Source organism: Megascapheus bottae, chromosome 14 (genome assembly GCF_031878675.1).
Source record: "Megascapheus bottae isolate mThoBot1 chromosome 14, mThoBot2.hap1, whole genome shotgun sequence".
Lineage (NCBI taxonomy): Eukaryota > Metazoa > Chordata > Mammalia > Rodentia > Geomyidae > Megascapheus > Megascapheus bottae.
In genome coordinates, this window is record NC_143522.1 from 44393771 (window position 1) to 44465859 (window position 72089).

The 72089-nt window shown below is 40.0% G+C and overlaps 1 long non-coding RNA gene and 1 pseudogene across 1 annotated transcript; one reads left to right on the forward strand and one right to left on the reverse strand.

The window, feature by feature from the left end:
• The first annotated feature begins 6644 nt into the window (after window positions 1–6644).
• Window positions 6645–39218, forward strand: LOC150055159 (uncharacterized). Its single transcript, XR_016537684.1, has 3 exons — window positions 6645–6708; window positions 12062–12170; window positions 39133–39218. It is a non-coding gene; the product is annotated as an uncharacterized LOC150055159 (long non-coding RNA).
• Window positions 39219–51617: 12399 nt separating this feature from the next.
• LOC150055160 (U6 spliceosomal RNA) lies at window positions 51618–51715 on the reverse strand (annotated as a pseudogene).
• Window positions 51716–72089: the final 20374 nt, after the last annotated feature.

The following is a 72089-nucleotide window of genomic DNA, read 5'->3' on the forward strand; positions in this document are numbered from 1 at the left end:
GAAATGATCCTGAGCATCAGGACACACCAGGAAATGTCAGTTAAAGGCACAGTGGATTACCACCATTTTTCTACAAGAATTGTTGTCATGAAAGAAAGCCAGGTACCAGTGGCTCCTGCCTGAAATCCTAGTGAGAGAGGAGGCCGAGATCTGAAGACCGCAGTCCGAAGCCGGCCTTGGCAGGAAATTTGGAGACTTATCTCTAAATAACCAGCAAAAAGCCAGAAGTGGAACTATGGCTTAAGCTGTATAGCACCAGCCTCAAGTGCAAGAGCTAAAGACAGGGCTCAGGCCTTGAGTCCAAGAATCAGTACTGACACAAAAAGAAAAACATGAGAAATGGGAAACGTGACCATTCTTATGAGCCTCTGGTAAGAATACAAAGTGATTCTGCCATGCTGGCAGTTTCTTCAAAAGTTAAACTGATTTTGCATGTCACCCAGAAGTCACTTTTCTATTTAGAGCCCTTACCCTAAATGAAAATGTATTTGGAAACAGGAACCTGTACTTACATGCTAAATTTAATGTTCAAAAATCACCAGCAAACTAGAACCAATCTCAGATTAGTTTAATGGGTGAGTGAACCATTCAATAGAATACTACTCAATAACTATAAATAACAAATGATTAATACATAAGTGGATTTAAGTCTTTAATTCAGTATTCTAACTAAAGAAAACCAGCTTCAAAATGGTGAACACTATGTAATTCTACTTAATTATCAAGGAAAATTTTCTTGTGACTTTAAGAACTTTTGATTCACCAAAATCCATATAACTGTGAGCCAAAACTTCATAAATTTTACTGTACATAATCTTTAAAAAAAAGATTTATTTGTATTTGGTTATTTGAAATTTGATAGGGAAGGGGGGAAAACCAAGACTTGGGTGGGGGGTGTGGGGGGGGAGGGTAATGGGTACCAAGACACGTGAAAGGGTATCAATGCATGTGAATTAATGCACCTTCTATCTGGCAAATATCATGTAACCCTTTTACTAATTACAATAAAAATTTTAAAAAAGATAGAAGATAATCACTTTTTTGCTTATGACTGTGTAAATAGAGTATTTGGAAGCCACATTGTTTTTGTTTATGTTTCTAATACAGGACTTGAACTCAGGAAGCCTAGGCACATCCTCTGAGCCTCTTTTTGCTCAAGGCTAATGCTCTGCCACTTAAGCCACAGCTGCACTTCTGGCTTTTTTGGGGGGAGGGTAATTTATGGGAAATAAGAGTCTCATGGATATCCTTGCCAGTCTGGCTTTAAGCCACCATCCTTAGATCTCAGCCTCTTGAGTAGCTAGGATTTCAGGCATGAACTACTGACCTAGGGTGTTTCTTTTGCTACATATGGTGATAAACCAACTAGAGCTGGAGCCTCCAAGATGGCTTCACTAGAATATTTAATTCTAGCTACTGGCTACTATACCTTGTTTCTTCACACACCTTCTATTACCCCCAGGATAACCTTAAGCTATCTCTGTACGCTATCTCTTCCGCGGAATAGATTGGTCATTTTTACAGTGCAATTCAGTTCTAAACCCATGAAGCCACTTAAGTTCTGATTTCAGAAGTTCCAGAGTGTTATTCCCTGAAGGCAATTTTCCATTCTTGCACAAAATACCTGCGCTAATTATGTTATAAAGAGAAGGTTTCTGGTTTTGAGATGTTCTAGTCCATAGTTATCTGGTCCCGTTGCTTGGGGCCAGGCGGATATGCTGTCTTGGAAGACTTGGAGCAAGGCTTCTCACCTCAGGGCTATGAAGTGAAAGACAGAGGAGGAGGAAGAGAGCTGACTTTCCCAATACCCCTACCAAGGTCATTCCCGATGACTCACTAGGTGAAAAGAAGACAGTAGTTACTTGCTTTATATGTTGCTGCTTTCTGATCACATATATTACTGCGGCTATGTTCATCTGTATGTCTTCCATTCCATAGAAATACTCCTAGCATGGACTTGACAACTTCCAGTGCTTGGGGAGTAAGATTTGAACCAAAGCCACTGAGGAAACAGATTTCTATCTAATTCAGGCCTGCCAGTGTTGATGAAAATATTTTCACCAGGAAGTCAATGTTGTCTTGATCTCCACAGTGGAAGGATAGATTAAAACTCTTAGAGCTTTGCTTCCTATTTTTTTTATTGATTGAACCAGGATGGTTGTGACAATCCTTGCAAATTAAAATTATCATTCCATTTTTTCAAATAGATCATCTGAAGTCTTTATTTTTGTTAGAGCAAAACTTGTTTGTGTGGTCATTCAAAAACAACCTGCCAGCAAATGCTATTATCACATATTTTAGGGGAGAATTAAATTGAAAGGAAAGCTTGCTCATTTAAAATATGATTATTTGATAAATATGAATCAAACTCTATTTGAAATTGAATAAAGGGAAAAAAAGGACAATCACCATCTCCCATTCTCTTCATTCACTGTGAAAAACATAGACTTTCTTCTAGCCTTTTGCCCTGTAGCCAATTTAATAGACCTTGTCATGAAATATATTTCAAATCTACTTTATGGTTGCTTTCAGTGAGTAGAAGACTTCCTCAGTGGCTGTTGTATTTCCATACCCGTTTCTACTGTAGCTATGCTAGTCTTGGTGCAGGGTTTGGATTTGTACTTGTCTTCCACATCTATATAAATAAAGGCATATAGGTGGAAACCAACTACTCTAAATAGTAAATTAGTCTTCCACATCTATATAAATAAAGGTATACAGGTGGAAACCAACTACTCTAAATAGTAAATTATATTAACTATGATCCTGGGCCAACATGAGGAAATGATGAAGCATGAGGAATATGACTGGTACGGATGGTCTTTGCCCTTATGACATATACTACAGAGCCAGACAAAGAACAAGTAATAAGTATGAGTGTAACAAAAGGCAAAACAGCTAAGGTATGGTCCACAGGAGAAGCTGACCTAGAACTGATCATTCTGAAAGGACACTGAGAACACTGGTCATATCAGAGCAAGGGCCTGATATATAGTAGAGAATTCAGCTAGACTAGTGACATGTAAATCCTTGAGCTATCCTGAATTACAAGAATATCTTCTACTTATGGAATTCTCTCAAACCTGTGCCTATGTTTATGCTAATGAGATGCCTTAGCACGAGAGCTAGCCCATTCGGAACCATGTAGGGGGACCATCCGTGTGCTTAGCACATTGGGGTTTGTACATATAATGACAGTCTGGCCTGCAAGACTGGAAGGACCTAGAGATTTAGTTCAGCCATGTTGCCAGTGATTCAAATAACCATATATGTGATGAAACCCCATAAAAACTATGGACACCTCTGCCTCAGGTGTTTGCTGGTTGGTCATACACACCAGTGAACCAGGAGCAGGAAAAGTCCTGAGGACGACAGGCTGTAAGCGTTGCATTCAGAATCTCTAAGAACTAATCCTGGATTTTCTTCATTGCCAATCTACATTGGTATCTTTCATATAAACTGGAACTGTAAGTGTATTGTTTTCCTGAGCTTCATGGGTTGTTTATTTATTGAACCTGGAGGGTATTTGGCACCTCATAGCTTTTGCCAGCTACTCAGAAGTTCAGGAAGCCTGGTAGCCTCTAGAGCTTGTGGCTGCTGTCCAAGGGAGAGCAAACTGCGGACCTCGAGGCCTTTGCTTATGGGATTTGTCCTAGTGCTGAGTCCGTAAGGGCTGGAATAGCATTACAAAGCCAATAATGGGAAATCCAGTTGGATTGATAGAACTGAATCAGACTGTGGAAGACTTGGAAGTGAGGCATTAGGCTTGGAAAGGTCACGTGATTCGATTTACTACATCCTAATAACCCGTGTGTATTGAATAACTGTGGTTGTCAGAAAGCACATTGTAGGATATATCCCCTGCCCAGATAAGCACACCATAAGATGTAGGAAGCATTACTATTTTATAGATAGGTACTTAATATCGACCCCCTCCCAATCACAAGAAATCTTACTTGTTCCAGCATCACCATCTTTATGCCTCTGAACTTCAGAAAAGTCATCTTTTTTCATGACTTTGTTTTCCTCGTCAGTGCAGGGAGGCTAGCCCTTCTTCTGGCTCTTGGAGTAGTTATAGTTTCTGAAATTTGGAGTAGCTTCCCTTTTATTTAAAAATGAGTTTGAATTGAAATAAGCAAACAGAAAAGTAGCAGATTGTCTGCCTGGGTGTGGGGGAGATTGGGAAGGTGCTTTACCTTGTTGCCATGGGAATGGAAGGTCCAAACGGAGATAGAGCATCATAGGAAAGCTGAGCTCACAGGAAAGCCCAGCTATGTCAGCACTGCTTGGGGATCTTGTAGAAAAAGCCCCATCATATCTGTTTCCTGCAGTTTGTACACAAATAACAAGGGCAGTTATGGGCACTGTCCTCTCCTGTACCAGGAACTCCATACCCATTTCACAATGTAGACTAAAGAGACTTGGAACTTGATACATTTCTAGAACTATGAAGAGGTATTTTGTGAATATCAGGTTTTACCTTGGAGTTTATTTTTTTTTCTTTTGGTACTCATATTGAAGGGATAAATTTAGGGCCACAAGTTATTGTTTAGTTTTTTGACCCTAGGTTGGTGCCTTACCACTTGAGCCACACTTCCATGTCTGACTTTTTGCTAGGTAATTAGGGATAAGACTCACTTAGTATTTTTTTCTAGTTCTGGGGCTTGAACTCAGGGCCTGAGCTCTGTCCTTGGGCTTTCTCAAGGGTAGAGCTCTACCACTTGAGCCACAGCACCATTTCCAGCTTTTCCTATGTATGTGGTACTGAGGAATCGAACCCGGGTCTTCATGCATGCTAGGCAAGCACTTTACCACAAGGCCAAACTCCCAGCCCCTCTCCTAGTATTTTCTGCCCAGATGGCTGGCTGGCTTCAAAGCAGAATCACCAGATATCAGTCTTCCCGATTAGCTAAATTTATAGACACGAGCCACCAGCACCCAGAGTTAGCCTGGACTTTGACAACCAGAAGTTCTAAAGAAAATGACTCAGGAATATGGCCTCTAAGAAGATCTGGCTACCCTGCTAAGTTTGAAAACATATGGTTTACCCAATTGTCATATGAGTATGTCTTCGAAAGACTCAAAGAGAACTGTTATCAACAATTATCATTATGGATTGCTGATATGACATCATTCTTCAAACAAGTTACTTGTTTGTGAAGCTATGGATTTCTAGGGCTTTGCCCTTTTGCTTCTGCCATCTGTGAATTTTTATTCTCAGCTCCTTTTGTTGGCATCTGAAATCCTTGGAGGTAAAGATGTGTTTTGTTTTGCTTTTTATGGAAGTGGGAAGGCTAGCTCTATCTTGTATAGTAGAAGTCAGAATAGGGGGGGCAGTTCTGGTGAAGTCTCAAGGACAGATTGGAAGGTAGATTTTTAGCCATGAAAATCATTTGAGCTCACCAAATCGACAATAAATCACAAAGTCCAGATTTTTGTTTCAAGGGGAGGAGACCAAGGCAGTGGTTGTGCAAATTAGCCAGGCCACGACTTTCTGGCTCTCAGTTCATTTTGTAAACAAAAGCAGGCCTGAATTCAATCAAACATTACTTGTTAAAGTAAACTAGCAAAAAGCTGGTGAAAATTAAAGTAGAACCAAAGATGGTTTCAATAATTTCATTCTCCAGCTTTTAGCTTAGGAAAAAAAAAAAAAGCAAGCAAGCAAGCAAGCAAAACTCCCCCACCATTCCATTCTATGGGGCATGTCCTTCCTTTCCAAACACTTCCCTGACAATTAAACAGCATTTTACTGAGGGTTATGCACATCTTGAAAAATGCTACCTGTAACATTGGATAAATTGCCTTGCAAACAAAATTCTGCACACCATGTCTGCATCTCTGAATGTATTTTTGTAGGCTTTTAGAGACTTTTTCAAGAAGAGAACCAGGACTCCATAGGTTGGCTAGCTGAGGGCCTAATTGATTGATAAATACCATGTGTCTGGTATGCTGTCCTTGTTTGAAGTGACACTGAGAGATTAGTTGTTTCTAGACATGTTTAGGTCTTTAATCTATGCAGAGCTCTTGAGCTTCCTCTGAAAACCGAACAAAGCCTGAGGCGTTTTGCTCTTCGGGACTAGAAGCAAGTGGAGCTGGGCCTTTCTCTAAGGTCAACTGTTCCACTGAGGTGACTGATCTGAGCTTTCAATTCTCCAAGGGGAACAGTAGGAGCACCGCTGGAATCTGTGGGTGCGGGGAATTGTAATTGTCAAGTTTTAAGCTTGAACATTTTGGAGGAATGCGAGTGGAGCTGTCCTGTGGAGTGGGTGGAGGGGGGCAGGGATCTGGGCAGGGATCCAGAAGGTTATTTCTAAGAGGCTTGGGAGTAGGTGTAGCTATTCAACTGTCCACCTGGGCCAAGATTAATCCCAAGTCATTGCCTGAAACTCCTTCCACCTGTGAACTTGTATTATGTTCCAGCAACTAAAAGAGGTGTTGATTCTTTTCAGGCCTAGTTTGTCTATGATGAAGTTCAACCCACCACAGAAGCACTCGAGGGAGCTAGCCTGTGGGCTCCAGGCTGGTGATTTATGTTTTCCTTGAGCTTTGCTCTTTTTTTCCCCTTCACTGTTGACAATGAGGTAGACATCAAATACACCGAGAGGAGAAGAAATGCAGTGTCTCCCATAGGTAGAAGAAAAGTAGGCAAGCTCTTGGAGGCACAAACCAACTGCTGGTCAAACAAACAACAACAAAAACAATACTAAGGTGAGATGAACGTTGCAGCCATAGGGCTCTAGAATTGGCTCTGGAAGACAAAACTTTGCAGTGCACATTGCCTTCCTAAAAACCATGCATGATTACCAACCTACAGCTAGGAAGTTAGGCCTGGGCTTGGACTCCAGTATGTCTGCTGATTGTAGAAAAGTCAGCTTGTGGGGAGGGTATGGAATTGTGCCCTGTCTACCCTGTCTACTCAGAACTCCTTGATTTGATAGAAGATTCAGTTAATGCTTAGTGGTAATAAAATAATGACCAGTTAATGTGTGGGGTGTTGGGAACTGAACCCAGAGCCTAGGGCATGCTGAGTGCTCTACCATTTAATCTATGCCCCACTAGCCCCTTTGCTTTATATTGTGCATTTGAAATAAGGTCTTGCTAAGAGTGCTCAGGCGAGGCTTTGATTTCACGATCCTCTTACCTCCAGAGTGGCTGGGATTACAGGTGTGAACTACCATACCCAGCTACCAATTTACTTTTAAATACATTCATTATGGAGCTCCTTAGAAACAGTGAACTGCATGAAATGACTTCTTGTAATTTCTTATTCTATGATCCTGCTATGACTTGTTCCTCAGAAGTACTACCAATTCCGCTGTGATGCTTGAAATATCAGTATGCAAGGACTTGTTTTCTATTTTAAGATTGTGTCTTTGCTCCTGAAATTGATAGTTATGATTCATCAAATCCTAAATTATCATCTTCTATCCTGGTACCCAAGTATGATTTTAGGCCACCAACTTGTTACTAGAGGAATGATGTTCATAAAAGGTCCCTGGGAACCAGGCACTGTTTCAGATCTGTAATCCTAGCTACTCGGGAAATGAAGATCTGAGGATTATAGTTCAAAGCCAGCCTGGACAGAAAAGTCCATGAGACTCTGAACTCCAAAAAGCCCAAAATAGAGCAGTGATTCAAGTGATAGAGTTCTAATCCTGAGGCAAAAAGCTAAGGGATAGTACCTAGGCCCTGAGTTCAAGCCCCATTACTGGAACAAATGAAGGGGCATAGTTTGTCAGCACCCCACATCAGTCTGCCCAACTGACAGTAATGGGATCCCATGGGTTTACCACTTTATACCTTAATGTTTAGTCTTTTGTGTTTATCCCATTGCTGAAAAACTCAAGACATCACTTCGCCCCTGCTCCTCGCATACATTGTTTGTCTGAAAATACACCTGGAGAGCTGCCCAATTTGGAAATGACTTAAATTACAAAAAAAGCACAGCTGTCTCTAACAGCTCTCAGAGTTCTTGCAACGAGCCTACAATTTATTGAGTAGGATTAGATGCTTATTGCCTATGACACTTTAAATACCATTACATTGAAGTTTATACAAGAAAGTCCAAGTTTAAAACTGGAATCTTAGCAATAACAGCTGGGCCATTTGTTTATGTGATAGGCAGGAAAGAATGACTTCTGTAATCTTTGTATTTGGCTTCGGGATCCTGCTTTGGTTGTGGGGCCGGCTGGGAAGGGGGGTGGGAGGGAGGTGTAGATGGGTGCAAGGGAGAATGAAGCTAATTTCAAATTGTCAAGCTGAGCTGAGCTCCACTGGTTAATTTGTCCCTCATGGGAAGACCTCTGCCAAGGCTCTTCTCCTAGACCCTTGCTCTCTCACACCTGACAACGGAGGACTTGAAATAATGTAGCCCACCTCAATGACAAACAGGGGTATGTCACTAGCTAACTCCCAGCCCTCTCCCCCCAGGCGGCTCACATTCCGCATTTTGTTTGTAGCATGAAAGACTTTGTTTTAAATCATAATAGCAACCAGGCTGTAATCACATTAGTGCACACATGGAGAACTTGCAGAAAGTCATGTGTTTTGGATTTGACATTCTGATTTATGGTTGTGTGCTCCAGTTACACAGCTGCAATCTCATTTTCCGACAAAGATGTTTTCTATTTTTCTATTACTTTGCTTCACCCTGTCTTTATGTTGGGGAAAATGAAAGCCACCAGGTGAAATCATAACGTAAGGACAAATGTTTTCGTGTTGGGTTTTGGAGAGCGTACTAAATGGTGGATATTGGCATTTCAAAGCTAGCTTGTGATTTTGGAATAACTAAGTTGAAGTGGAACTGCTTACTTCACCTAATGGCAAGTGAAAGAGGTACATGGAAATTTCGTTTGTAAAATCCAGATTCAAATTTCTACAGGCTTCCTATACCTATCCCCTGACATGGGATTTCCCAGGAGGGAAATGAAAAACTACATTCCATTTTGGATACATTGTTGTAAACATTGCTCTGCCTCAGCACACTTTCAGAAGTTCAGGGCCAGGATGCTGTAAGACAAATCCTTGCCAAACAGGAGAAGGTGAAACAGGTGGAGAGTGAACTGTCCAAGGTCACATAGCAAGTTCTCTACACAGTTTAGCTCAGAGCACAAAATTGTCCTCTTTTTCAGACAATTTTCCAAACTTGAATAGTTCTTCTCGTGGTAATTACCACCACAAAGAATGTTCAAAACCAGCTTTTTTTTTTTTTTTTGCTAACAAGAACATTCCTTTGCTTTTTGTGTGTAGGGAAGGTGGGGTAGGTAATGGTGTTTGGACTCAGGGCCTGGGCACCATCTCTTAGCATTTTGCTCAGTGTTGGCATTCTGCCACTTGAGCCACAGATTCATTTCTGTTTTTTTGGTTAATTGGAGATACGAGCTCCATGCTCTCTTTGAACAGTGATCTTTGGATCTCAGCCTCCTGAATAATAGGTAAGAAGTGTAGCCATTGGTACCTGGCTCCTTTTGCTATTTTGTCTCTCCTTTATATGTAACTAATTTTTTGTCATTAAATGTGGTGAAAATTCAAGCTCAAGCTGGGTGCCAGTGGCTCATGCCTGTAATCCTAGCTATTCAGAAGGCTGAGATCTAAGAATTGAGGTTCAAAGCCACCCCAGGGAACTAAAGTCCACGAGACTTATCTCCAATTAACCACCAGAAAACTGGAAGTGGCGCTGTGGCTCAAGTGATAGAGCACTAACCTTGAGCTGATCTGCTCAGAGATAGCACTCAGGCCCAGAGTTCACGCCCCAAGACTGAAAAAAAATTCAAACCCATACTTGGCTCACCAATGCATGTGATCCCACAGTCTCATTTTGGTATCACATGTGAAGAACATTATTGATGATAAATGCAATGATCTTGGATTCATGTATACTAAGCTTTTCTTGTTGAACCTTGTATGCTTTTAAATATGGATATCTCTTCTGACAATTCAATTAATGTTTGATGAAGAGATTAACAAGTACTATAAACACCAGAAAATTTTAAGCAAGTTATGGTAGGTCATGCCTATAACACTGGCACTGGGGAGGTTAAGTTAAGAGGATCTTGAGTTAGAGGCCAACCTGTTCTAACATAGTGAGATTCTATCTCAAAAAGCCAAGAGCTAAGTTATATATCTCAGTGGTAGAGCATTTCTTAAGTACACACATAGATCTGATTCCCAGCAACATAAGCAAACAAATAGAAGCTAAAGATATGTACTATAAATGTATGCAAGGGTATGAACAGTCTAAAAGGTTTCCTATCTATAAAGGAAGAGCACTGGTAGTGAACAGGTGTATCTACAATCCTGGCTGTTCAGGAGGCTGAGATCTGAAGGATCACAGTGTGACATCAGTGTAGGCAGCAAAGACTAAGAGTTTCCCTCTCCAATTAACCAGCAAAAAAATTTGGACTGGATGTATGGTTCTGAGTAATGAAGCCAAGTGAGTATAAGGACCTGAGTTAAAGTTTTAGCACAAGAGAGAAAGAAAGAAAGAAAGAAAGAAAGAAAGAAAGAAAGAAAGAAAGAAAGAAAGAAAAAGAAAGAAAGAAAGAAAGAAAGAAAGAAAGAAAGAAAGAAAGAAAGAAAAACAGTGACAATAGGGGATAAACCAAAGGGAAAAAAATGAAGGAAAAAAGAAACTTCACATGGTACCATTAAAAAAAATAAATACAAAATTTAAAAAATGTTTCCATATTTTGTAGTTCATTTTGATTAGGATCATTTTATATGGTCATCTATACATAGCTGTTGAGCTCTTGTGATCCTCTGATACGACTATCTTAGACATACACTAATTATTACAAATGAGGGAAACCGTGGAGCCTATGGCTCTTTGGGTCTGGCTTGTTTCACACCAATTAGAATGTCCACTATCAAGAAAACAAATAACAACAGATGCTGGCAGGCATATGGCCACTGTTGGTAGGAGTGTAAACTGCTTCAGCCACTCTGGAGAGTAGTATCCAGGTTCCTCAAAAGAGTAAACAAAGAGTCACAAATGACCCAGGAATCCTACTCCTGGGCATCTACCTAGACGATCACAAACAAGGCCACACTAAAGCTGCCATCACAACCACGTTCATTGCAGTGTTATTTACTATAGTTAAAATATTGAACCAATCCAGATGCCCCTCAGTCAATGAATCAATCAAGAAAATGTGGTGTCTATATACATAATGGAATTCTATGCTTCCATCAGAAGGAATGAAATTGCCTCACTTGTAAGAAAACGGAAAGACTTGGAAAAAAGATCATTATTGTTTTTATGCCCATTTTCCTTGTAATAGAGATTCAGTCTGTAAGGAAGGATTTTGGATTTGGTAGTCAGGTTGCTATACTTTTCTTACACAGAAGAAAATCCTAGCTGTTTATATGAGACCTCAGCTGTCTTATGGTGAGAATTACATGGGTCTGTGGCATGGCCAGAAGCATGACCACCAATGTAGGAACTCCTACAGAGCATGGATGCTGGTAGTGCTGATTGTGATGATCAGAGACTGGAATGGAAATGTTATTTCACAAATACAGTGTGCTACTGGGAAACACATCCTTGACTGACACGATAAAGCAAAGTATGAATAGTGTTAATTAAAAATTATTTATTACAGTTTTTCTTTATCAGAATATGAGTGTAAAGAATTTTAAGCTAGTCAAAATCTCCTCATTCAGTTTTAAAAAGATTTGTTATTTAGTTCTTCTTAGACTCTCCCCACCCCCCACACCCCGTCCCACATAGCTTCTTTCATGGGCTAGACTGCTTCTAGTCTCTGTTACTTTATGGTAGGAAAGAGACTCAAGATTCCCATTGTTATAGGAAAATATTCTTACATATAATTAAAATCCACAGTACTGGTTTTGTTGCCACTGAATTTTTAAGGGGCTTAAGTGTGTGCTCTCTGAAGGTGTGGGGTACTGGGAATGCCACCAGCCTTGTTATCTCTCGCTGTAGAGACATTTCATATTTTATGGGTCATCTAATTTTGTCATCTAAAGACATGTATAAGTTTTATATCAATAAGTAATAGTCTCCTCTTGTGGACTCACTTCTGTTTTTGTCTCAAAATGTTAGAACCCCAGAAACTTGTGGGTCCTTGAATGCCTTAAAAAAACAAAGAAGAAAATAAAAACAAAATAAAAGAAGCATGTTCTGGAAGCTAGAAGAAAATGCCAACAATTTGGTGAGTTGCAAACAATTGGATTTTATTTTTTACAGGTGTGTGAAGGCTAGATGTTCAAACTCAAAGTATTGGTAGATCAGATGTGTGGTCAGGCCTCTGTCCCTTTTGTGTGGTATGTCCCCCTGGGGTTGGTTGGGGGATGTTTCTGAGGCTTCTTTGGTGATACTAGTCCCACTCATATTGGCTCTACCTTTGTGTCTGAGTCACCTAGATGGCACAACCATAATTCACCTTGTGAATTATGGTTTCAGCATGAGGTCAGGTGCTAGCTACTCCCGAGGCTGAGATCTGAGGATTGTGGTTAGAAGCCAGTCTAGGCAGGAAAGTCCATGAGACTCTTACCTACAATTAATTACCAGAAAACTAGTAGTAGCACTGTGGCTCAAAGTGGTACAAACACTAGCCTTGAGCAAAAAAGCTCAGCACCTAAGCTGTGAATTCAAGCCCCATGACTGACACTAGAAAAGATTTCAGCATGAGCATTTTGAAGGGATCATGGTCATTTTTAAAAGGATTTGACTTGAGTTGTCCCGTATGCACAGGATGAATGAGAATTGCTCTTGATCAAGCACTTTACCACTTCAAACCGCAGCTCCACTTCAGTTTTCTGGTGGTTAATGGGAGATAAGGGTCTCACAGATTTTCCTGCCTGGTCTGGCTATGATCTTCAGATCTCAGCTTCCTGACTCGCTAGGATTGTAGGTGTGAACCTTAGGATAATGTAGGGTAGAATTCATATTCTTATAACCCAAGTGAATCCCATGCTTTGTATTACCATCATGGGTATTTAATGTCTAAACCTACCCACTGCTTGCCTAAGTCATCTGACAACAGATAGGAAATGCTAATATCATCTCTTCATACATTTTAGTGATAGTACACATTGATCAGAGGGGATTTATCGAGAAGCTGATGGAGTTGAAGTTCATTCAGGGCTCTATGTTAGCTTGTCGCTTCTACCATCTTGGAGGAGTCCTACCAAGTTTTTTTAGTTGTAATTTCAACTTTACTTCCAAAAGAGGGTTTCAAAATTGCATAAGCCTTAGGCCTCATGAAAAATAGGGAACAACTTAGCTTCTGTGTTTCTTTTGAGAGGGAGAAGTGAAGGAAAATTGAAATCCCTTTTAGCTTGTATCCCCAATCATGGTGAAATTTCCAGCTTTGGGGAGTTTAGCTCTTTGTTCTCCTCCTTACCATGTGCACAGCTTTCAGAAGCAGAGCTGCTTCTGAGAGATAGTCATAGTGCTGCACATTTATCCCAGTTAACAAGCAAAGCATTGAGCATGGCTGGTGCAGAGTTGGGACTTTTGTAGTTGATCATAAACCCTGGGATGGAAAAGATTCTCAGAGTAAGTGTAGCATTGGGGTCTATATCCATTTCAGTCTTTCGTGAAAAGCTTTGGGAATAAACATCCGGAACTCTTCATTGCCTTTGGAAACTGAAGCTTTAAGCTAGTGACACCAAGCTGTTCACTCCTGTGGTGGGAAATTGATATTAGGTGATGGAGATGCAAAGTTTGTGCTTTGATTCTTCACTTTACAACCAAATTTCCATGTACTTCCTTAATTTACTAATCCTTATATCTGATCTATAGGGTACCTTTGGAGATAAGGAACATATTTCATATCATGTGATTGATCTAGATAATATAAGTGATGCATGTATACAAATTTACTTAAAATTCTCTAGACGTAGAAATGATGGAGAAGCCCATTCTTGGCCAGGCCTCTTCTGCTTGCGTGCACTAAGCCAATTTCAGCAACCTCATTAGGAGAGTGACTTATATCCTTAGTTTCTTATTCTTTCACACCCATTTGTACATGGAATTAAATTTGTACTGCAATTAAATGTAGTTACGAATGGTTTACAGGACCAGCTTTTAGCAATTCATGTAATGTAAAAGAAAAATTTAAAAAAAGGTAAATGGCATAGACAGTGAGTGTTCTAGAAAGTTCAAGGAGGGAATTCTAAACAGGATCTCCAGGCAGACTTCAGAGGAGGTATCCAGGGAAAATCTTGATATCCTGCTGATTTCATGGGGACAGGGGCAGGAATGGAGAAGGAAACTGCAGGCTGAGAGAAAGGCTGGTGTACAAGCACATGTCGCGGATTGAAGTGGATCTGGAGGGTGATCCTGGCGAGCTAGTTGAGTCTAGGATGAATATTATTCTGTTGGGTAATATTTTTCAAAGTGCAGCTCATCTGCAGCTGAACTTTGCATATCCCTACTCTCACCTCAACCAATTGCACTAAAATGCATTAAAATGTCTGGAGTGCAGGGTAGGGAGATCTCCGTTTTTAACCATAGCACCTAAGTTGTGAATGTTTTCTAACTTTACTATGGATTAAATGTTAAAGTTACTCTCTTGGTCAGTAGTGAACCTTTAAGAAACTTGGGAGTCTTCTGGGAGAGAATAGAGGAATAGCACTTTGGACAGCCTGCAGGTGACCCTGGAAATCCTCTCCAGGCTGGGTGCCCTGAAGACATACTGTCCTTGGGATTGCTCTCTCATCCGGATGTAATGTTAGAACATTACCTGGTCAGAACAGCCCAGGTCAAAAGCAGAGATGCATTTAGGAACATTTAAACCCAATGTTAGCATGCTTAATGCTCTTTGAAAGAGGCATCATTAGGAATGTAAAAGCCAGGTTACCTCTGATTAGTGAAAAGCAAATCCATTAGAAGCTACTTGTAAGACACTGGCACTTTAAGACCTTCGCTTTGATGATTTTGAAACCGGCAGAATGAGGAAGGAAGGTAGCAAAACCAGTTTGTACTTCAAAGAACTATCAAGGTGTTGATCTTTTTAGGGTAATACTCTCAAGTGTTTTGAGTAGCACTAAAAGAAATAGGACTGTTTGGGCCATTTTCAGGTACTTGGGCTAACAAGATTTACTCCACATTTTGATTCAATTAATAATTCTGAAATTATTTCAATTTGCCTGTAGATGGTTACATTTTATTTACATAATATTTGCATATACTTTCAAAAATATTAAAGACTCTGATCCTTGTTACTACGAAGGGTCTTTACTTCTTAGTCTGATTAATTCCGTGGGTAGGAAATAGGTTTAGATGAAGGATAGGTCATAGCAACATCTTTTATTTATTATTTACTTATCATTTATTTATATTATTTTTTAGTCTCTGTGTTACTGGATCAGAGATGAAGACCAGGATTTTGTTTTAATGATAAATTTCTTATAAAGCATTCAGAAAATATTCAAGGATAAACCACATGCTGTGTCTCACTTCTGTAATTCCAGCTACTTGGAAAGTGAAGATAAGAGGATCATGGTTTGAGGCTAGATCAGGCAAAACAAGAAACAAGACCATATCTCATCAAACAAGGCTGTCATCCCAGCAGTATGATAGGTAGAAGTGAGGAGTTTAGAAGTCCAAGCCTGTCCCAGGAGACTCTATCTGAAAAATTAAAATTAAAAAGATTGGAGGTGAGCTGGGAGCAGTGGATCACACCTGTAATCCTAGCTACTCAGGAGGCTGAGATCTGAGGACTGCAGTTCAAAGCCAGCCTGGCACTAAAGACCATGAGACTCATATCTCCATTTAACCACGGGAAGTGGCACTGTGGCTCAAGGAGTAGGGCAGTAGACTTGAGCTGAAGAGCTCAAGGGTAGCACCCAGGTCCTACAACTGAAAAAAAAAGACTGGAGGTGTGACAGAATGAAGAATGCCTGCCTAGCTAGTCCAAGAGCCCGAGTTCAGATCCTAGTACCACAAGCACAATGTAGACCTATTTTACCTTTTATTGGTATGTGTTGCATTTCCTTCCTGTCTTCTCTATCTTTGGATACATATATATATATATATACATATATATATATGTGTGTGTGTGTGTGTGTGTGTGTGTGTGTGTGTGTGTATCTGGATATATATGCACACACTCCCGGTCCCCTAATTTTTACATCTCTAGAATGTTATTTTCTATTGAAATCAAATTATTCCTGAAAAATCATTGTTTTCTAAGATTCTGTGAAATCCCTGTTCATTTGCTATTATCATTTAGGCTACAGGTTTTCACTCTTGTATAAAAGCTATAGGCTGGGAGTTTGGCCTAGTGGTAGAGCGCTAGTCTATCATGCACAAAGACCCAGTTTCGATTCCTGGGTATCACATATACAGAAGAAGCTGCAAGTGGTGCTGTAGCTCAAGTAGCAGAACTCTAGCCTTGAGAAAGCCCAAGGATATTGCTCAGGCCCTGAGTTCAAGCCCCAGGACTGCCCTCCACCCCTGCAAAAAATAAAATAAAAAGTTTAAAAAACTACAATAACGTTCTTTTCTACACAAATAGTACCTGAAATGAATGTCCTAGGTTGAATAAAGCTTCACTAGATTTTCTGAAGCTCTAAATATTCACAGTCACAATGATTTCAGAATAGTTAACTTTATACATTTACTATTAATTATAGAGTTTCTATCTTATTGTATGTGTTTTCAGTAAAACCAGTGAAGTTATCCTTCAGTGTCTGAGAAGATTGATTCCAGGGATCCCTCTTAGAACTCAAAAGCTATGGACACAAGTCTCTTAAATAAAACACTATAGTATTTTTCTATAATCTGTGCATTTGTTCCTGTATATGTTAAATCACCTCTAGCTTAGGTATACTACCTAATATAACACAAATACCTTGTAAATAGTTTCCATATTGCATTGTTTAGGGACTAATGATAAATGTGTAGTATAGACATAATTTTTCTCTGAACATTTTTGGTATGCAATTGGATGTATCTGTAAATGCAGAGCCTTGGGTGCAAAGTTCTAATTACACCATCATTTTCAAATCTTTGTCAATTTAATAACTGAAGCATAATATTTTACTTTAATTTGTGATTATTTGTGTGGAAGTAATGTTATTAGCATTATCTGGGTATAATCAAATTTAAAAATATATTTAAGATATAAAATGTTACGTGACATGCCAACATTTTGATATAATTACTCTAGCTACCTTGCATCTCCTTTATTCACCCTTTTTTTCCTTTTGGTGTAGTAAGACTATGTAAAATCTCTCAGCAAATTTCATATCCTATATATGACAAAGGGTTGCTAATTGTGTTCCCATTGTACATCATGACATTTTTATTTCTTTCAGATATTTTTATCATTTTTGATGAACATATGATTTCGATTTTTACGTTGTTGGTTTTTAATTTTTTTTCCTACTTGTGATTTTGTTCCCATTGCTTTTGAAGAACAACATTTTTTTTTCAAATCTTGCTCTTGGTTCAAGCCAGTAGCTGGCAGAATGGGAGGTAATAGAGCCATGCTAGGTAGAGCACATTTTCTTTTGAGGAACCTGGAATAGTATCTATTCATCTTCACCTGCCTGGACGTAAATCATGAGATATTGTCTGGCAAAGATAAAAACTTTGCAAGCGTACCTTTCAAATACCATCAGGTGCATGTCACTGGGTTTGTGTGGAACTGGGCTCCTTTTGGTCAAATTGTTGTGACTCCTCCGTGAAGACATCTAAAATGGACATCCTCCCAGCATTGGTTTTATTCCGAACACTAATTGCATCTTCTCCAGGCTTCTCAGCAGGTCTCCCTTAAATGAGGATAAATGGGGAGGGGTATGCTTACACAATCATATCTCACAGGAAGTTGGATGTAAATAAGATTGTCTTAGCATTGTTTCCGAATTATTTTAAATGTCACTTTAAGAGGCTTTTAAGATTTTTTTTTTTTAATTTTGAACGGAAGTATTAACTAGAACTGCCAGGGGCAGTTAGTTTGAGAAAAGCAATACTGTGCATCTTAAATTGGGTAGCAATTTTTATGACTCCAATTCTTCATTTATTATACCCAGATGGTGAGAGCAGGCTGCTGTCTCTGATAGAAGTGTACCACTGTGGGAGCCTTTTCTAATATGAATGCTCTGCCAGAAGTCTAGATCCCAGCCTGGTGTCACCTTGCCTTTTTTTTTCTTTCTTTTTAACATGACTTTTTCTTCAGACTGGTACTTCACAGTGGTGCATCTTTGATCTTTGAGGTCTGAAGTTCTACTGGAAATCAATTGCTTTATAGTACTTGGTACTTGTTAATGTCTATTGGAAATTAACTTGAGATGTTGCTTAATTAAAATAAATACCCCAATAGATGGGAACTGGTTTCTTACCCTGTAATTCTAGCTACACAGAAGCTGAGATCTGAGGACCATGGTTCAAAGCCACCTTAAGTAGAAAAGTCTATGAGACTCATCTCCAATTAACCATCAAAAAGCTGAAAGTGGTAGAGTACTAACACTGAGTGAAAAAGCTGAGGAATAGCACCCTCTGATATCAAGGTCCAGTATGGCACACACATACGCACACACACACACACACACACACACACACACACACACACACGAAGAAAATAATTGAATAAACTAATAAAAATGCTCAGATGAAAAGATAAAGCTCATCCAATAATTCATTTGTTCACTATCCATTAAATTCAAGATGTTCCATCAGAGATTGGTAAAGAAGTTTTTTTTAAGTATGAAGGGAAATATTTAAAAATATTAGGTATTGGTCACATTTTAATCTTAATCGCAATTTAATTTTGAAGTTATCATATAAAAGTTAAATGCATGATGTGACATCAACATTAGTTTAATGTATATAGCATTCCAATTTATTGTGTTCACAAATGACATCTTATTTGATATTACAGCTTTTTTATCATAGGTACAGAAGTCATTACTATTTTCATTTAATAAGTCAATGAGTTGATAGCCAAAATTGCATGCAGAATTCAAATAAAAAAGTGTTTGAGTTCTATATTGACTTCATTTCCTCAGTGCCTATGTGAGTTCCCTTTTATCTGTGGGGAATATGTTTTAAGACCCCTCCAATGGATATATGAACTTGTAGGCAGATATTTTTTTCCTATACATAAATAGCTATGGTAAAGTTTAACTTATAAGTTAGGTAAACTATCAACAGTAATTAATGATAAAAAATAGAATAGTTAAGCCAGGCCCTGGTAGCTCACGCCTGCCATCCTAGCTACTCAGGAGGCTGAGATCTGAGGATCATGGTTCAGAGCCAGCCCGGGCAGGCAAGTGTGTAAAACTTTATCTCCAGTTAACCACCAAAAAATCAAAAGTGGCGCTATGGCTCAAAGTGGCAGAGTGCTAGCCTCACGCAAAAGAGGTTCAAGGACAGCACCTAGGCCCTGAGTTCAAGTCCTAGACCAATCAAAAAAATAATATTGTGATAAAATGTAAATGTGATCTATACATAAGAGCCATTTATCCTTATGATCATGGGAGACAGGGTCCGTGTAAAGAATGAAGTGAGGACAGTGGCAGTGGCTTTGTGTTGTGGTGTTAGGCTATGATGTAGGAATGACTTAAACACATGTACTGAGATGCCACAGTAGTAAAGCTGATGACAGATGACACGATAAGTAGCATATACAGCGCTCATACTTGGGTAAAAGGATGATCCATGCTCTGGGAGAATGGAGGAGGATGTCTCAAGCGTTTTATTAAGCAACTCAAAATGGCCTACAATTTAAAATTCATGAATTGCTATTTCTAGAAATTTCCATTTAATATTTTTAGACCATGGTGTTTCTCAGAGGTAACTGAAACCACAGACAGTAAAACCACAGATATGGGAATACTCTTAAAACGCTGAAAGAAAAGGCAATAATCAACAGCTACAATTACAGATATGACATCTTAAAGGGGAGGGAACATTTTGGATGATCACTGTAATCAATTTTTAACCATAAATGTCAATGAGGGAATTGCTAGAATTTTCTCTTAGTAAACATGGAAAGAGAAGCCAATGGTTTAGACATAAACATGACCACAAAGAAGTGTCATATTTTCTGTTTAAACTTGGAGCTCATATCAATGAAATACTTTAGGGAGGAGAAACCCCAGGTTATACTTCAATTGTATTTGAATTTCCTTTGTTCTTATATTTTTTGTTTCATTCTCAATGACACTAACATTCATACTGTAATAACTGTAGACAGTCAAGGAATTGTGCCGCTGCTCTTCTGGAGGTGACGGTCTCTGAAGACAGTGTGGATTGACAATGACAGACTGAATTGTGCGCTGTGGAAACCACAGATGTGTATGGAAAGAACATGCAGCAGATCCTGCATTTTGATTCAGAATGGGTTTTTGTTAAACCCTAAAGCTTGAGAAAATTTTCAGTCATGACACCTTTTCTTGGTGGAGAACAGATGGGATGAGAACGGTCACCATTTTTACTTGGGATTCAGTGAAGCATTAGGATTGGATGCATGTCTGGGGATTGTGGTTTGACACCAGTCCAGGCAGGGAAGTCCATGAGACTATCTCCAATTAACAAACAAAAAGAAAGAAGTGGAGGGGTGGACACGTGAGAAAGTGTCAGCCTTGAAAAAAGCCAAGCAACAGGAGGAAACCTAAGTTCAAGCACTAGCGCTGGCATACACACACCAAAATAAGTTTGCCAAACACATGAAGTTATTTAACATTAAGCAAGTAATTAATTAAAAATTTAAAATAGTTACTGATAGAGTGATTAGCCATTGCCACTCAGTTAATGAAAGAAGAATGGAAAACATAGTATGGTAAAGATAGATCTTGTTGAAAAACTGAATCCTTACAATGAGAAAGCAGCTGTTGAGAACTGTGAGTTATCATATAGTCTGTAAGCACCAGGAAATAGGATTTTATAATATTATTGGTGGAGTGATTTGGCTGAAACAAGAGAGATGGGAAGTGTGTCATTCTTCCCCCTAGAGCTTACAATCTGATCCAGAATGGCAAGGACTTCAAGACCAAGACAAATTTCAGCTGTGCAACCTGGAACCTCACACTCAGGGGATATAGGGCAAAAATGTAGAGCATTCAGTGGGATTATTCATTCAAACACTTTTATTAAGCACACACCAGCTGGGAAGCATTCTTCCCAGCCTTGGGGATACAGTGGTGAAATACAGTGATGAGTAAGAGATACAGACTCCTGGAGATTAGGCTATAAGACAACCCAGAGTCATGAGACAAATAGTTTCCACCGCGGTTATTAATAATGTTTGTAAGTGTCACAAAGGAGAAGTTTGGGTATGATGCAGGTATATGAGGAGGATTAGGTAATGCTTCTTGAAGGATGGGAGGTTCCAGGTTTGAAAAAAAGATTTGCCACTCACTGGTGGCTCACATCTGTAATCCTAGCTATTCAGGAAACTGACATCAAAGATCACAGTTCAAAGCCAGCCCACGAGGGAAAGTCTGAGATTCCAATCTGCAACTCATGAACAAAAAGCCAAAAGTGGACCTGTGGCTTAAATGGTAGAGCACTAGACTAAAGCAAACAAGCTCAGGGAGGGGAAATATAAACGTGTCTGGATCATCTGAGCCACAGCAAGAACAGAACAAGAACTCAGTGGGCCTTGTAGAATCCTAGAAACACAGCCGTTGGTCTGGAGTGTTAGCGGTTGATCATGGAGTGAAGAGACTTAGAAATAGTTACTATTGAGATGGATTCTGTAGAGTGATTACATGTGAAAAATGATGATAAGCAAGATAGCCCAAGAATTTTGGCTCCCATGTTTGGGAAAGTAGAGACATTTATTAACCTACGAAGAAAGAGAGTTTGGTTTTACATACCAGGGTAAGGGGTTAAACCAAAGATATTACTTGAAGGAATGAAATAGTATTCAATAATCAGAAATTATATGGAAAGGTACGAAGACAGAAGACCACCAGTAACTATATCCTACTTACAAAAAATTGAGTAGAAAGAGGGACTTTGTTACCTACCGACAGGAAGGAAAATTCAAAGGAGATGCAAATATATTTGAATTCTGTCTATTGCATATGAGAAGAGATGGCACTGACTAGTTCTCAATGATTAGATTAATAAATTTTGCTCATGATGGAATATAGAAGCAAAGGCAGGGGGTGAGACCTTGGATTTGCCACCTCAGAAATTCAATAGTGACACAAATAAAACAAACACCACTACTCTAATACTACAATCTTTCTGCAATATTAGGGTAGAGGATGGAGATATAACAGTGAGAGGAACCCAAGGTATCAGAAATAAGAACCACAATGAGAAAAACAAACACTACCATGACTTGTCTCCATAACATGGACACAACAAAAGTGATCTTATTTTATCAGTGCAATTACTTTAAATTTTTTTATTTTTTATTGTTGGGGTAATATATAGAGGGCTTACAGTTACATTTGCCAGATAGTAGGTGCATTACTTCTCACACATTGTGTTTTTGTCCCCATTTCCTTCCTCCTACTCCCTCCCAATCATCTTATTTCCACCCCTCTCCCTTTCCTATTTCAAATAAACAAATAAACGTTTATATAATATACCAGGTAACAAAGTCAGATACAGTGATAATATGGGATTACTTTACAAACTAGTAATTGTAAAATCTTCATTTCCAGTTGGAAAACAGACTCCTAAACATCATTCACTTCCCAAGCCATGGAAGAGGCCATCAAGATTCAAGTGTAGATTGTACTAAATCTAAAATCCTGGCTTTTAACCACTAGTCATTTCAAATCATGTCCCTTCTAGGTAGGATCTGGAAGTGGCTCTGGTGCCTTTCCCATACCAATTTTCTAGATCCATGTACCACTCACTGCCAGAATCCCTGCACTAAAATGCCTTGCCCTGATCCCTGCTCTGTTTTCTATTTCTAAATCTCTAACTGGGCGGGGGGTGGGGGGGGGGGGGGGGAGTTGTCCACACAACAGTCCCACAGCATGCTGCTTGCCTGCTGAGAAGTGGGCTCACTAGGTTTGGATCTTGGGTCTGTAGAATACAGGCATTTGTTGTTCAAATACCACACAGCCCTGCATGAGCCTGGGGAAGTCTACAGAGGGACTGTTGCTTCCCATTAAGGAGACACGGCTTCCATAGAGGTTGGGACGCAGAATTAGGAAGCTTAGAACTTCAACTGAGTATCACTGGTGCAGATACTACATGATCCTAGCCCTACCCTCCCTAAGGAACTCTAGGTCACAGACAAAGGCACATGAATTTCAAGAATTTACCATTCCCTACTGTCAAGTTATTTTATTGTGAACAGCCATATGCCAAACTATAGGGCAAAATTATGGGAAAGGATCGGTTTTATCATGTTTAACTCAATTTAACCTTGTGTCTTATAAACTCGAGTTTCAAACTCGTTCCACTCATTGAAGATCCAAGTTCACATGTCCTTGCAACACACAGCTTCCTGACACCATGGAAAAAGGGCTTTAGAAGACTTACAAGACTTCATAGACTTCAAATAAGTCTTATGAAACAATATATTCACGTGTTAAGTGTAAATGAGTCAGAAACATAAGGATTAAATTTCCCTTCAAATACACAGGGGTTTGAAAATGAAGGGAAAAATGCTGAGGGCAAAACGTGTTTTGGATTTTGGCAAACCCAAAACATTAAAAAAATGGTTTGATGTTTGCTGAACCCTAAACATAGCACTTTGCTCGTCCCTCATGGTGATAAAGACCAATAGACCATCTTGTGTGAAAATGCAGAATTTGTTGAAACTGCCAGTGGACTTGTCACTATTGAGAACTGGGCTGATTTTCATTTCACTAATTCATAAACTTCTTTAAGCACCCAGTGGTTGGTGGTCTCTGGGAGAAGAGTTCAGCAACGACATAATACAAAAATGCTGAAGAAGATGTCTGGAATTGCTAAGACTTCATTAGTCTTATAAAATACACCTCAGGCCATAACCACTGTATAACAAAACATTAGCATAAATCATTAAAATGGGACCATGCCTTGTCAAGATAAAAAAAAAACCAGGAGCGTGTTTTATGTGGCATTGTCCTTATTTCTTTACATTGGTTTGTTCACTTGCTAATTTGCAAAATGGAACCATCCGACATTCTGTGGTATAAGTTAAAGCAGTGAGATTCTTCCATTCATGGATTTCCCATCAGTATCCCAGACTCCAGTGACATTTCTAAAGTCCTAAGGATGGGGACACAGTCTGACACATGCTTTAGGGGTCAAGACAGTATTAAGAGATTTTTAAAAATTTAAATAAAATTTAAGAACAAATGAAGAGGCTTCAGATTAAAACTATCCCCTCTGAAATTTGTGTTAGCCTTGGATTTCAAGAGAAGAAAAAAAAATCATCGTACCCTGGAATACTAATGGACTTGTATGACAACTGATCTACTTGAAAAACAAACACATGAGAGGGGATATAAATGTGTGAGAAGTAACGCACCTACTACCTGACAAAAGTAACTGTAACCCCTGTATACATTATCCCAACAATTAAAAAGAAAAACAAGCAAACAAAAGACCCCCAACTTTTCATAATGTAGAAGAACTGGAGTTTGAATCCATAACTTTGAACTTACTAGGCAAGCCCTCTACTGCTTATGCCACACACTCAGTTTTTTTTTTTAACGTCAGTTATTTTTCAGATAGGTTTGAATTTTTTGCTAGGGGCCAGCCTCAAACAGTGATCCTGCTACCAACACCTTCCACATTGCTGAGATGGAAGCAAGCCTGCACTGAGCTCTGGAGAAACTGACAGCTCATTTTCCAAAGTTACTGTACCATTTAATTAATTAATTAATTTATTTATTTTTGCCAGTCTTGGGCTTGAGCTCAGGGCCTGAGCACTGTCCTTGGACTTTCTCAAGGATAGAGCTCTACCACTTGAGCCTCAGCACCACTTCCAGCTTTTTTCTATGTATGTGGTACTGAGGAATCGAACCCGGGTCTTCATGCATGCTAGGCAAGCACTTTAACCAGTAGGCCAAACTCCCAGCCCCTTACTGTACCATTTTTAAAAAATTCCTACTAGCATTACATGGAAGTCTGTCCTATACTACTAAAATACTAAAAGCAAAGGAAAACAAAGTAATTTCCCAAAATAAAACCAAACCACCCCTAAACCAAACAATTAGGAAAAAAATCCTAAGCTTCATTTTCTTTAGTAAATAATGTTAAAATACAGAATAATTAATAACTTCAGAAATTTCTATGAGATCCTGGAATTTTTAATTCTGTTTTCAATTCCCAAAGATCAGGAGCTGTTGGGGATTTGGCAACACTGCTTATTATAGCTGCAAGGACAGGTTAATTTCCAAATGCAAAGGTCCAAGCCATACAGGGAAATCAATTTCAATTTATATTCATTAGCACATAAATAATAGGAACACCAAACTGACTATTGACTACAAACAATTAAACTTAGGGTTACATTTTCATCTGTTCATACATAAGAGGAGAATGAGAAAATTTTCCAATTGAACAACAATTCTCAATTTAGGTCGAAACTTTCTTAATAAGGACCAAGAATCACAACAAATCAGAGAAAGGCTGGATAAGTGGGACTGCATTAAACTGCAGAGCTTTTGTATGGTAAAGGACATAGCTAGTAAATTAATTACGAAGCCTACAGAGTGGGAGAAGATCTTCACCAACCATACAACAGACAAAGGCCTCATATCTAAAATATATCAACAGCTCAAAAAATTGAACCACTCCAAAACTAATCTCAAAAGTAACAACCATCCCATTAAAAAATGGGCCAAAGACTTAAAGAGAGTCTTCTCTGAAGAAGAAACAAAAATGGCCTATAGACACATGAAGAAATGCTCAACATCTCTGGTCATAAAAGAAATACAAATCAAAACAACTCTAAGATTCCACCTCACTCCAGTTAGAATGGCCAGGATCAGGAAAACGAATAATAACAGATGCTGGAGGGGATGTGGCCAGGAGGGATCACTACTACACTGTTGGTGGGAGTGCAAACTCATTCAACCACTATGGAAAGCAGTATGGCAAATATCATGTAACCCTTTTATTAATTACAATAAAAATATTAAAAAAGTTATTTAGTTTCATGGCTTATATTATTTAAGAATATAATGGAAACAATTGCCAAGTTGGTTAATAAGGTACTTGCTGAGGCTCAAAGAAAGATGAGAGTTAATGATAAGCTTCCCCTAAACCCATCTTCCCTTCCCTCCCCTCCTATCCCCTCCCCTCCTCTCCCCTCCTCTCCTGTCTTTTTCTCTGCTGGCACTGGAGCTTGAACTCAGCCTCTCACTTTCTTGCTTGGCTTTTTTAGTCAAGTGTGGCATTCTACCACTTGAACCACACCTTTACTCCTGGCTTTTTAAAAATCATTTTCATTTCTTTTTTTAATTTCTTTTTTGTTATTATCATTAAGTAGTTGCACAAAGGAGTTGCCATTTAAACAAAGCAGCTTATAAATACAGTATATCTTGACCAATGTGATCCCTTTCAACATTCTTCCCCACCCCTCCGAACCTACTCTTTCCCTCACTTTTCTTAATTTGTTGGAAGTAAGTTGGATACTTGCCTGAATTTTTTTCCTCTTCTCTTCATTCATCTACTCCTTTCCCCTTGACTCCATCCCACCCCTTTTGAGTATTGGCTTCTTGATGTTTTATTTTGGTAAATATTGTTTTTGCATTTCTAAGGAGACCTACCTTGAATCTACATTATTTCAGTTAATACATTTGTCTACATGTGCTTACTACCCAATATATTTACTTATAAGTTTATAAACTAAATCTAGCTTCCACATACCAGGGAAAGTATGTATCATTTGTCTCTCTGGGCCTGACTTACTTCACTTAATACAATTTTTTCCAGATCTTTCCATTTCTTTATAGATGGTATACAACATCATTGTACGAATAAAATTCCATTGTGTATAGACATATCATATTTTCTGGTTAATTGAAGTAAAGAATATCATGGATTTCACTTCCCAGGCTGGCTTCTAATTGTGAACCTCAGAGCTCAGCCTCCTGTTAGGATTGCAGGCATGAGCCACTAGAATCTGGCACATGTCTTTCTTTCTCTCTCTCCCTTTCTTTCTTTCTTTTTTTCTTTCTTTCTTTCTTTCTTTCTTTCTTTCTTTCTTTCTTTCTTCCTTCCTTCCTTCCTTCCTTCCTTCCTTGATTGTGGGGCTTGAACTCTGGGCCTGGGCACTGTCCCTGAGCTCACCAGCTCAAGGCTAACACTCTACCACTTGAGCCACAGCCCACTTCCACATGTTTTCTTAAATTATGAATTCTAATTGAGCTTGCATAGTTGGATCTACTTTGACCTGCTTGTTACTAACCAAAAAATTACTTATCAGCATGAAAAAAAACAAACCATTTCTAGAAATTAATCATGGAACTATTAGCTAAGGTTTCTCCAGTTATGAAGAGGAAGAATTTGCATTGTAGCTATGTTTAAAGAAATAGAACAAAAGAATGAACTCGGCTGGGACTTGGATTTAGTGTCTTAATTGTTTTCCTGTTCACAGGGACAGCTTCACATCAGCTCATGGAACCATGCCATCCTGTCAGATGTTACAACCCCAATAGAGGAAAGGGGGGTTTTGGAGAAGCCGGTTCTCCTAGCTACTCAGGAGGCTGAGATCTGAGGATCACATTTTCAAGCCAAGCCAAACAGAAGTCACCATAAGACTCTTATCTCCAATTAACCACTCAAAAACGAAGTGGTTCTATGGCTCAAGTGGAAGAGGTCAGAGACAGCACCCAGGCCCAGAGTTCAAGCCCCACAACTGACAGGAAAAAAAAGGTGTTCCAGAGAGACAGTTCTTGTTCGTGGCAGTTTCTACTTAGCCTGTGTAATCTGTATTGCTCAGTTGTATGTTTGCACTTGGAATAGCCATGATTGGAATTATGAGTGTTTCTTTGCTTAGTCAGTGCTATTTTCTTCCCTTTCAATTTTTGCCTATTAGAAAGTCTTCCTGCACACACCAAAGTAAGTTTTGTTTCTTTCTTTATTTCATATTTTTCTGGTACTGGACTTGACCTCAGGACCTGGGTGCTGCCCCTTAACATTTGGCTGATGTTCTACCACTTGAGCCATCTCTCCACTTCCAGCTCAAGGCACTTAATAAGAGTCTTATGAATTTTTCCTGATCTTCAGATCTCAGCCTCCCCAATAGCTAGGATTAGAAGCATGAGTCACCAACACTCAGCTTTATTATTTTCTTTCTAATTCACATCATTTTGTGCACAAGTGGCATTTAAGAGCACAGAGATGCATAGCAGTGAGCATTGATTATATATGATAATTTAACAGACAGGGTCCCCTCACTTCCTGTTGGGACAAGAGCCTCATTCAGTATGAAACTTGCATTGTGGGTTCGTCTTCATTTGCAAATACAGTAACTTGCCTCTGTATTCTAAATATTTGCTCTTAGATCCTCAGCCTCTCATTATTCATTATACTTCTTGTTTCAAGGAAAAGCTTGGTGAGGACATGTATTGATAGAAGACATTCCAGCACATATCAGCCTTTGTTTACTGTCATGTTTCATTGACTAGGTAATGGAACACAGAATTTTGAAACATTTCCTCAAGCAATGAAGTCTACTTTGTTATTTTTTTTTTGCTGGGATTTTGGAATATTTTGGCTCCCGATGAAGCTGAATTCGTAATTGGGAGGGGTTTTCTTCTTTGAGATTTTAGGTTCCAGTAGTTCATTTTTCTTTCCTCCTACTATTCTCTCCTCAACATGGGACACTCAGTGAGCATTTAGCAGGTGTTGGCAAACCCTCCATATGTATTTTCTCCTCCCAGCCCTTTACACGAACACAAAGTATTTCCATTCATATTAATTCAATCTTGAACTTATTTTAGAAGCAGCTGGAAAAAGCCACATTTATCTTTGTCGTTATGCAAGCAGCTAAGAATTAAGGAAATCATGTGGTTAGATGATTGCTGAAAAGCCCTCGCTCATTAGAGATGGGCAAGCTTTGAAAGGCTTGGTTTGGTTTTGAGAGGGCCTCTGAGTTTGGCTCTTTCTCTGAAGGATAATCAAATTAATACCATTGTACATGGTGGCACAGAATCTCAGGAGGTTATTGTCTGGTGAGGTTATCTTCCTTCTGCATATAATCCTCTTTCCCAGTGAGGGATCCGTCATGGGAGAGTTCAGACTAATAGCATTATGCTGTGACCCTGACAGTCTCTTTCCCCATCCCATTTCCTCTTGCTTTTCTCAGAAATGATGGGCCCTTTATGGGAGAAACAGGAGGCAGTCAGAGAAGGAAAATGCCCACAGGGTCAAATATTTTTTACTATATTATGGATGATTCTAGTATAAATAAAAATAATAATGTGACAACAACGATGATGATGACGATGATGATGATGATGAATTCTCTGGAGAAAAATGTCAGGGTGACGTTTAAAACAGGGAATTAGGCATGGTCCTTCTTGAGGGGATATTCTAAGCCTATTGGTGCCCGCAATTCCCCAGTGACTTTGTGTAGAGGGGGGTTTTGAAACCACTGCAGACAAAGTGTTAAATAACAGCAAATGTTTCTGTGGCTGGTGCTAGTGGCTCATGCTTATAATCCTAGCTACTCAAGAAGCTGAGATATAAGGATTGTAGTTCAAAGCCAGCCCAGGCAGACAAAGCCAAGAGACTGTTATCTCCAATTAACCACCAAAAAGCTGTAAGGAGAGCTGTGGCTCAAGTGATAGAGTACCAACATTGAACAAACAAGAAAACAAAAAAACAAGCAAGAGTTGCAGCACTTTAGTTCCAATCCCAGTTCAAACACAGAGAAATTCTTAGTTCAAGCACAGAGAAATTCTCTGGTTTGTTTTTCCTCTCTTGAGCATGAGGAGGAGTTTCTAGATAGCCAGGCTCATCAGAGATGTTCCAGAACCAGTGAATGTCCCTATTGCTAAAGGACTCTCTTCTAAGGTCATTGCAGCCTAAGTGTAAGTATTAGAATTCAAGGAGGTTTTCTTTTAGATATAAAGATCATTTGCTTTGCTGTTAGGCTTTATTTCCAATTCATTAGCTGGATTATTAGATGTGTACCTGTTGAGAGCCATGTTGATTATTTTTATTGATTTTCAAAAATCTAATACCAGGGCAACTCAGGGCCTTATGTTTGGTTGGCTTGCTTGGCTGCTGCTCCATCCCTTGAGTCACACCTCCAGCTGGTCAACTGGAGTCTTTCAGACTACTGCCTACCCTTGAGCTAAGACCCAGAGTCTTAGGTGCTTTTGTGCCTAGGCTGGCTTTGAACCTTGATCCTCAGATCTCAGCTTCCTGAGTATCTAGGATTATAGACATGAGCCACAGTGTGGCTAAATCTTCAGATCTTTTCTAACAGTCCTTATAATGATTTCACACTCAATTTTGTTCAGGAATCTGACGATTTGGTCCTATGTGTAAAGCTTCCTAATCAGATTTTTTTTTCTAGTGGATTTTTATCTCAACTCATCCTTTAGCTTTCATTCAGATGTCTCAATGAGTGTAGCAGGTGTGTAGCAGATTTCTAGGCCATTCTATGATTTCCCTGTCCCTACACAAATTCATTCCTCCTTGGAAGAATAATCAAGAAGGCTATGCTAATCTGCAAAAGTTATTGGTGATTCTGGAAAATAGGAATATAACTCAAGTCCTTGCTATATTTTCAGTATTCTATGGACTTTTGAGTCTTCTCTATAGATAAGCGTGTATTGTACATGTCTGTCATCATGGAAGTCAGGTGCTCTCTGTTGTGAGAGTGTTACTGGTGTTGAGTACTTGCACAGGAGAATGAAGAGAAATGCTCATATTGCCTGAACTGCTTGTTCTAGATATGGAAGAGTGCTAACATGATAAGCAGTATTGTCTTAGTAAATACAAGACTATCACCTTCTTTATTTTTGTTGGTGGTACCGGGGCTTAAATTCAGGTTCTTGCACTTTCCAGGCAAGTATTCTAACCTGAGCCACCCCTCCAGTACTTAAAAAAAAGTACTTTCTGTTATTAAATATCTAATTGAACAATAATCATCTTTGCATGGTATCTGTGATGGCTCTTCATAAAGGGCTTCATAAAGAATTAGTATCCATTAACTATTTGATCAATTACCTGTGTGGATTGCCTAGGATGGCTCTACATCATTGGATCAGAACCCATCCCTTCCTCCCTAGAGAAGGTAGCTGAATTTTCTTTACCTACCTCACTGTATTCTCTGAGAAAGAAGTGAATATATACCAAAGTGCTCTGAAACATCATATGGACTACATTAATTCAAGAAGCCAGAGAGCAGAGTAGGAGCAGGAAAATCACCATAGTGTGGTTATATCAATGATTGCCTAGGGAGAAGACATTAAAAATTGTCAATACCGGTACAGTTCAATTAGCAGTTACAACTAGTACAGTAGAATTGCAAAGTAAAAACTCTATTGAATGCACATTGTGAGCCAAGCACTGGACAAAATCCTTTCAGGAATTGTCCCTGTGTGGCAGAGCACCTGCTAGTCTGAGGACTGGAATGAATTCTCATGCTAATCTCTGTCTAATCAAGGGGCTGAATCATATTTGCCTAATGTTTCCAGCCGGTACATACAACCTGCTTGAGACACAACCTGCCTGTTAGTTGCTTCACGTCTGCCTCAGCTATCAGCTGGACTGTCCCAATACTACAGATCCGTTACTGTCAGATCAGGTTACTGTCATTTTACATACCAATGTCCTTTCCTCAGATGTAAGAGTAGTGATGGTGGCAATTTGATTACAGTGTTTATAATTGTTTCATTATTGTTGTTAATCTCTTGCTATGCTTATGTTCTAAATGAATTTATCATAGGTATGGATGCCTTGGTCTTATCCAAGGTTGCAGACACCTACTGGGGATAATGGGAAGTATTCTTGGAGGATAAAACGGGAGCTTCTGTAATAATTTTGCAGTCTGTGAATACAAGCTGGGACAACTCCAGGCAGCACTGGATGGCTCAGTATCTATCTTAAAACTTCCAAGAGGAAAAACAATAAGTAAACTTTACTTAAGTTGGTGTGACAGTAGTCTGCATTGAGGATGAAGTTGGGGTCAGAATATTCCACGCAATTAAGGGTGGTTACACACACACTTCAAAAGTGGGCCAGGATGTATGACAGACAGAGGTACAAAAGGTCCCTAGCCATGCAGATTCATGTAGAGTTGTTTATGAGTGAGAAGGAGACAAAGAATGAAGGAAGCTGAGCCTGGATTTCCCACAGATACTCCTAACGGGAGACACTGCTGCCTTGCTGTGGGGTTCCTGCTTCACCACCGGTACTCAGAAACAAGTGATGCTGAGCAAAGACTCAGGAGGAACAAAGCTAGGTTGGCCACATCTGAATGGTATTGTGGCCAGAGTTGTTCCAGGTCTCTGTTGGTTGTGTCCAGGCATCTCTGTTTAGCTGGTGGAGTTTTCTAGCACTTCACAGTAACTGAAAAGAAATGTTATGCAAATTTTTGAAATTTAGGAAACCACACACATGAAGGTGAGGCTGGATAAGATTTGTATTGTACATCTGGGGACAAATGTGAGCGGTGCTGTTTGGGGGAGAATTGGGTGAGGCTGTTTCAAGACACTCAAGTCCCACGTTGAGTATAAGCCATCAAGGCAACATCAAAAATTGCAAGGAAACTTTTTTTTTTGCTATTCTAAGATCTTCCAAAGGCCTTAGGAGAGCAGTTCTGATTTGCACACTATAAAAATTCTCCAAAGAATTAAAGTTCAAAAAAGAATTACCAGAAAGATTATAACAGGAAGGGCATGAAATTGAGTGGAGTGGAAGGTAAGAGTTGATGCAATCATTTTCAAGTAGCAGGAAGAATACGGATATTCATGATTTTGCTACTTCATAGTAGATTCAGTAGGAAGAATTGGCTGACATTGCAGCAAGAGATGTGTTAGTAATGCTTAAGGAAGAAATTCTTGACCAAAAATGAGTCAAGGAAGTGTTTAAGTCTGACCCTGTAATCTCTTTATGATAGGATAGAAAATCACTAGTCTTGAGTTGTTATTATGTCAGGTGTTTGATGTAGGAGGCAGTGGGGAATGGGTAGAGGAATTTGACAGAGAGCAAGGGTATCTTTTCACACATCTGGAGGTTCTGAAACTGGCTGGTAGGGAGAAGGAGAAGTCAAAGTCAATGAACCATTAAGAACAATGAAACCAGCTCTATCCCTGGGCTCTGGGAACGGCCTCAACCATCCTTCTGAAACCCAGGTGGTGACAATGTGACACATCTCTGACTTCAGTGTTAGTTCTCCTCATTCTCCCTCAGTCTCAGTGACTCACCTGGGTGGGGACCCCGCCTTTGCTCCTGGGGAGGCAGCTGTGCATTAAGCATCCTCTCTTTATTTTGAGCTGGGAGGAGCAGCTTCTGTAGCTGCCCTGCCCAGAAACTCCACGCAGCTTCCTCAAGCCTCATAGGCTTTACTTTGACCAAACCCAAGGTGACATGTCTGCTATGGCCTGGTGCGATAACCCAGAAGGGTTACCTTGGTACCAGGTAGTAGCCATAGGCAACAAACCGGCACCATTGGTGATGGTCTTGAAAGCTTTGCAGTTGCAGAGCCCCTTTAAGAGTTCAGTGCTCAGTCTTTCTCAGTGCAGCGCGCCTCCTCACCCTGATCTCGAAGTTCAGAATCTTCAGACCCACAGCTGGAAAATGCTGGTTCCGGTGCGAGATGTGGAGGCGGGCTACTTTATGCTTATGAGGCAAAAGTGTAATCAGAGGGCCGGGAGTTTGTCCTAGTGGTTAAAGTGCTTGCCTAGCATGCACGAAGACCCGGTTCGATTCCTTGGTACCACATATAGAAAAAAACCAGAAGTGGTGCTGAGGCTCAAGTGGTAGAGCTCTAGCCTTGAGAAAGTCCAAGGACAGTGCTCAGGCCCTGAGCTCGAGCCCAGGACTGGCAAAAAAAAGAAGTGTAATTAGAAATGATATCCCTGAAGACCCCCACCTTACCACCAAGAGGTAGAAGAGAAAAGATCCACACTAACCTATCTCTGTGGGTCTGTATGGTCACTCTGAAATCACTGATAAGAGGAACCATAGGATTCAGGGCAACCCCTCTGTTCCCAGAAGTGAGTCTTGGAAAGGAACTCCAATGCTTATCCATTTTGGGTTTCATTATGCTTCCATTGTGCAACTTGTATTTCTTGAATGTAGTTCCTCAGCAAATACAGAGTGGTTGCTATGAACTTACATGGTCACTGGAGACATAATGATGAAGAAGACTGATAACTCTCTTGGTCTTTTACCTAGTAAAGGTAGGGGAACAAATAGGAAACAGAATGATTGGCAGAGAGTTAAGTGCTGTGATGGGCAGGGTAGTTGGCTTGATTTGGTAGGGACAGGCTCATGGAAGAGGGAACTGAAGAAAAAAACCCAGTGACTTGAATGGCAAAATAAAAGCTAATCCCATGATAATCCAGGGACTTGACATTCCAACAGAGGCACTTGTCCGGAGAGAGGCTCTAAGCTGGAAAGGAGCCTGGTATTACAGGGGGAACAGAAAGGTGGTCATGTCCCAGGTCTCCAGGGATGTGTGAATCAGAGAAATAGTGAATTCAGAATCAGGTTAGGGGATGGGGGTCAGAGAGCTTTCCCTTCTCACTTCACCACTGAGGTTTCCTCAGGCACAACATCACTGCCTATCTCCAGTGGGGGTGGGTGGGAAAGAAAAGCACTAGGGAGCACATGGTGCAAGGAAAACATGAGTAAGGTCAGGTTCGTTATTAAGACATCAGGGAACCCAGAGTGGTGTCTGGGCACAGGAATGTGGAACTAGATGTCACAGGTCTCAATCCCCGCTTACCTTCTAGCTAACTATATAAATTTAAACCATTGATAGATTATGTTCCTTAATGTCTTCTATTAAAACTGGGTGGTAAGAATATCTTCCTCCTAAGGAATTAATAACAAGAATATAAATATGTTTTGAAGAGGGGTGTGTGTGTGTCTGTGTGCGTGTGTGTCTGTGTGTGTCTGTCTGTGTGTGTCTGTCTGTGTGTGTGTCTGGGGCTTGACCTCAGGACCTGGGCACTGTCTCTGAGCATTTAAGCCATAGTTCCACTTCTAGGCTTTTTTTTTTTTTTTTTTTTGCCAGTCCTGGGCTTGGACTCAGGGCCTGAGCACTGTCCTTGGACTTTCTCAAGGCTAGAGCTCTACCACTTGAACCTCAGCACCACTTCCGGCTTTTTTCTATGTATGTGGTACCGAGGAATCGCATCTGGGTCTTCGTACATGCTAGGCAAGCACTCTACCACTAGGCCAAACTCCCGGCCCCTCTCACTTCTAGGCTTTTATTAGTCAATTGGAAATAAGCATCTCATGGACTTTCCTGCCCAAGCTGGCTTTGAACAATGATTCTCAGATCTCCTGATTAGCTCCTAACAGCTGCAGAGGTTGTTTTTTTCCCTTAAGGCCTTTAATAAAATTATTGTTAAGTAGTGTATCAAAGGGCTTTGATTAGGCATGTTAGTTTATGAGTACACTGCATTATTTTGCTCAATGTCACCCTTCTCATCTTTCTTCCCCACCTCTTTTGAAAGGGATGGTCAACAGTTTCAAAGACCAATATCTCGATGTTGAGGATTAGTTTGGCTCTTCAGTGTCACCTAGCAAAGGCGGCATCCTTAGCTGGGGATGAGGTCACAGGTCCACCATCACCATGTGGCCTGTCTAGGAGTTCACATTCCACTGTACCCACACACATTCAGTCAGGAAACTGCACTGTGAGTTCCGTACACACAGGACACACGTGTGTGTAGACATCTTGGATTTTCTTTTTTTTTAAATGGCAGTGACATTGTGTAGCTCCCCCATTCTTCTCTTAGTTGAAAGGAAGGCTCTATTGAAGAGAACGTATGGAAGTAAATTAATTTTGGAATAGCTAAGATCTTTAGTTAGAAAAAGATTTAGGCTGGCTTGATTAAGCACAAACCCATAGCAAGAGATATGCCGGTGACACATAAGCATATTATCACCGTGCTATCCCTCGTGCAGGATTTCTTGCTCAAAGATCTGCCATTGGCCAAGCCAGCGACAAGTTCTGCCTTCATTCTCTGGCTCTCTCAGACTTCATGCTGCTCTCCCTTAGGTCTCCTCACGAGTCTCTTCATGAATGCACTTGTAAATTCTGAGAGATTTTGTTTGCTTTCTTTCCCCCATCTTCCTTCTTTCTTACTATCTGGGAGGGAGAATGGCCCTCATGTTTGTCTAGGGTACATGAGGTTGAAAATCTGTGATCACCTCAATCCAGGAATAGGAAAGCTTCAGGGCACCCCAGAGTTCACTGGAACTCTTCAATTCTGTTCATTTTGTTCATGGCACGTGGAGAAAAAGTTAATAGCAACACAGTATATGAAGTTAAATGCAGTTATATTGATAGCTTATGAAGTTAAATGGAGGAGACTGCCTTGTCTTGGGTCTCTGTCTGATCACCCTGAAGGCTGAGGAGACTTGGGTTTGACAGAAGTGTCGCAATCCTCAAAATCAGCCTCAGGTATCAAAATCCAAGCTGAAGACAAGAGACAGTATCTAGGAGATTTCTATTCCCAGCCTGATTACAGACTATTCAACTTTGACCTACATTGCTTAACCCATACAACAATTTTCTTGTTACCCAACCACACTCAATCCTATCTCTCATGGGCCCCATACCTTTAATATATATATATATATATATATATACATGTATCACAAAAGTGATAAAAATAGGAACCAAGGAGAAAGTGACTGATCCTTTGCCTCAGAAAGACTGGTATGATGAAATAGCATGAGCTATGTTCACTACAAGAAATATGAACAACTGTGGTTACAAGGACTCAAAGAAGCAAAATTCTGTCTGATGACCTCCAAGCTCATAGTAGCTGAAGTATGCTCTGTTGATCTAAAGAATGATTAAGTTGCATTGAGAAAGTGCAAACTAGAGATATTCAGTTAGGATGAAAAATGGCCTAACCTACTTCTGGGGCATGGCTCTTACCCGTGAAGAAATGTGCTCCAAGATGAAAAAAGAGCAGGCATAGCCTGGATAAAGCATGCAACCATATTCAAAGAATAAGCAAAAAGGAATGCTTTGCAAGTGCAAAACCCCGAGTTCAAATCTCAGTTCTGTTAAAAGGTTTTCTTTTTTTTTTTTGGTTGGATGTGTATGAAGTTTATACTGATGTTAGAATGTGTAGTGGTTATTTGTTAAACCAACTTATGTTGCTTTTACTGAAAAAAAGCAACAATCAAATTTGAATGACCTCTTATACTCAACAACTATACGTCAGCCAATCTGAAAGAGTATGATAGAAAGTGTAATCTGACATTGTTACCTGCTATATTGTAAATACATTTATTTATTTATTTGAAATAGGGAAGGGAAGGGGAAAAAGAAGATGATTGGGAGGGGTTCAGGGAGCAGGGAAATGGATACAAAAACTTGAGAAGGGGTATCATGTGTGAGAAGTAATGCACCTACTACCTGACGAATGTAACTAACCCGACACTAAAAAAGGTAGACGCCAAGAACTTGACAGAAATGGTCAGTGAATCAGTAACAAAGTCGTTTCTGTGTGTCTAATTATAAGAATTACTACCATCAGTTGATGATCTGAGAATCTGTTGACAAATCAGACTTTCAATCAAAGTAGCAAATACAAAGTCTTACTTGCAGGGGAATAAGACACAGCCTGTTAAATATGGTGCCAGTCTGCCATACGTTAGTTCCAGTACAGGAATGGCCTGCTGTGTAACATGGAGACATCCCACGAGGAAGGCCAGCCTGGCCTCCCCAAATGACATTGTGTGGTAAACTCTGCAAGACAAACCAGCGGTGGAATCCTTCGCTCTGCCCAGCTTCTTCTTACTTCTTTCACTCCTTTCCCACTCGGTGGGTTTCCTGAGGAGCCCAGGGCGAGATGAGGGTTAGTCTATGGTTCAATGCAAACACCTGTCGTTCCATTTTACCTCCACATTTGCTTTAGATGTTTTCTCTTCCTCCCCTTCTTACATTTGGCCCTTTGGTCTCTGTCTTCTGAGCTGGCTTTCATCATCCAATTAGAACTAACACCTTCTTCTTGCTCCCATTTCTTTGGGAGCTGTAGGGAGTAACTCCTGGCCTCCTGTCCTCCCCATGGGGCCAGCCGTGCTTCAAAGGAGTGTGTTGGCCCCCCGCAACACCCCATGGCTGGGCTTCCCTTCTGTTTGAACAGCTTCCATTGCTCATTGCTGATCGGTAACTCAATGATTCATTAAACACACAAACAATGAATGAATCTGTTCCATTAGCAAGGCCACCTGTTGATCCCAGACATTCTCAGCTGAACCCGGAGGACACGAATAACAGAATGCCTACAGCAGTCAAGTGCTCCCATCCGTATTTGATGGCATGTTAGAGCAGGAAAAGCGGAGTCCTGGCTTTGCTGATGCTTTTATGCTCTTCCTTTCATCTAGTGGCAGGACTGCAGACCGTAATGTACAGCACAGTCTGCCTGTCTGTAATCAAGTGGAAAACGCCAAGAACTTAGTTATTGTTGCCTCCTTACACTGGGAGAATCAGAGCCAAAAGAGAGGGAATGTTGTGTACCTTTTTTTTTCTTGAAGGTGCAAGTGCAACAGAAGTAACTATGCTCAGAGAAAGAGAGAGAGAGAGAGAGAGAGAGAGAGAGAGAGAGAGAGAGAGAGAGAGAGACAGAGACAGAGACAGAGACAGAGACAGAGAGAGAGAGGAGGGAATAAGTGGGAAACAAAGAGAAAATCCCATCGATTTCAATACCATCCTCTCTGCCATGGTAATATTATATCTCTTTTCTGTGTGGCCTCTGAATCCTGTAGCTGACTCATCTTTAAGAACTTGTTTATTAGTCTTTATAAATCAAGCTCTTTATAAATCAAGACTGCTAAAACAATCACATTCAGTTGAAGTTTTACTTTTATTTTAAAGATATTTGCTTATTCCCTTAGGTATAACTCAACTCCTCTTACTGTAAGGCTACAGAGGTGAGCTTTTATAATGTGTGCTTAGACTCTGAAACATATGAGATAGCAGTTTTGCAGTTTTTCAACAATATTACATGGACTCTTCCTGGTAATCTTGAATGAACAGTCATTAGGATCTGTACTGCAGACTTCATTGTTAATATTGTGTTTCGTTTTTCCTCTAGCATGACACTTTGATTAAAGAACATTTGATGTCAAGGTACTGGTGGCTCACAGTGATAATCCTAGTTCAAAGCCAGACTGGATAGAAAAGTCTGTGAGTATTCTCTCTCTAAAATAAGTAGACAAAAACAGGGCTGGAGTGTGGCTTAAATGGTAGTACACCAAGCCAAGCAATCAAAACCCTGAGTTTGACACCCTAGCTATTTGACATAAGTTTTTATGTTGATGATAAAGTTTCTAAGTTTCTATGTATATGATGAACTCTCTGTGTTTATTATTGTAGGATGTCTGTGAAAGAGACATTAATTCTTGATTCATTGATTCTTGTGGGAGACATTGATTCATTGCTTCTTGTGGGAGAATAGACTAAGAGTTAGAAGAAGGTAGCAACTCAAGTGAAATTCTAGTTCCACTTAGGCAGATTTTATACTAATCATAAAATTTTAATTCCCTGGTAGAACCAAGAGATTGATGTTGCCAGAGCTCAGCACTGAAAGTAACGGCATATCATGTGAAGAATTCAAATTGTGCCTCTTTCACAAATACTATTTTGCTTTTGGAAGACATGCTTCGAGCTATGTGTATTCAGAAGGAGCAAAGTGAATAGGTAGGGATTCCAAGAAGATCCCACTACTGGAATTTCTGCAGTCCTGGCCTTCCAACGACCATTGTTGCAATCTGATGGCCAAGTACAAGTGGCTGTACAGCCATATCGATTGGGCCACCAAAAGAATCTTCCGATTCTTTTGGAGAAAAAATAAGAATGGCATATAACATGACTTCTTAAAAAGACAAAGAAGGAGCCATGTAAAATAAACAATTGATTGCACAATTATTCGTGACTTGCTCATAGGACAGATTAGCACAATACAACAGAATTTTCTGCAATGATGCCAATATTCTGAAATTACAGAGGCTGGTGTTATGGCCATGGGTGCTGTAGAGCTGCTGAGTATATTCAATGTGGGTCGTAACTGGGAAAATACATTTTATTCTTCATGAATTTCAAGTTAAATAGGTTTTCATGGAAATTTCCCAGGTACATAGACTTGTTCCTACCTTCATTGTAATGTTCTAGTAAAAATTTGCCATATGAAAAATATAAATATGATTAGGATGTCACCTTCAATATTGTTATGTCCTCCTCTTGGCCTTAGAGCTCCAACTCCTGGCAGGTGCAGGAGGCCTTTGTCCTCTGCTCCTGAGTCCTCAATTTGTTTCTCCTTTCTCTGACTTCCCCTCATCCTTCCCATCTCTGACTGAAATGTTTTCTTCCCACTACTCCACTACTACAGATCTCCGCAGATCTGTGGGCAGGTGTTTATAAGGAAGTTCCCAAGAAAAAGTAAGTAGAAAAGCAATTTTGAGGGACAGAGGGCAGAAGGAACAAAGCTGAGGAAGGACGCAGTCTCAAAGGGTACTTTTTGCCCAATCTGAAGACAAACTTAATATTGACCAATCCCACCTTGAGAGTGTCCTGGGATAAAGGACCTGGGAATATGCTGACATCCAGAAGACAAAGGAATTGGGCCTACTCTCACATGCAGAAGGCCCTGATTAAGGTGGTCCCAGGGCCATGCACTAGGTATTTTGGTCGCATCATTTGTAGGGGTCATGGAGACTCAAAGTCCTTGTTCTCTAAGAAGGAGTGTAGGTGCTGGCTAGGAGAAGGGAAGATCGCGTGTGGGGATGGCAGTTGGAATGGAGATAGAATGGTGCAGCAGGTAGCACTATTGAGACTTGAGCAGAGCATCACCATTAGGCTTTTCTGTTAGCGACTAATGGGGAACGGTTAGAATTTAGTCTGTCTAGATCTCCAATCCAGATGTTCCATTTCCTAGAAAAGTGCCTTCATTGTTTTTGGTCAAATTTAAAAACAGTTGTTTTAAATATGTTTTTCTGCATCTTGGGCTAAAAGTAAAGGTCAAGTGGGATAATATGCACACAGTTTTTAGTGATTGTGTGAATCTCTAAAATGCAGGTATTATTTTCACGTAACTGTTTATTGTAGCTGAATCCTCTTTTGGCACTAGATTCTCCAAGGTACTAACCTACTTCATTAATCTTTAGCTCACAGGTGCCTATGCCAATGCTTGGCCCAGAATAGATATCTAACCAATATTCTCAATATGAATGAGTCTTCACTTTGAACCTAATGTCTCTTATTATCTTTGATGTTACATTACGTTGAAATGTCCTTGCCACATGATCACAAGGAAAGATTTCTTATTTCTTTTGTTGTTGTTGCTGTTGTTTTAGATTCTCTTAAGAGTGACACAGGCTGGGTATCTGGCTCACTCTTATAACCTTTGCAACTCTGGAGCCTGATATCTGAGGATCATGATTTGAAGCCAGCCAGTGGTAGAGTGCTAGCTTTGAGAAAAAAAAAGCTCAGGGACGGCAAGAGCCTGAGCTTAAGCCCCAGACGAACACACACACACACACACACACACACACACACACCCTACCATCTGGTACATGACAGCAGCTAAATGATTGTACCTTGAACTGATGTCTGTTAAGTAAATGTCCAGATTATTCCAGGGTAAAGCTATGTAAATCTTGAGGATTACTTTTCTTTACTCAGAGTCTGCTTGTAGATGGTGATCTCAGATCACCGATGACTAAGGACATTGAAAGGGCCCCAGGCTTTGAAAGCAGAATTTCAGGAAGCAGAATTTCAAAATGGTTGCTCCAAGGGCACTTCTCCAGATCCTAGAATCTGCGAATAGCACTCATGTGATATTATATGGCTGTTTAAGAAAGCCAGATGGCATGAACCCATCAAAGCAGACAGCTTTCTGTGGGTGACAGCAGAAAACCTAGCCAGGGTAGTGGTATGAGGGGGAACTGGATATCAGACATCTGGCTGCTGGCTTTGAGGCAGCTCGATGTACTATCACCAGTTTCAAGGTTGAGGAAGGCACATGTGCAGGAGCATGGATGGTTTTAAGATGCTGAAAAAGGCCCTTGGTTGGCACCCAGCATGGGAATGGCAGTTTGAGTTAAAAAGAGAAGGAAGAAGTGAATTCTACAAACAAGCTGAGTTATCTGAGAAGTAGATTCTTTCTAGAACCTTCCGAGAAAGGCTGCTTGGTTTCAGCCTCCTGACACCCCAAGCATCAAAGTGAGTGGAGCCCACCTGACCCACAGAAGTATAAGATAAGAAATGAGAACTGTTTCGAGACACTCAAACGGAGACAACTGGCTATGTCGCAATAGAAAATGAATACAAGTGCTGGCTACTCCGTGGAAAACAGAAATTCCCAAAGTGAAGTGGACTACCTTAGCTTTCAGATTCTATCACATTAGGTAGGTCAATGATATGGAGCCTATAGTCCTGCTGCTGGTGCCTGGGGTTACATGTGGAGACCAGCCAGGGAGGAAAGTGACTGCCACCAGCAACAGCAGAGGACAAGACACTCCCTATTCTCTTGCAACTTAAAAATGTCCCAGGAATGAATTTCATTGTTAAGCCTCCACTGGACCGTGCTGTTTGTAAGTTGGTGGAAAGCAAGTTTGTGATGTCTAGTTCTCAAACTTCTCGTGTCTGTGGTAGAAGGGATCAAAAAACAGGAGCTAGGGAGATTCATGGTCAGTATGGATGGCTCCGCAGACTTCGAAGCTGCCTTTCGGTCAGTTTCTCCAAGGAGTTATTTATAATCTTGCCTATCAGAAAACTCAGGTTCACCTAGATTAAATATGTTGCCTAAAGTCTCACCAACAATACGGAGCAAAACACAAGATTAGAATTTAGGTTTGCTTCTTTCTGCGCTGGCAAGGACTACATTGTCAGCTGATGGTGAACGTCAGGTGAAATTCCCATCATTGCTTGACAGTGGGTGGGGAGACTTAACTGAGGAAGCAATGGAACTTTTGCAGCCATGTTTTAAAAAATTATTGTCTTTAAATACTTGTTCAAAGGAGGTGCAATTTAATGAAGCCATTTATAATACATCTTGATCAGAGTCACATTCTTCAACCTTCTCCCCCGTCCCCAATTTGACCCACCTTTTTCCTTATTTGTGGTATATACAATAAATGCCTTTTTCTTTTTTGTGCTAGTCCTGGGGCTTGAACTCAGGACCTGGGTGCCATCCTTGAGCTTCTCTTGCTCAAGGCTAGTACTCCGCCACCAGCAATTGATCACTGCTGACTTTTTCTGAGTAGTTTATTCAGTTATGAGAGTCTCATGAACTTTCCTGCCCAGGCTACTTTTGAACTGCAACCCTCAGATCTGCTAGGATTACAGGCGTGAGCCACCAGTGCCTGGCTTACAATGAATTCTTGATTGCATTCTCCCTCACTTCATTTGTCTGCCTCTCTTCTCTTACCCCCACCCCACCCCTCTTGTAAGTACCCAATTCCTGCTGCTGATTTTGATGGATTTTGACTTTGTCTTTCTAAAAAAATATATACTATTTGAGCTCATTTGGAATTAACTTCTGTTAATTAATTTGGAAATTTTTAATCATTTTACTTTATTTTTTAGTGTTCTCCTTAGCTCCCTGGTAAAGAAAGAGCTGCTATTAAACAGTCATTGGAGCACTGTCTGGCTTAATCCTCTCCATCTCTTCTCTCATCCAAGCTTCCTCCTGGCCCACATCCCCTGACTTTGAACACAGACCGATGCAATGTGTGCTCTAATTTCTGGTTTTACTTTGGTGATGAGTCCTGACTTGTGTCACTGGGAAATTCCTGCTGTCCTTCTCCATGGGGAAACAGTGGATAAGCCCTTCTACTCTGTGCTTGAGGCAGGGTCTCTCTGCCTCTCTCCAAACAGGGACTGGTACTCGGTGAAGGAGCAAGAGGAGAATTCACGACTAAAGAGAGTCCTATAGCATTTCCTCCAGAGGGCTCTGTCCTACCCGCATACCAAACCACTTACAAACACCTTGGCCCATGGACTCAAGTATGACAGCAATTTGGCCTTTTCTCTTGCTGACAGTTTTAAACCTGCTCCCTTTAAAAGGCCAATTCTGGGAGGAGATGTTACTGCCCACATTCAAGACAGCTGGCACAACCTTGTCCCAAACATTGAGATGTAGAGACACTCAGAAAGATATCTCCTCCCCCTGCCTCTCTCTGGAAAAAGAAAGAAAGAAAGAAAGAAAGAAGATAAAGCGAATGGGTTATTCTAGATCTTCTTGAAACTTCCGATTAGAGGCTTGGAGGCTGGTCTTTGCAGGTCTGTGCACTTGGCCTGAACTGATCTGTTCTCTGGGTTTCTCTCTCCTCCCTTGCTGGCTGCCTCCTTTCTCCCCTTTCCCTGGACTCTGATTTCTTGGTAAGGAATTCATTCCCGGGTTTCTTGAGGATGGGGAGGAAAGAATGTTTCAAATGTCTTTACTAGGCCTTAAAAGACATAACTTTTTTACGAAACATATGTTCATAGTTTGATACAGCTGAACTCCAATAAAAGCAGGGCATCTGGACATGAGCTGAGAAGTGGACAGTTGGCCTCTTTAGACCAGCCAGTCTGTCTTCATGTGGGGACCCCATGGGAAAGCTACTGGGGGAGATGTGGGAAAGAATTCCCTTCTTCTGCCTCTTGAAAACTCTGCTTGAACAACTTGAAAACCCAACTTAGGGTGAAAGAAAAACATAAAGTAAGGTTGTATGAGTAGAGTTTGAATTCTGTATTTCCCTGAAGCCTAATTATTCTGGGTAACATATTTGACATGAGTTGATCCCTTTGTGATGTGTCTTTGTGAGGGAAAAATCATCTGTCAGTCCCTATCATCATACCCAGCTGTTCTTCCCATGTGAGGATGCACACGGTTTCTGGTGAGATACCTGGTGGGTAGAGAACCTAGGGTACCCAGCCCTCATCCTAGGACTCTGGAGGAAAACCACCACTACACACGTCTGCCTTCCCAGAGAATCTTCTCACACAAGACGGCCTTTTTTTTTTCCTAGTCCTGGGGCTTGAACCCAGGGCCTGAACACTATTCTTGTGTTTTCTCAAAGCTACAGCTCTACTACTTGAGCGACAGCACCACTTCTGGCTTTTTCTATGTATATGGTACCCAGGAATTGAACCCAAGTCTTTGTGCATGCTAGCAAGCACTCTACCACTAGGCCAAACTCCCAGCCTCTACAAAAGGGATTTGTAAAGTGTTTTGGAAACAGAGTCAGAAGATCTTACTGAGATGCCCAGAAAGGCATAAATCAGGGGATGGGCTTAGAGAGACACACTCTATTGGGCACTAAGGCATATTAGTGATTTGGGCAGGTGCATTCTCTGCTCCTATGGATTCTAGGGTCCAGTGTGGGAAACAGTTCAGTATAGGCTACCACAGAGAAAGAATGCTGGAAGAGGGGTGGGGGAAAATAGAATGCTGGGATACAGAGGGATACCACAGGTGCACCAAGAGATGCCATCTGATCTTGAAGAAAGACTCCAAGAGGAATGGTGATTGGCACACGAATGTTAGTGGTGTTGCTGTAGTGTCAGGGATGGGATCTCAGACATTGACTCCAGTAAGGAGTGGAGATGTGCTTTGATAAGGGGACACTTGTCAGGGGAGAATGTTCATTCAGCTCACAGAATTGTGGCCATGCTGATGGATTCTGCAGCTGCACTTTGATGGCCTTTGACTCTCCATCACTAAGTCAGTTGAGGGGCCAGAGCTCCTCCTCCTTTCTTTCCTGTCTTTTTCAACAACAGCTGTGTGATCCAGAGCTTGCTGATGAAGAAATGTTGCACAATAGAGTGGAATCCCTAGAGGTATGTGTGTGGTGAGGGGAATGGGAGGTGAGGTGGGCTCACCCCTCTACTCAGTTATGGCACCCGCCTCACCTCATCTGAGCTCTCAGGCCTCAAAGTCATGATGCAAAAGAAGATGTTGGGATCATCCTGTCAAATTGTCAAATTTAGGGGTGAATGAAATATGCACCAGGGATCTCTAAGAAGCCAGAACATTCATATTTACTTTCCACTGGGGAGAATTTGTACCTGTGTCTCCAGATTTGAAAGTCCAGGAGATTAATTCATTATGACATCTGGTCTTTCTCTTTGATATTTTAAAAATAGACTACAAGCACAATGGTGATCCATGCCCCAAAGCTCTAGGCTGAGATTCTGGGAAGAAATGCAACTCTGAGTTTATCTTGTTTATCCAGCTAGTCTCTGGTCATTTGTGTAACCTGATATTTCATCCACTGAATACTCTTAGCCAATTTCTAGCACAAGGTTTCCATTTTGTTGTAATCATCCATGAAAGAAGCGAATGTGGGAATGTCTGTCTTGCCATTTTCAAGGATGGTGGTGGCACCAGGAACTGGCTGCTGGTTTCTAGCCTTCATTCCAACCAGCAGAGACTAATGTTTTCTCAGACTCAGAGAATGAGGGAACTAGAAAGAAAAATCTAGCAATCTGATAACCATAAAGATTTCCATACCTTCAGAACCACCCACTCTCCTCCTATAAATGTCACAAAAGCATCATTCAAGTGTACAGTTAAAAAAGTGTTCCATCCACAAGCTTTTTTTTTTAATGGAGAGATTACAACAGGAAAATCCACAACCGGTTTAACATTGTGGTTCTTGTTGTTTTTTTTTTTAATCAAGACCAATTAAAGGAATATTATATAATAATAAAGTAACACTGAATCCCTGTATACATAAAATACACAAATGTACAAATGTTTTTTGAGTTCCTACCATATACTCACATTCTAACAAGTTCAAGAAATATGTGGAAAGAAAATCTATCTACTTGATGGTGCTAGCTGTGCTAGATATGGGGGTTGGGGTGGGAACATTGTCAAAAATGTTAATAATGGACATAACTGTGGATAAACTAATTGTTTTATTTAAACACTTGTTGCCTTCTCCTAAGTGTCAACATATGTAAAAATAATGATGATAATAGTAATATAGAAGGTGCTGCTATCTTTGACAAAGGTTTCTGTGCGTTAGTTTTTTGTTTTTGTTTTTGTTTTATCTGTCATTGGACTTGAACTCAGAGCCTGGTCCTGTCCCTGAGCTTTTTTGCTCAAGGTAGTGCTCTACCACTTTAAGACATAGCACCACTTCCTTCTGTGAGCTTATAACTGGAAGAGTCAGCGTTCATTTATTCTTGATGCATGTTGTTGGCAATGCAACCACAATGTTTGAGAAAGCATAGCAGTAATGAAGACAAAAACAGAAAGCTTGAGATTTCTGGTCCGATGTATAGTTTAATGCTCTATTTAGTGAGTATTTGAATGTAAACAGTCACCTTTACAGTACTCTCCTTCCTTCATGAACTATTCAGGTGTTGAAACTTATGGAGACAGGGCAAAAACTGTAACATACTGCATGTATACAAAAGTGTACAAAAGTAAACAGAAAGCTTCTCATCAATATAGGGCTGGAGGAAGAGAACTTCACTAGTCATTGCCAACTAGTAGGAGGGGCTTAGGCTGGTGGAGAAAATAAAAGTTGAATACTGTCAAAATAGATTATATGCAATTATGAAAATGGAACAAAGCAACATTAGAGATGATACTTTTTAAGGGGACAGGCATAGAGCCAGTGATACAGGGGGTGAAATTGATCGTAATACAGGGCAAACATCTAAGGAGATGTACCAATAAAATCCTTCCCCTATAACCAATAGAAGCCAATGACTAGAATTATTCTCTGTAGTCACTGTTTTTGATTTCAGTGCCCTTTGTCTTGTGTGTGATTTGAGGAAGGGAAGAGGAATCACAGAAATGGCAGGATAAAGGATGAACCAGTGTAACAGTGATACTCACTAGCTACTATTGGGAAATGAACTTTACAACTTAGGGGGAGAGGAGTCGAGGTGTGGCAAAGCTGGAGAAAATGAGGGATTGGCTAACATTGCTTGAAAAGAAATGTACCTATTACTGTGCTTATATAACCGTAACCCCTCTGTATATCACTTTTACAATAAAATAAAAAAATTTAAAAAATGTCATCTGGGTACCAGCAGCTCAAACCTGTAACCCTAGCTATTTAGAAGGCTGAGATCTGAGGATTGTCCAAACAGATAAATCCATAAAACTCCTATCTACAGTTAACCAGCAAAAAGCCAGATCAGAGCTGTGGCTCAAGTGATAGGGCAACAGCCTTGAGCAAGAAAACCTAATGGATAACAACTAGACCCTGAGTTCAAGACTCATTACTGGCACAAAAGAGAGAAAGAAGAAGAAGAAAAGTCTTGAACAGTAAATTGTGTGAGGTCACACAATTGTATACTTGTGGCATATGTAAATTCTGATTCTTGATTTATTTACAAATTTATCTCCACTTGCTTCTCATAATCTACATCTCCTTTATATACAGTTTGTTAGAACAGTAATAGAGGATCAGAGGTTCTTATTTAGAACCACAATTAGTGGTACCGGGCAGAAAGAGAGCATGATTTGTATAGGTACTCCCAAAGAGAACTTGGGAGTTGAGCCTTAAAGGAGCAAATGGGGGTTGGGAAAATAACAATCACAACAGCAAAAAAGTTGGGGCTGAGAGTTTGAAATGAGAGGGTAACAGACAATAGAAGTACAATGAAGACATGGATGAAGTTGTAAAAAGCTCCCCCATCTTGAGCTGCCCACAAACTATGAGGATCTATAAGTCCTGGGGCTTGAACTAAGGGCCTTGGGCTTTCTCAAGGCTAGAGCTCTACCACTTGAGCCATAGCACCATTTCTGATCTTTTCTATGTATGTGGTATCGAGGAATTGAGCATGGATCTTCACGCATGCCAGGCAAGCACTCTACCACTAGGCCAAACTCCCATTTCCTAGGAAGGTGCTTTTAAGATGACCAGGGTTTGATTAGATATGTGCTTTCATCAGTGACGAGAGGAGGATTAGCCTAAACTACCTTTTAGCTAGAATTCCTTCTACCTGCTCTTTGCTATTTTCAGGTGTCTACACTATTTCCCTTCTATCATCAAACCCTGCAGGACTCTTTCTTAAAACCCTTAGCCAATGAAAAACATAAATGGAAATAGTTACAGTATCAAAGTAGTTACTGGTACATGAATCTGTGTACCTCTGGGAAGTAACATTTTACATTCAGTACTGAATTTTTCCTTGAAGGAAAAAAAGATGAATTATTAATGAAAAAGATTATGAAAAGAGAAAAAGACCTCAAAGCTTAAAAAACAGAAGAGATGCACACAGAAATATTGCAATTTCTCTTGTTAACTATAGCTTTCTTATCCTTGAAGAGTCTTTCTCTTTGAAGAGAATAAGTTCTGAACGGAGTGTTTATGACTAAGTGACAGATAAAGACAAAATGTTGTGATGATGGAGGGAATTTTTAATTCTCTTCCTTTGTCACTGGCTAACTCAAGCAACTGGGGATAAAAAGGAAACATTTTAAAATTAGAATCTGATGAAATACTTCCTATGGTTTCTTAAGGGAATCACTTTATCGGCTGTATATTGTCCATCAGATGCATATCATGGCCTTAGCATCTTAAATTCTCATTCCATAACATATCATGCAGTAATAAAAAAATAATTATACTTTACAGCTCCTTTCATCTAAGGATCATAATCTTCTTAACATTAATTAAGACTCACAACCCCCGGTGAGGTAAGTAAATATTATTAGGCTGTTTTATGGATGAGCAAGATGATTAACAAGGAGATGAAGAAATTTGCCCAGGAGAAGGTGAGGTCTTAGATACAAGAATCAAATTTCTATGCTCTAAGACAAGCACAATAATTGCTATATCAAGATAAAAGCCTTTGCTCATTATTTTAAAATGATGGTGTAAAATGGAATCATTTCTTTTCATTTTCATGTCACCAAAGACTCTAGAGATTTTCCAAAATGAAAAAATGACTATATATAATATATATTATACATATATGTGTGGGTATTATATTATATTATATATCATGTGCATATGTGTGAATGTGTTATCTGTGCATGCACATCAGTACTGGGATTTGAACTCAAGGCCTGGGCACTGTCCCTTAGGTTTATCTCTCAAGGCTGATATTCTGCTACTTGAGCCATAGCTCTACTTCTAGCATTTGCTAGTTAATTATAAATAACTCATAGATTTTCCAGCCTATGCTGGCTTTGAACTGCAAACTTCAGGTCTTCAGAGTAGGTGGAATTGCAAGTAGGACTAACCAGCAGCTAGCCAAAAGCCAAACAACAACAACAACAACAACAACAAAAACCCAATATTTTTATTTTTTATTAAATTTTTTGTTGTAATTAATAGAATTACATTATATTCACCAGATAGAAGGTGCATTACTTCACAAACATTGATTCCCCTTCTCATGTTTTTATCCCCATTTCCCTCCCCCCACCTCCTCCCCTCATCTTGTTTTTCCCCCTTCCCCATCCTATTTCAAATAAACAAATAAACATATATACAATATACCAGATAACAAGGTAAGATATTGTAACAATATGAGGATAACCAAGAGAAAACAAAGAGATGAAGAATAAAATAGTACATTAAGAACAACAATCACACATTATATGGCTCTGTTTCCATATCCTGGAAACAAGATAGCCTCATCCTATATGGCCTTATGTATCTAGGTTTTGTCCTATTGTAATCCTATGCTAGGAGGGTCCAAGGTTTATACTAATTATGACAAATGGGAAATCATTGAGCCTGTGTTCCTTTGAGTCTGGCTTACTTCACTTAATATGATTTTTTTCCAAGTCTTTCCTTTTCTTTACAAATGGGGAGATGTCGTTCTTTCTGACGGCAGCATAGAATTCCATTGTGTATAAATACCACATCTTCTTGATCCAATCATCTACTGAGGGGCATCTGGGTTGGTTCCATATCTTTGCTATGGTAAATAGTGCTTCAATGGCTTGTGCTAGTGGCTTTAGTATGTCCTTGTTTCTGGACATTTGGGTAAAATGCCAAGGAGTAGAATCATTGGGTCATAGGGGAGCTCTGTGTTTAGTCTTTTAAGGAACTGCCATACTGCTTTCCATACTGGATGAACGAGCAGTGGAGTAGTGATCCCTCCTGGCCACATCCCCTCCAGCATCTGTTGTTATTAGATTTCTTGATCCTGGCCATTCTAACTGGGGTGAAGTGGAATCTCAGAGTTGTTTCAATTTGTATTCTTTTACAGCCAGACATGTCGAACATTTCTTCATGTGTCTGTAGGCCATTCTTATTTCTTCTTCAGAGAAGACTCTCTTTAAGTCTTTGGCCCATCTTTTAATGGGATGGTTATTTCTTTAGAGATTAATTTTTTAGCTGTAGATATATTTTAGATATGAGGCCTTTGTTGTCTGGTTAGTGAAGAACTTCTCCCACTCTGTAGGCTTGCTAGCTATGTCCTTTGCCATACAAAAGCTCTGCAGCTTAATGCAGTACCATTTATCCAAACTTTTCTTTCATTTGTTGTGTTTCTGGATCTTTAGTAAGAAAGTTCCGACCTGCGCTAAGGAGACCTAGTGTATCTCCTATTCCTTCCTGTAAAGTTTTCAGTGTATCTGCTTTTACCTCAAGGTCTTTGATTCATTTGGAGTTAAAAAATATGGAGCACTTTATGAATTTGTGTGTCATCCTTATGCAGGGACCATGCGAATCTTCTTTCATCATCATTTAAGACAATCTCAGGGTACTGTGTTCTATTCCTTAGCCAATTTATAACTGCATCTTAATTTTTTTAAAGAATACAAGTAATGGTTATTAGTTAGAATTCACTCTGTATAAGTTAGAATGCATTCTGTACTCTAAATCTGTTCTGTACTTAGGTTTGTGCCCTAACCCAGTATTTCAGTACCTTAGATGAGATTAGTTCCATAACTCTTGAATTGTAACTAGAATATGATGTCTACTCTATTAAATGATTATTATGTGACATACTTTGCTAAAGGATTTTCTTAATTTATTTTCCTTTACAGTGAAAGGGAGCAATTCCCATTTGAAAGATAAGAAATCTGAAGATTAAATAGGACACTTACTCGCTGACTAACTAGAAGGTAACAGAACCAAGAGTCTGCCCCAAGATTGTCATGCTCCAGCAAACCCCCATCCCCATTTTGTATATCCTATCCTGAGCAACTTAGCATTCCTTCCTTGGGAATCGCAAGTTTCACGTATGTCTTCCTGCTCTTTAGCTTCCATAAAAAATGAAGCTTAAAACACAAATTCCCTTTTTATTGTGTGTGTGCCAATACCTAGGCGTGGGTCACAGTTGGATACTGTGGTATTTTTTTTTAACCCTTGAGCCTGTCACTCTACCATCTGGGCTATAACTCCACTTCTGGCTTTTTGGTGACTACTTGGAAATTAGGGTTTCCTGGGACTTTCCTGCCCAAACTAGCTCCAAATAATCCTCAGATCTCAAGTAGCTAGGATCACAGGGTGAACCACTGGCACTCACCTAATAACATGACCACATGACCGTGGATATCAATGAGGTGATTCTTGCTGTAGCCCAGGCAAAGAATTTACAGAACAGTTGGAAGTGACTACAGCAAAGCACTCATCTCTAAAATGTCTGTCTGATTCCTGCCATTCTTCTTTTTTCCCCCCACAGAACCAGGCAAGTATTCCCAATCCCCCTAGCATCAGCAGCAGGATACACACTTGGTATTGCCAAAAGGTCATTTGGTTGTGTCAACATCATTTTCTAATGTATATTCTTGGTTCCCTTTCCTTTCTCAACTTCTCTATAAAATGGTGGCAATATCTGCAGCTCCACTGTCTTTCAGTTGCCCTGTGACATTCCTCTTTAGCTGAGGGATGGGAGAAACTTTCCTAAGAGTTGTTTGTTTTGCTGAAGGACAGGCAAATGATACATGTCAGTAGTGACTTTGTGACTGGTAGATAGAGTCCAGGCAATCTGGACAGGGAGAAAATTTCTATAAATCCCACATGTTTCTCAGCATTTTCAATGCTGTCCTATTAAATGTAGCATCTGTAGCATAAAAACTGCTAAACAGGGTCATGTTTTAACTTTTGCCCACAATCCTCGGCGACCAGCTATTGCCCATATCCAACAACATGGAATATTTACTGACTTGTCTATTCGGTTGGCCCATTCCTTCCAAACACAAAAGATTTGATGGGGAATAAAATATCTCTCTGGCACTGCTGGAGAAAAATGTATATATATGCTAGTTCCAGAGAGCTGTCTCCTTGAAGAGCAAGATGAAAATATAACAGCAGCTTTAACTCTAACTCAAGACACTTAACAATATTACACTAGTAAAAAAGAATTCACCACCAGCTGTATGTCTGAGAGACCAAGGGACTGATTAAACGTGTCACATGGACAACATCTAACTATGAGGGGTAGGTGTGTGCTACAGCTTTCAGTGAGTCTGTTACCAGATGAGCCCACTTCAAAGATAGTGGTGAGCAGTTCAGATCGTAGTGGGAGGAGGGGAAGCATGCAAGCTTCAAAGAAAGTGGAAGTTAAGGTTTCTTTCTTTTTTTTAATCACTTAAATTCATGGAACACTAAAACATTTTGAGGTATGTTGACCATGACTGAATATTTATTTTCCATATTTCTGTGCCATTCCTATGCAAAGACAGATTAAAGAAATAATGCAAAACTGCATTTATATTTTAAGCACAAGAGGACTTCACATGCAAATTGGAGACATCCTGTGTACAGGGACACGTAGCCAATTGCTTGATCCATGTGGCTGCGAAGAGGACTGAGGCTTGTCCAAGAGAACACAGATGGGACAATTTAGACACAAACAGCTTGTGTTTGCTTACTTCTGTGCAAACTCTTGAACATACCTCCCTTTACAAGCATTTCCTTTGTGATATACATTGGAAAAGGCTTATATACTTTCAGAAATTATAAATCAAGCAGTTTCTCAGCTAATATCTAAGGCAATTGAACTGTAACACATTTTTGATTGAAATAACCTATAAACTAACTATATAGCTACAAACTATGTGACTATGAGTATAGAATTACCAACTGCAAACTACAGTTTGTAGTTATAGAACTTTTACAAAGGATTTCTGTAGAGATACCATTTTCCACCCACAGAAGCAGCAATTTCTAGAATATGCCTGCCTGCCTGCCTGCCTTCCCTCCCTCCCTTCCTTCCTTCCTTCCTTCCCTCCTTCTTTCCTTCCTCCCTTCCTCCCTCCCTCCCTCCTTCCCTTTCTCCCTCCCTCCTTCCCTTTCTCCCTCCCTCCTTCCCTTTCTCCCTCCCTCCTTCCCTCCTTCTCTTTCTCCCTCCCTCCTTCCCTTCCTTCCTTCTTTCTTACCCTTCTACCCTCTCTCCCTCCCTCTTTCCTTCCCTCCTTTTTTCCCTTTCCCCACTTCCTTTTCTTTTCTGTGTCCACCTTGTGAATATACTAGGTAAGTGAGTCTACTTAGAGTACTTGGAACTGAGACACTTGAAATACTTTAAAACCTTCCTCCTGAGCACTCAAGTGGCTCTCACATGTTTGTCTCTTCACAGTGGGAATCTTAGACCTGAGTTTGTTTCCCATCCCCAGGACAGGTAGATGGCTACATGATATGTATATTTATATACTTACCTCACTCCTACTTTGAATTTCTTTTCTTACCTTCTTTTGTCTTTCTACATTTTCTTAAAAGTGTTTACATGTTAAAATTTTTGAAAGATTGCTTTTAAATTTTGCTTAATCTTAGCATGTGATGTAAGCCACTTTAAAAACCTTTCCTCAAACCCAGTAGTGAAGAAGCAAATGAAACAATCTGGGCTCAGTGGCTCGCGCCTGTAATCCTAGCTACTCAGGAGGCTGAGATCTGAGGATCGAGGTTCAAAGCCAAAAGGACCTGAGACTCTTATCTCCAGTTAAGTTCTAGAAAATGGAAAGTGGGGCTTGGCTCTAGGGTAGGGTGGTAGCCTTGAGATGAAGAGCTCAGGGACAGCGCCCAGTCTGAGTTCAAGCCCCATGACCCACAAAAAGAAGAAGGAGGAGGAGGAGGAGGAGGAGGGGGAGGGGAAACAAAAATGAATGTGGATGTTTTGATACCTTTGTTGAGCATATGATATAAATGTCACAGCTTTATATCTTTTTTTAATGCTTTTGGCATGGATTACATAAAGTTGTCTAGATTTTTCCATGTAACAGAAAATTAGAAATATTATTATAAATGATTAACTCATCCAGGTCATAATGAGAGTAATTATTTTGGTGTTTCTTTATCCCTCTGGGATATGCAATAATTGCATTAAATGTTGTGCCAAGGAACATTTAAATATTGTGCCAAGGAACATTTAAATATTGTTATTGGTTACAACAAAATGCAAACCTTTGATTGTATTTAATGTGTCCAAAAGCAAAGAAAGATACAGAGTTGCTAACACCCAGAGTCCCATTTGCAGAGGCATTCCAAATAATGCACTCAATGGAGTGCATTTTGGAGCGCAGTTACGTGCAGGTGGTAGGAGGACTGATGCTGTGAATGCCTAAAATACTTTCTCCAGTGAGAGGAGATTATTAAGTCCTGTGAGCTTGAGTGTTCAGTGCCAATACTAACCATTAACTTTTGGCTCCGAGCCATGACTGTCTACTCTACAGTGGATTCTGCCACCAAGGGGAAGGTCATTAAGGGCTGTTCTTTATTCTTGTTAGTATGTTTCAACATAATTAACAGAAGTTGTTCACCAGATGGTTTCCTTCCTGTCAGCAAGTACCTCCAGCTTAATGGGCTATGCAGGATTCTTTACTTTAAGTGGGTGAGGCGGGAAGCAAATTTAAAATATATCATCTTTGATCCTCCCACTTCTAATTAGTTCTAAAGGTTTCAGATAATAACGTCAAGGGGGCAGGGAAATGAAATCATTCTACAAATCAAAGACTCACAGAAGGCTAACAGGAGTTTTACACATCGGGGGGTGTTTCTTCCTGCTAGATCTCAACCTGGCTGGGAAGACATGATGGTCAGTTTACCATTGAAACATGTTTATAGAGGCTTAGAGCTGAAAGAGATTTTAAAGTCTGAGAAGATTCAAAGCGTGCTTTCTGAGTTTCCACTGGGTTTCAGAATTTGTATTTGGGCACTGATGATAAGACGGATGTTGCCCCTCTTGCCTTGGAGATGAAAGGGGGATTTCATTAGGTGAGCAGGTAGCATGCAGTCGAGTTTGGGTAAATGGGGTACCAGTCGCTGTTGATTCCCAATCCCTAGTGCTGTCTTTTCATAGTCTTGTTCAAGTCTCTTTTCCCTTGTGCTTGGTGCCGGGTACTCATAGGCAGGTCTGCTTAGCTTTCTCATTCGCCTTGATATTTCCGTAAGAGTTGGATAGGTGAGCCACATCTGGCCAATAAATCACAAAGAAAGGCTTGGTTAAGATCCTACAGGACAAACTTTCTTGCCTCTGAGAAAGCACCTGATGGTATGGCCCTCTTCTCATGCAATACCGCACTACGAACCACGTAGCTAATTAGTTCACAGTATTATTTTAAAAGCCAAAGCCTCTCAAACTGAGTAGTTTCTCAAGGAACTTGTGGCATTTTGGAAATTATCATGTTATGAAGGAAATGATAGAAATATTACCCAAATTCATTATCTTAGTGATTATTATAATGACTTTGCAAGTCATATGAGACAGAAATTACCTTCTTTATGTAGATGGGGAAGCTGAGACTCAAAGAAACTCATGTGATAGGCCTGGACAGAACTACTAGTTTTAAAATCAGTTTTTTCCTCCATGTGTGATGACATTGGGGTTTGAGTTCAGAGCCTTAAGTTTGCACTATCAATTGAGCCATGCTGCTAGCCTTAAGATTTTGCTGGTTATTTTGGAGATGGAGTTTAGTGAACTTCTATGTCCAGGCTAGCCTTGAGCCATGATCTTTCAGCTTTCAGCTACCTAAATAGCAAGGCTTACAGATGTGAACCACTGGCCCCTGAATTTTACCAGCTCTTACCTTCACAGTTTCTTGCTCAACAGGCCAGGCATGAAATGCACTCATAATACTAACTCTGCTTCTTGTCTTAGTTTTTAAAGTCAGTTGCTTTCTTTCCCATATATGGAGAATTATGAGAAGTCAAGTAAGGTAAAAATAACACAAAAAGTAATAGGTTAAAAGAGCATTAAAAGCAGTGTGGGCTATGAATGATTAGAAGTCATTTTAAAAAGCGTTCGAGGAACGAGTGGAGCAGTCTGATATCGTGCATTATATGTCAACACTCCACCTCGGAAGGTCTTCCTCACTCATGTAATGGCTGGGTTAGAAGGATGCAGTCTATAAGCTCTAGTCAGGGTAGTTAAAGCTTAATGAGCAAGGGCTATCACTTGGATTTGGAGAGCATTTCACTCACCTGTGACTGCTCTTAGCTTGTGTTTCCAAGCAGGAGAAAGCCCAACACAGAAATTGGATAGGGAAGGGGGGAAAACAAGATGAGGTGTGGGGGTGGGGGGAAATGGGGACCAAGACATGAGAAAGGGTATCAATGTATGTGAACTAATGCACCTTCTATCTGGCGAATATAATGTAACCCTTCCATTAATTACAATAAAAATATATATGAAAAAAGACTGTTTAATAAAACTGGGCACACACTGGCTCATGTAACTGAGTCACATTCAGGAGACAGCTTGAGTACAAATTGAATCAAGGATTAACTCTTATCAATTGGCCCCTCCAACAGACCTAACTACATGGCTTGCTTAATGAATACAATATTAACAAATGCGGTACAGAAAAACTTACATATGCATTTGACTTCGTCCTTTGACCCATGTCTTCCATTATAAAAAGGACAGGCCTGTAGAAAAGAAATCTATGTATGCATGAAAGACAAAAGACATAGCATTTCTCCCTACATTATCACTAGGCTGAAATTCGAGCTCTCCAAACTAATGTCACTGTTAAAATAGTCCTATTTGAATCTACATGGAAAGGTTGGTCCTTTCTTGGTACTCAACAGTCCTATTTTAATATTGGTGATAGCAATATTGTTAGAAATATTTTTTCATCCCAATAAGAGGAGTTTACAGAAAAGCCTACTTTAGTTTACACTATAATGAAGTCTTGAATATTGCCCAAATACTGTTCAAAAATAGGATGGGCTTTTGAATATAAGAATGAGTCCCTTGTCTTGTCTTAGGAAACTGTTGTAGATGAGGCTGGGTATAGGAGAACAAGTGGAACAGACATTCTGCAATTACTAAGAAACTGCATGACAGAGCTTTCTAGGCTATCCTATAACTCCCGGATCTCAGATTCATTGAACTGTGAGCTGGCTTCATTAACACTAATCCTCAAAATGAATAGACACTGAAAGTCATTATAGATGGGGAGACCAAACACCTAGATGTACTTGAAAGAATCCTGCTTGCGACCTGTTGTACTGATGCAATTATACAAGCAGCCCCTTTCTTTCTCTGTGGTGTCCTAGTGTGGATGTTAATGTGATGTGATCACCCCAGTTAGAACCCAGCCAACAGAAACCAAACACCTTCTTGGTTTTGTTTTTTTCAAGTAAGGTATGTGCTCCCTGAGATACTGCTCTTCCCCTAGGTCCCTCCCTGGGGGACGATGTACAGTGAGCCAGCCTCACATCCCTTCGAAACCACATCAGCATTCTGTCTTGCCTTCCTGTACCTTCAATCAGTTGCTAAATTCTTTTGATCCTGTCTCCCAAACGCCTCCCCATATCTGCCTGTTCTTTTAAGTCTTAGTGCTTTAATTCAGGCTCTTGTTACCTCTTGCCTGGAGCATTGTAAAATCCTCTGAACAGCCCAGACCTATCCCATTATCCATAAACCCTTACTGCCTCTGGTGTGTGCTACTAATCTTGGTAGAGAAATAAAGTGTGGGTTGTCTGAGTCCTACTGTAGCATGTAGAACAATGGATGGAAGGATTTTCATCAAATGTAAAGAGCAAGTTTTGGAGAGCAGGATTTGAAATAGTCTCTCACTAGTCCTCTGAATCCCTGAGGGAAAGCATGAGGAGCCTGCATGACTCCTATGTGGAAGACACACAGCCAGTGGAATCAGCCATGGACAAAGAAAACACAATGGTGTCTAAGCTGACCTGGATGGAGTATTTCAGGGCACAGTCCCTGAAGTATGGAAGCGGATTTGCAAGAGGTGGCAGTGTACTTTGGTCTTATTCTTCTCATGAACAACTCAATATGGCATTTGTTAGGTTACTCACACAAAGATGGTGAGTGGAGTAACTGGTTCCCTAGAGATCAGTGAGGGAAGAAAGCATGTCAACTTTTCAGATGCATGTTCATTTTCCTCTACTACCTGGTCTGTATATCTCTACTAAAGCTGTGTTCCTACAAGTCCTCACATTGTAGGCTGCATTCTGACTCTTATCTGTGTCTACATTCTGAGCTAGTGCTCAGCTGTCCTCACACAAAGCACTTGGATATCCCCTCTAACTGTGGGAGTATTGCTCAGCAGAGCTCAACTCAAGGGCCATTTCATCTGTAAGACTTGCCTGGTGTTCCTGGAGCCATTAATTTCTTCCCACAATATTCTTCACGGTTTTTAAATGTATTTGTCTGTGCATCTTTTTAACATTGTAGGCTCCAGAGAAGAAAAATAATGTCATTAAACACCTGGGTGAACTCTTCAGTGTTTCACTCACATAGATTTTTTTTCAGTAAATAAGTGTTGGATTAAACACATATTTTGTGAAAGAGGACCTCAATTTTAATATGCCATCTTCCTATCATGTAGAAATGAAATGTCTTCTTGAAAGAAGATCATAAGTGCCATTCTGTGTTATTATTTGGCCAAGAAACGAATTCCTTTCTCTTTACTGGAGAAATCTACTAGCTTCCAGTTAGTATATGATAAGATCATACCTACATTTGTAATGTGAGGTCTGAGAATTTTTTTTGAAAGCTATGAAATGCCAGAGAAACCTAGATAGTCTAATTCTGGATGCCTTGAATCATAATCCTTAATTCTTGATTATTCTACTACTTAAATCTACAGTTATCCTAGCACTTACATTTGCCACTAATATGTAACAGATGCTATGGGTGGAACTGGAGTTTTACTACTCACCTGTTTGGAGTGATAGTTTCCCGAGAATATAAAGACTTCAGTGTTATTGCTGGCTCAATTTAAGCAACTTTGAATTGCCTTATGGGTTCTAGTCAGTGAGATATATCAGATTGCTTTCTGTATAGGATGCAGGTTTAAACGAGCAACCATAATGGCCTATGTTTGAAGCATAAAATATTGGGACAATTTTTCCAGCTGATGCTTCAATATAACCTATAGATTCCTCATTGATATGATTTCCTTCCAATCTCTTGGAGTCTCCTAATGCCAAGATCTCATTTCCTTGGGCTTTGCCTCAAGTGAATTTCGATTTTATACAATGGAGAAGAGGCAACCTGATTCCAAAAGTACCCTGGAGGAATAAAGGTATTAGTCATAAGCATTAGATACTTTGTCTCCATTATCTTCAAAACAGCACCATGGCTACAGATAATAACAATGTATTTCGTATTTCTCTCAAAACCACCCAAAAGAATAGCCTTTCCTAATGATATCGTTGTATTGCCCTCTCAACAACAAAATATGGTCAGTGGGCCATGTTAATTAACTTGATTTAATCTTTGTGTAAGTTTTACATATGTCAGAACACATTGTACCCCATGAATAAATGTAATGATTGCTTATTTATAAATCCACATCATCCCCCAAAAGTTGAAAAATCCCAAGAATAGTGCTCACTGGGTCCATTGTGGAAGATGAAGTTAAGATCCTGTCAAAGGTAACACAGCTGGTTAGTTTGGGTGGTGACCAGTGATGTCAATCAATCTAACTTCAAAGCCGATGTTCCTTCTCTCCTACAGTGAAGCACCTGGCTTTTACCCCAGCTCTGTTCCTCAATGGGTGTGGTGAAATTTCCACGAGTCTGCTCTTCTCTGTGTTTCCACTGCTTGCCCTGTTTCCCAGACCCCTAGTGCTTGTGGAGCTCCCGGGTAACATTGGCAACCCTCTCTCAGCAGGCAGTTTCAGTCACACTAGGCCCTTTGTCCTCCAGCGGGCTCAGCTCTAGACACCTGCAGCCTCTTTCAAGTTGGTTTTGGAGTCCATCAAGATAGGAACACCTGGACACAGAGCAACTTAAGGAGGAGTTCTTTGTGCAAAAGCTACTGGGAAGCTCAGGGACTATGAAAATCACTGTGTGGGTCTGGAGATTGACAGTGGAAAGGACAGGGATTCCCTCTGTGTCTTTTTTCCCCTCTAAGAATAAAGTATCAGGAGAATATAGAAACACTGGGGACAAAAATTTAAAAAAAAAAATTAAAAGCATATAACTCCTCTTTTCCCCCAAAGAATTGTGGGCTACTTTCACAAAAGAATTTCACGATGAACATGAACCTGTCATAAACAAAACTCTCTGGTGTCCTGGATCATCACTATTGATTTGTTGGAGAAGCAGGTGGCTGAGAAGAGCCCTGGGGCTGAAAATGAGGTGTCGTGGGCTCTTGGGACTAGAGGTACCAGATCCTGGTTAGGGGGAAGGAAGACTGGAAAGGAAAATCTGGAGCTTGAGGTGTAGACTCTATGAGCATGCAAGCACTGTTTTTTTTGTTGGATGCTTTAGTTTTAGAATATTATGAGATTGTAGCCACAGGAAAATCAAGTCAAAGTAGCTTTTAAAATAAGGATTTCCTTAAGCTTGCATAAGGGAGGAAAACAAGAAGTAGTGTTGGGTTATAGCGGATCCAGGAGTTCGGTGGAGTTGTCTTGTTGTCTTCCACACTGCTGTCCATAGTGTCCGCTTAATTCTAAGGCAGTTCGTCAGGAGATTCTGGATGACTGCCAGTAGCTATCAGCAGAGGAGTGTCTGCTCTCGTTGCTCCCTCTGAAGAGTGAGGAAGCACATCCACGAAGTCTCCAGAAAAATCTCTTTGGTCATATGCCCATCCATAAACTAGTCACTGTCAAGGGGGCTTGATAAATCTTTAGCTCTATCAGAAGACAATTTGCCAAATACCTTTGTTTCCATTTTCTATGTCTGTGTATCCCCTCAGCTTTGTGTACAGAAGCCTCATCTGGTGGATGGTGGTATGGAGAGGGGAGGATGTGGTAATGAGTTAAGATGGCAAGGAGGAAGCCCTCAGAAAAGGGATTAGTGCCCTTGTGAGAGGCCTGAGGGAGCTTGCCAGCTCTTCCCACTGTGTGAAGATGGGGTATGAAGATCCTGGAGTAGAGTAGGGAGAGAGGCAAGGAGAAGAGAAAGGAGAAGCTGATGCTATTAGCAATTTTTTTTTCACTTTTTACTTTTAGTGGTTCTGGATTCAAACGCAGGACTCCACCTGACTAGGAACATCCACAATTTTGTCCTTTTGCTTTCTGTTTGATTTTTGTTTTGCTTTTGTCTAGGCTGATCTGGGATCACAATCTTCCTACCTCTGTTTTTCCAACAGCTGGGGTTACAGGCCTGTTAGTACATTAAGGTTGGGCTTTCCAGCCTTCAGCTCTGTATGTATTACTTGTTGATAAGCTATCCAGTTAATGGACTTGTTGTTGTTGTTGTTGCTCTGTCAGATCAGATTAGAATGTCACCTGGAGAGGGACAATGTCTAACCACAGTGTCCATATACCGGCCACAAACCCAGTTAGGAGGTTGTACATACTGAATACAAGTGTTCGTTGCTTGAACAGAAGAAGATTAGATCATAAAGTATTTCCTAGAGAGAGAACCAGATCCAAAATGTCATAAACACACACACACACACACACACACACACACACACACGTGCGTGCGTGCGTGCGTGCGCATTCTAAGCAAAACCATTAGGCTGGCAACTAGAGGGCTACATTTTTTAAAAAGATTTCCTGAGCACTATGTGTATCAAGTTCTTATTTTTTTTATTGTCAGGGTGATGTATAGCCGGGTTACAGTTGCATTGGTCAGGTAGCAGGTGAATTACGCCTTGAACATGTTTTTCTCCCACTTTGCCCCCTCCATCCCCTCCCAATCATCTTGTTTTCCCCCTTCTCTTCCCTATCTCAAATAAACAACTAAACATATTTACAATATAACAGGTAACAAAGTCAGATACAATAACAACATGAGATAAACCATGAGGGAAAAAAAGATACAAGAAATAACTTCATACAGTACCTTAAGAACAACAATCACAAAGATAAACCTGTTGTTTCCATATCGTAGAGTTCATCTTGCTTAATCTCATCCAGTACGGCCATATGTACATAGCTTTCAGCTATTGTGATCCTCTGCTACGAGACTCCTAGAGGTGTACTGATGGTTACAAATGAGGAAAACCATGGAGCCTATGTTTCTTTGTGTCTGGCTTACTTTACTTAATAAAACCTTTCTCAAGTCTTTCCATTTCCTTACTGACAATATTTTTGTTATTGTTTTCTTCCGGTCCTGGGGCTTAAACTCTGGGTTTGGGCACCGTCCCTGGGATCCTTTTGCTCAAGGCTAGTGCTCTAGCAGGTAAGCCACAGCGCCACTTCTGGGTTTTTCTGTGATTAGAGATAGGAGTCTCACGGACTTCCCTGCCTGGCCTGGCTTTGAACCACAATCCTCAGATTTCAGCCTCTTGAATAGCTAGCATTATAGGTGTGAGCTACCAGTGCCCAGACTCGTGATAATTTTTGCTACTTACTTTCTGTGACAATCTTGAGTGTTGCATATCCACCATATTTGAACCACTCCCTGGAGTTCCAATGGGGTTGTTTTAAGATTAAATAAGATCTATGTCAAAATGCTACTTTGGCTTCTTGTTTCATAGCATTTTTTTTAAGAAGATAGGATTTCTCCAAATACACAAAAAATCATCCTTTCTTATTGAAATACAAAAAAAACCTCTTCTGCTTGTGACAGGTGATCAGCAGTGTTACTTTATGAACTGAGCCAAGAAAATAATGAAACTTAAGCATATAGAGAACCACCTATGTCTTGATAATTGGCCTGTTCTTCTTGGACTTGGATTTCCTTTTTGATTTAGTGTGGCCTCATTCTTTTTTTTAATATATTTTTTATTGTAATTAATAGAAGGGTTACATGATATTTGCCAGATAGATGGTGCATTAATTCCCATACATTGATACCCTTTCACATGTCTTGGTCCCCATTTCCCTCCCCCCTCAATCTTGGGGGATTTGAGATTGGTGGAGAAGTAGTATCAGAAAACACAGCACTTTTATTAAGTTTATTAAACAGCCAATTCTCTGTCTTGGGTGGAGGGAACAGAATATGTTGGTCTGTGATCATGGCTCTGTTCCAGCACTTTTCCTAGCAGCTATTTCCTAATATATTCTTGGGCTCATACTCATGGCATGATGTTAATCCATTTATCCTCTCCATTATCTGTTGATGTTTAATCTCAATCATTATCAAAACCTAACATATTTAGTAGGCTCTGATCCAGGTATAGAGCAGTAAGTCTGAATGTGTAGACACGTTCCTTCCTTGTGTTCTTTCCGGTTTTCCACAATCTAGTGTACATTCTATGACATACAAATGTCCAGGATAATTACAAGCCAACATACTCTGAAGAAGAAAGAGACAATTACTTGGGAAATAAAAGCGTATCATAGAACATGGAAAAACAATTACAGGAAGATAGATTTCTGATTATAAAACTGTACTTTACCAAAATGAAGACTCTATTACAGAGCTATAGTAATCAAAACATCTTGTGACTGGCACAAGAACAGGCCTGAGGACCAATGGAATAGAATGGAAAACCTAGAAATCAACCCTCAGACCTATGGCCACCATAGGAAGCTAAAAGAACAGGATGGAAGAAAGACAGCCTCTTTAACAAATGGTGCTGGCAGAATTGGTTAAGCACCTGTAGGAAACTAAAGTTGGATCCTTGTATGTCACACTGCACCAGGATTAACTCCAAATGGATCAAAGACCTCGAGGTAAAAGCAGATACACTGAAAACTGTATAGGAAGGAATAGGAGATACACTAGGTCTCCTTGGCACAGGCGGAAACTTTCTTAATAAATACCCAGAAACACTACAAATTAAAGAAAGTTTGGACAAATGGGACTGCATTAAACTACAGAGCTTCTGTATGGCAAAGGACATAGCTAGCAAGTTAAATAGAAAGCCCACAGAGTGGGAGAAGATCTTCACTAGCCATACAACAAATAAGAGCCTCATATCTAAAGGATCTCATAGCTCAAAAAATTGAATCTCTTGGGGCTGGGAGTTTGGCCTAGTGGTAGAGTGCTTACCTAGCATGCACGAATACCCGGGCTCGATTCCTCGGTACCACATACATAGAAAAAAGCCAGAAGTGGTGCTGAGGCTCAAGTGGTAGAGCTCTAGCCTTGAGAAAGTCCAAGGACAGTGCTCAGGCCCTGAGCCCAAGCCCAAGACTGGCAAAAAAAAATGAATCTCTCAAAAACAAATCCTGAAAGAAGCAACCATCGCATTAAAAGGTGGGCTAAAGACTTAAAGAAAGATTTCTCTGAAGAGAAAATAAGAATGACCTATAGACACATGAAGAAATTCTTGACAACTTTGGCCATAAAAGAAATGTAAATCAAAACAACTTTGAGATTCCACCTCACTCTAGTTAAAATGGCCACAATCAAGAAATCTAATAACAGGTGCTGGCAGGGATGTGGCCAGGAGGATCACTACTACACTGTTGGAATGTAAACTGTAAACTGGAAAGCAGTATGATGATTCCTCAAAAGACTAAACATGGAGCTTCCCCTATGACCCAGCAATCTCACTCCTGGGCATTTACCCAAATGTCCAGAAACAGAGGCATACTAAGCTTACTAGCACAATGATGTTCTGCATTATTTATCATAACTAAGATATGGAACCAACCCAGATGCCCCTCAGTAGATGATTGGAGCAAGAAGATGTGGTATTTACACAATAGAATTCTATGTTGCCATTAGAAAGAATGGCATCACTGCATTCCTAAGGAATAGAAGACTTGGAAAAAACCACAGTAAGTGAAGTCAGTCAGACCCAAAGGAACATAGACTCACTGGTTTCCTTCATTTGTAATAATTAGTACTCATCTAGGACTCTCTTAACAGAGGATCACAATAGCTCAAAAGCTATGCCCATAACACTATATAGAATGAAACTAAATGAAATGAACTCTTGGATATAGAAACAAAAGGTTTATCTTTGTGACTGTTGTTCTTAACGTACTACATTATTTCTTTTCTCTTTTTTTCCCCTAATGGTTAATCTCATGTAGTTACTGTATCTGACTTTGTTACCGAGTATATTTGTATACATTTATTCGTTTATTTGAAATAGGGAAGTGAAGGGGAAAAACAAGATGATCTGGAGGGGGAAAGGGGAGAGAAATGTGGACAAAAACATGAGAAGAGGCATCAATGTGTGAGAAGTAACGCACCTACTACCTGAAGAATGTAACTGCAACCCCTCTGTACATTATCCTGACAATAAAATTAAAAAAACTGTACTTAGTCTCTGTTATCAATGTAGCTGGGATTATAGGTATGAGCCACTGTCCCCTGCCTATTTATAATTTAATTTCACTACAGTAATGAGTCAGAGAATATGCTCAGATGATTTTAATCTTTCAAAATATGTTCCTTTTTACTTGTTTTATGCTAAAGAATGTTCCCTGTTCTCTTGGGGAAAATATATGTAATAAAATTATAAAATTATATTTGATATATATTATGTGACATATATACAATATATGACATATCATATATAATTTTATAATTACAAACTTTTATAAGCACATATAATTTTATAATATGATATATACAATATATGTCATATCTAATATAATATATAATACAAATTTTATAGTATGCTTATATATTTATATATGTTAATTAGATTTATATATAATGTTACCATTATATATAAATAGATAAAATTCTTCACATCTCAATCTTTAGTGACTTCTGGTGATTTACTGAAAGATGAATATTAAGTAACTAATTGCTGATGTGTCTAATCTATGATGTATCTAAACTATGTTATAAGACTATAACATTTCTCTATACTTCCGAAGCTGTGCTCCTAGACATAAGCTATTTTATCTATCTTGTGGATCAATTCTTTTTTCATATATTTTTATTGTAATTAATAGAAGGGTTACATATATTCACCAGGTAGAAGGTACATTACTTCCCAAATATTGATACCCTTTCTCATGTCATGGTCCCCATCCCTCTCCCCCTCCCCCCCTCTCATCTTGATTTCCCCCCTTCCCTATCCTATTTCAAATAACCAATTAAGCATATATAAAATATATCAGATAACAAGGTGAAATATTGTAACAATATGAGATAACCAAGGGACAGCAAGGACCAATTCTTTTTATGCACAGTTTATGTTTTTCAGACACGTCTACCTGGTAAGTCTTTTCGCTACAGAAGTTTTCTTTTGCTAAATGTTAATATTTTATCTGTTCTTTTTTATTCATTTACTTGCATTTTCTCTTATAATTCAGGTACTTTCTTTCAGTACTAGATTTTGAACTCAGGTCTTCTGACTTGTTTGGCTAATATTCTTCCACTTGAGCCAAGCTTCCAGCCCTGCTTTTTGCTGGTTGTTTTAGAGATGGAATCTAGCAGAATTTCTTGCTCAGAACTTCAATCCTCCAGATATCAGGCTTATAGAAAGTAGCCTCTGGTTCCTGATGCAGATAGGATTTTTTAATGTTTATTATACTTGACTTTTTAATAGTCTTAACATCTTTATCCTTTAGTAGAATCGTTGAGTTATTTGCTTTTTTTTTTAAACCAGTCCTGAGACTTGAACTCAGGCCTTTGGCACTGTCCTTGAGCTTTTGTTTTCAGAGCTAGTCCTCTACCACTTGAGTCACAGCTCCACTTTTGGATTTCTAGTGGTAAATTGGACATAAGAATGGCACAGAGTTTCCTAGCTAGGCTGTCTTTAAACTGTAATCCTCAGATCTCAGCGTCCTGAATAGTTGGATTACACACTCACATGAACCACTGCTGCCCCGCTAAGTTATTTACTTTTAATACAAGTACTCATATTTGACTTTATATCTACTATTCACTATTTGTTTTCCATTTGTATTATCTATTCCATTATCTTTGTTCCTCCTTTGTGCATTTTTACTTTGCAGTGAATTTTTAAGCGATCATAATTTTCTTCTATTAGTTTCTTGGCTGTGATTTGGAAAGAATCAATATTCAATTAGAAACTATCAATATAATTTTTTGATTCCCTGCAGAATGAGATCAGCCTTGGCAAAAAGTGTATGAGAACCCATCTCAGCAGAATACACTGAATATAAAAACACATGTTTATCATTCTAGCTACACAATGAAGTAAGAGTAGGACAATGGAGGTACAGGCCAGCTTAAGCAAAAAGACTCTATCCCAAAATAGTCAGAGCCATATAAAGGGAAATATGGGTGGATTAAGCATCATCCCAGTGAGTATGAAATCCTGAGTTGAAATGACTAGTTTCAACTAATGACTTGTTTGTTGAATATACTGCATGCCAAGTTCTCCTAAGAAGGTCTTTGTGGATCTCTGTAAGTCATATAAAGTTGTTCTTGTGTATATTTATCATGACCCTGCTCATTGGAGAGTCTGAGTGCTTGTAGGTGATGCCTGGTAAAAACATGTTATAGCTAGTGAAAGGAAACATACTGCTTGTGAACAGTGAAGAGAGAGCACCCAGTCTTGCACTCAGAAACAGGTATGAAAGAGTCACTGCAAAACCTGTATATCTAATGAGATTTAATTGAGCATTGAGTGGGCCATCCCTGGTCATCTGAGATCACTGTTCTGAATCTTACTGAAATGTGTACTGGGGACAGCAGTCGATGGTCCTGACTCCTGACTTCCTTTACAAAGTTCCTGTCTGTATCTCTGGATGTCTTTCTCACCTTTGTTCACACAGCCGCTCCTCATCATTCTGCGGGGTAGCTGGATACTGCCCAGCTGCTGTGAACATACCATGTAGGTTGACTTACATTCCTTGTTCCCTGTAAACTCAGGACTGGGTTTCAACTCTCAGTCCACAACTAGGACTCCTAAGGTGAGTTGGAGGCTATGTTCGAGGAAATCAATCTATCCTTGGGTTCCCTTGCAAAAGCACTCAGATTATAGGCAATTGTACACATTTATGTGGGCACAGAGATATCTTTTCTGTCCTCTTGTGTTACTTGGTCTTCCATCCCCTGCCCCAAACACAATAAGTTACATCTATCACAGGGAGCACAGAAGAGGTTTTGAAGTATTGAAGGATACCCAGTCAGCAGGTCATGTAGCCTTTAATTGCAAGGATCCTCCTCTCTTTAACCAGAAAGTTCTCCAGAGGAATAGCAGGGTCACTATTAAGCCACACCTTGTGGGTACCAGAGTAATCTAATTAGAAATGTTAATGCAAAAATGGCCCTTGACATCCACTAAAATGATGTATGACGCTGCTTTTAGAAGTGTTCCAACAAATTTCAGCTCACAAGCCTGGGTTGTTCCGGTGGTCAATTTTCTACTTGGGTCCAAGACAAATTCTATGCAACAGCTAATACTTCTGGCTCCTTGTGGATCCCTGAAGTCTAAGGGAAAAGGCAGCAGTCACCTGGGGAGCAAATTACCTGGCTTTCTAGCTTTGATGGCTTATGAAAGTTTTGTGTTCAGTTGGTTGGGGCCAGGATTTTAGGGTGGTGGTGATTGAGATTCAGGCTGCAGATTGGTCTCACCCTGCTCCTTGGAGGGGCTCTCTGTGCAATGTGCAATGTGCAATGTGTGAGACACATGGAATAGATGGAATAGACTTGGTCCCAGCCTGCACCATTCAGGTTAATTAGAGTACTCGACAAATAAGAATATAAATGGGAACTTTTTCCAGCAGCTAAGACAGTCTAGAAATTACAGGTGGTGGACATTGTTGGGTGGTAATTTCTTGGGGTCTTATGAGTTATTGAACGTCTTGTGAATGAGTCACAGACGCCCCTCTGTTCCCTATTATCTTTTCTGTTTTCATAGCAAATAGCTTTGGAAGATAAGATAGAATCTCTCTTCAGATCAAAGGGCAGGCATGCTTATCATTCATTATCAAAGATTCAGGTTTTTTTCTGCTCCACATTCCTCTGCTGAAATCAATCTGAGGCATGTGCAAAAACCTACTTGGGCCCCTCTGTATCACCTCTAAAGAACTCCAGGGAAGAGGAAACCACTGTACAGCCATGGCAATACCATCTATGTTAAGAAATGCTTTCCCAAGCAATTCTGTCCCGGTGCAAACACCATACAAAGGGCTTGCGTATAGATGCCATGCCTTAACTATGTGCCACAGCTCATGCCTCCTTGACTACATGTACATACAGCCCATAACTGTAGTGAATACAATAAGCAATTGCAACACAATAGTATTTGTGTAAGTAAACACACTATAAGAAAGTGCAGTATAAAAGATAAAAACTGGCTTGTCTGTGCAGGGCACGTACCATGAGTGGAGCTTGCAGGACTGGCACTGGCTATGGGTGGGTGAGTGAGTGGTGAATGTGAAGGTCAAGGACGAGAGTGTGAGTGGCTGCCCACTTCATGAGCATGGTGCTCTTAACCACTTGAGCCATAGCACCACTTCCAGCTTTTGTTCTGCGTATGTGGTACTGAGGAATCGAACCTGGGTCTTGGTGCATGCTAGGCAAGCACTCTACCACTAGGCCAAACTCCTGGCCCTATACTAAATTTTATAAAGCGACTTTCCCTCAATGAACCTGTTTATTGTAACTTTATGTTTACACAGCAAAATGTTTTTATGACTTTTGATTTTTAGAATACCTCCTTAAAACATACTACACAATTACAATATCTTCTTTCTTTGTATCCTGATTCTACAAGGCCCCCACTGGATCCAGATCACAAATGTCATCTGCCTATACACCTCATGAGACAAAACCTTCCCATTGGGAGGTCTGCAATGGCATGTTATCTCCTCTGAAAACTCTATCTGCTTCTGGAACATCTCTTGAAGAACCTGAGGCTCTTTTTGTGATTTGGGTTTCTTTGTTATTTGTTTGGTTTTTGGGTTTGTCCTGCGGCTGGAACTCTGAGCCTGAGCACTGTCTCTGAGCCTTTGTGCCCAAAACTAGTGCTCTACCACTTGAGCCACAGCTCCATTTCAGGCTTTTTGTGGTTGATTGTGTATAAGAGTCCCACAGACTTTCCTGCCCAGGCTAGTTTCAAACTAGTCCACAGTTCTCAGCCTCCTCAGTAGCTAGAATTACAGGCATGATTCATGGGTGCCCAGCTCTGTGGCTGTTTCATAGTTGACTTATTTTAATGGAAATAGATGGAGTTCAGGATGAAATAAACAGTACAGTAAATCCATCCATAGTAAATACATGAATGCGCAAAGCAGTCATTTCTAATACACAGTTACACATCATGCATTACCGTATATACATCATTTACATAGTGTAGTAAACTCATGTATAGTAAGTACATAAATGTGCAAATAGTCATTTGTTAACAAGTATGCTCTGCATAATCACATGTGATAGACTATTTTTTTCAGTCCTAGGGCCTCATGTTTGCTAGGCAGATATGATACCACTTGATCCCCAGCTATTTTTTTTTCCATTGATTTTGCCTAAGTCAGACCACAAACCTCCTCCCTGGCGCTCCTGCATAGCCAAGACCACATACAGGTCTATGCCTAGCTTATCAATTGGCATGGGAGGGTCTCTCTCACTTTTTAACCATGATCATCCCAATTTCAGTCTCCTGGGAATCAGAGATTATGCGGATTGTACCCCAGCAATGCTCATATGACTGGCACTTGAGTGGGTTTTTGCCAGCATCACCACAAACATGAGAACCAGGAATGCACTGTGCCCCAGTGATATGATGCCCATGCTCTTAGTAAGTGATAGGAATCTTTTTTTCACCTACATTCTAAGCTTATGAGATTCCTATTATGTAGCTGGCCTGTCACTGGCCCAAACATCCTTAAGCAGTGACTAGCTATAAAATGAGGTTTACATTGATCCCATACTGTGGGTAAAAATATCCTCTCTGTCTCTTAGACGTCTCATATCTCCTGCCAAGAACTTTAAAAAGCTATCT